Below are 72089 nucleotides of genomic sequence, written 5' to 3' on the forward strand. Positions count from 1 at the left end.
AACTTTTCCCCTCGCCTTACTTTGAAACATAGGTTAAAGACCGAAAAGGGTTAATTAATGTATGAAACATTTATGGTAAGTGTGTTAGGCAGTTGGTAAGACACTCGCAAAGGAATCGCCTTAAAACTCGTAAAGGTTAAATTATTAAAAATGGTGGAGCCGAGGGTACCCGGTGACTTAAGCGAATTAGTGGCGCAAAACAAGCGTTAGAGTCTAAGTTAGTTAAAGTATAGATTTACAAGTGACTTTGGTTTAATTCCAACTTACTTGTTGTTTATAGGTTACCAGACTCGTCCCGAGCCATTCGTAACCCCAGTCGCTCAGGCAAGTTTTCTACCCGTTATACTGTTGTTGTGATGTAAATATATGTATATGCATTATCTTGTGATATTGCATGATTGTTATTAGCAAATTTTGCGATATATTGGAGCATGCTAATATGGTATATATGCATGTCTGTTTCGTAATCTGGTTATCTATCTGTTGATTTCAATGCTTATAGTTGCATAATACCTATGCTAGAAATAAGCAAGTAGTTGCGTATACCCTTAGTATAGGGGATAAAAGGTGAACATATTTCTAAACCGGGAGTCGATGTTCCCGAGTATATTATATATATATATATATATATATATTTATTTATATATATATGTGGATATAGTTTTTTAAAACTATTAATCGAATAAGGTTTATTCGATAACTTTAACTTTATTTTATTAAATGAATATTATTTTGAATATTCATTCGAGGACTTATGACTCCTTTTACTTTATTAATGAATATTATTTTGAATATTATTCGAAGGCGTATGACTCCTTTTATTTATTTATCTGAATATTATTTTGAATATTCATTCGAGGGCTTATGACTCTTTTATATTATTTATTGAATATTATTTGAATATTCATTCGAGGGCTTATGACTCTTTTATATTATTTATTGAATATTATTTGAATAATCATTCGAGGGCTTATGACTCTTTTATATTATTTATTGAATATTATTTGAATAATCATTCGAGGGCTTATGACTCTTTTATATTATTTATTGAATATTATTTGAATATTCATTCGAGGGCTTATGACTCTTTTATATTATTTATTGAATATTATTTGAATATTCATTTGAGGATCTATGACTCCGATTATTTGCTGAAATATATTCTTTATTTTATTAAAGAATAAGGTGTTAATAATCAAACTTATTTTCGATTATTCAAATAAAGATAATACTTTCATATAAGTATATCTTTGGTTATTTAATACTCGTTTCAAGTATAAGCTTTAATACTTCTACTTCAATTATTTTTATAAAGATTATTCTTTATGGGAATATTATTTAAATAATAATATTCAGTCATTTTCTAAATATTCTGGGGACTGATTTACTTCATTAAATCAGCTTTACTCCAAACACTCTTTAAAGTGTTTTCGAGTCTTCAAAATGATTTTTAAAGTCAGAGCGGATCCCAAAACTCATTTTTATATTTAAGATCTTCCTTTTAAGGGGATTTAAATACTCGCTCAAAACCTGGGGAATCCGGCTCTGTGGTGTATTTTATATTCGCAACGAGGTTACAGTTTTGGTAAATGAATTGATTACTTGCCCAACGTTCGGGAAGTAAGCCCATCTAATTGAGTCGGCATAAGCGACAGGCCGGGGTACGGTCTATTATTGTGTAAGTGGCTGGGTGGCAGTCCATCAACGCGTGAGGGGCCGGGTAACGGTCTAGCGCGAGGTCCTAATGCGGCCAGGGTGATGACCGGTGAGGAATTCATCCATCTACAGTAGAAAAGGTTACTTATTGGTATCTTTGCCTGATCAGCAAGATATCTGGTTTATGCCAAAATTCTTTTTCTTTCCAAAATTCATTGGATGTTTCAAACTCTGTTCATACTTTACATAACAGAGGTTCCAGGAAATGTTTTAGAGATATATATATGTGGATATATATATATCGGGACTAGATTAAGTATCTCATAACTTTTTCATTCAATAATATTTCAAAGATTGAATCTATTCAAATCTGGTCTTGTAGTCTCATCTATGTGATGAACTTTTGAAACTGGTTATAACTTGAACGGTGGTAGTTCAAGTAGTATTGGGAAAGATATAAGTATATTGGGGTATTTGGTAACCTCATCTTTTAAACTTATATCTAGTTAATAATTGTCTTATGAATGACAAAGATTTTCAGAAAAACGTTGAGACAAGGTTAGATGTATGAGATCACCTTGCAACGATATATTTTTTATATATACAGTTATACACTGGGATTTTGTGTATATTATGCATGGAAGAGGACTTCCAATATTTTGAAAAGTATATATGTATATATACTGAATATTTTGCGACTTCATCGCATTAAGATATCAACTTGGTTCATTTCTTTTGACCAAGACTTTCATGAGTACTATGAGAAGGCTCATATACTAGTAAGTATATACTAGTAATTATCTTACACACGATAAAAGATTCTAGTAAGTATCCATTTAGATACTTATATTATTGTTATCACTATATATTATCTTGCGAGCTGTAAGGCTCACTCTTGCTTTATTTCTTCATCACACAACAAAAGTTAGGAAAGATGGCCAGACTCCAGCAGACCCAGCGCAAGCGTGTGGGAAGCGTCCCGCGTCTTCCCGTTGATGTTGTAGCTGCTATAGCTGCAGAGGTAGATCTATTGTAGATCAGACCATCTACTTTTGAGAATCAATTATGTATAATTATAACTTGTGGCAGATAATGGCAATTAACTGTAAATTTATCAAGTAATCATTTTGGGTTGTAATAACTTTTAAATTGTGGATTCAAAGACTTGTACTTATTTAAATTTCATCTCTGAGACTATAACGGGTTGTGGTGTGTGTTAGTGTGGGGTCACAGCATAAGGTTATTTATTATTAATTAAGTGAAGTGATATTGTGGAAAGAAAGACCGTGACGACCCGGATCCCCGACCCCGGATCTGGGGGTGTTACACGTTTCAAGTATAAGTTTTAATACTTCTACTTCAATTATTTTTATAAAAGATTATTCTTTATGGGAATATTATTTAAATAATAATATTCAGTCATTTTCTAAATATTCTGGGGACTGATTTACTTCATTAAATCAGCTTTACTCCAAACACTCTTTAAAGTGTTTTCGAGTCTTCAAAATGATTTTTAAAAGTTAGAGCGGATCCCAAAACTCATTTTTATATTTAAGATCTTCCTTTTAAAGGGGATTTAAATACTCGTTCAAAACCTGGGGAATCCGGCTCTGTGGTGTATTTTATATTCGCAACGAGGTTGCAGTTTTGGTAAATGAATTGATTACTTGCCCAACGTTCGGGAAGTAAGCCCATCTAATTGAGTCGGCATAAGCGACAGGCCGGGGTACGGTCTATGAATGTGTAAGTGGCTGGGTGGCAGTCCATCAACGCGTGAGGGGCCGGGTAACGGTCTAGCGCGAGGTCCTAATGCGGCCAGGGTGATGACCGGTGAGGAATTCATCCATCTACAGTAGAAAAGGTTACTTATTGGTATCTTTGCCTGATCAGCAAGATATCTGGTTTATGCCAAAATTCTTTTCCTTTCCAAAATTCATTGGATGTTTCAAACTCTGTTCATACTTTACATAACAGAGGTTCCAGGAAATGTTTAAGAGATATATATATGTGGATATATATATATCGGGACTAAATAAAGTATCTCGTAACTTTATTTCATTCAATAATATTTCAAAGATTGAATCTATTCAAATCTTGTCTTGTAGTCTCATCTATGTGATGAACTTTTGAAACTGATTATAACTTGAACGGTGGTAGTTCAAGTAGTATTGGGAAAGATATAAGTATATTGGGGTATTTGGTAACCTCAATTTTTAAACTTATATCTAATTAATAATTGTCTTATGAATGACAAAGATTTTCAGAAAAACGTTGAAACAAGGTTAGATATATGAGATCACCTTGCAACGATATTTTTTTTATACAGTTATACACTGGGACTTTGTGTATATTATGCATGGAAGAGGACTTCCAATATTTTGAAAAGTATATATGTATATATACTGAATATTTTGCGACTTCATCGCATTAAGATATCAAACTTGGTTCATTTCTTTTGACCAAGACTTTCATGAGTATTATGAGTAGGCTCATATATTGTAAATCATTATATATATTATTTTGGTGGGCTTGCTGCTCACCCTTGCTTTCTTCTTTCATCACACAACAACAGTTAGGAAAGATGGCCAGACTCCAGCAGACCCAGCGCAAGCGCGTGGGAAGCATCCCGCGTCTTCCCGTTGATGTTGTAGCTGCTATAGCTGCAGAGGTAGATCTATTGTAGATCAGACCATCTACTTTTGAGAATCAATTATGTATAATTATAACTTGTGGCAGATAATGGCAATTAACTGTAAATTTATCAAGTAATCATTTTGGGTTGTAATAACTTTTAAATTGTGGATTCAAAGACTTGTACTTATTTAAATTTCATCTCTGAGACTATAACGGGTTGTGGTGTGTGTTAGTATGGGGTCACAGCATGAGGTTATTTATTATTAATTAAGTGAAGTGATATTGTGGAAAGAAAGACTGTGACAACCCGGATCCCCGACCCCGGATCTGGGGGTGTTACAGAAATGGTATCAGAGCTAAGTGTTATAAACCTCAGAGATGATGGGACGTTAAGATAATAAGTTCACTAAGATAATAAGAACTCTTGCCAAGTTCATAGTCGGGCTACCTAACGTAGTACTGACAGTTAAAACCCTTATGGGAACCCTTATAAATATCGTGATAGGAGCGTAGTTCGTTATCGTATATGGTAGCGGGTCTCCGAACCCTGAGGTTGAGGAGCAACATCGCGATGATATTTTATTACTAATTGGAGATCAGATTGTGGATCCGATAGAGTGTCCTAATGCAGGACCGGATGATGTTGATATTGAGGATTTAGCGGTTGAGGATGTTATCCTAGAAGGGATAGTTGTTGAGGAGGATCCCATGGAGGATCCTGACAGGATTGGATAAAGGACCACTGATGAATTGATGACCATGGTTAGGTCGACTACCAGAGGTAGGATTGGTCGGTCACTACCGGAGGTTCGTTCAAGTTGTAAAGATAGTAGCCCCTTTAACGCGGCTTACTCGTAAGACTGAGAAGTTCGAATGGACAGAGAAATACAAGAACAGCTTTCAAGAACTGAAGCAGAGGTTGGTGATGGCCCCTATGCTGGCGTTGCCGGATGGAAAAGGAGATTTTGTGAAGTGTAGTGACGCTTCGCACAAGGGCTTAGGGTGCGTGCTTATGCAGTACGGTAAGGTAATCGCGTACATGTCAAGACAATTAAGGTAATATGAAATTCGATATCCCCGCTCATGAGCTTAGGCTCGTGGCAATAGTTTTACCCTAAAGATTGGAAGCACTACTTGTATGGAGAGAAGTGCGAGAATTACCTAAGCCATAAGTGCTCTAGTACATTTTCGCGTAGAAAGAGCTCAACATATGCCAGAGGAGGCAGTTAGAGCTAATCAAGAATAATGATTGGGAGATTCTTTATCATTCGGGGAAAGCCAATGTGGTGGCTGATGCCCTAAGTAAAAAGGAGAGACTCAAGATGATAATATCTTTGGGAGAGTTTATAAGAGATTTTGAGAAAATGGAAATAGTAGTGAAGGTAACCGGAGCCGGTACCGAAAAGCTGTTTGAGATAGCAATACAGCCCGAATTATTGGAAAAGATCATATTGTGCCAGAAAAAGTTATGAATGAAGGCAGAGAGCCAACAAATAGATAAGAGGTTAATACCGAGAAAGATGAGAAGGGAATAATGAGGTATTCCTACAGAATTTGGGTTCCAAATGTTCAAGAGCTTAAAGATGAGATCTTAGATGAAAGCTAGTTTGAGGAATAAGATTTAGAGCAAACCCTGAACGTGATAGTCAGGGAGGTCGCCATCAAGATAGAAGGAACCCATGACATAACGGAGTGGAAAATAAGGATTTTAAATTAAAAGATGACCCCAATTATGGGGAGTAGGATGAAACATTTCATACTAAGGAAACAGAAAGTCGAGTAAGGAAAGGAGACCCGAGACGGTACTCCTATACGATAATTCATGGACCTGTCAAAAAAAGAACTTAGACTATTATCCCCAACCACCACCTTGAGGAAACAATGCGGTAGGAAATTCTTTCATGACCTTTAAGTCGCTAAGCTCTCAGAGTTCCAAGGAACAAGCTGACCCAGCTGAGGCAAGAGCCTGGCTAAAGGAAATAGAGGAATTATTTGAGATTCTAAATGATTGGCGGAGTACAAAAGACTGTTTTTATCACTTATCTTCCTAAGAGAGAGGCCACCCGCTGGTGAAAGGCCAAGGAAGGCACGGAGCAAGAGATTATAATAAACTGATTTAAGTTCAGTCAATTGTTTTCGGGAAAGTACTTCCCAAGGTTATGAAGATAGTGTAAAAGCTTTAGAGCCAGAACAAAGGTAGACGAGTATAATGAATTATGAATCTAAGTTGTAAAAGTTGTCAAGATTCGTTCTGAGGACACGAACCCAGAATGACGTGATGTTTGAAGTCAATGATTAGTGGGTTCATGAAATAATGATAAGAGAAAGGAAAATAAAAAAAAAAGAAACTGAAGTGGAAAGGAATATAAAGGCAATAGAGTTTGAGGAATGATAAGGGAGTTGGGTATGAGGAAACCCTAAAGACTCGTAGCAATAGAAATAGAAAAGTATGTAATCGTCAGGATGAGGGTGATTCACCATGAGTTAAAGTTGATGATTGAAGGAATAAGAGATACATATATTTTATCCCCTGTAAGTTGGGAGGATTCGAGGAAACCTTGAGATAATTCGAAGGATAAATAATGAGACGCGGATAGATTGAGGAGACAAGGAAGTAAGAAATTAGGAAAATTGGATGAAGGAAGTGACCTTCAAGAATGTGAAGTGTAAGATCGGCGGCTCGATACCCAGAAAGGGAGACGCCAGGTATGAAAGATATCCTAACATTGAGGTGACTGTTGAGATAAACAACAAAAGTAAATAAGGAATTATTAAGAAGAGGTTCACGTTGAACACGACCAATATCTTCCAGAACATCCTTGTTATCGTTACCAAATTAGACAAGAAAAGCGGATAACCGTTGTTATCTTTTGGAGGCCATATTGATTGACCTCATTTTGAATACAGATGTTATTGTGAAACTAGGCATATATTATCGAGGTGGGAATGATTGAATAAGACACCCTTATCAGGGATATATGACTTGATTTATCCATGGAAGGATGCATGTACCTTTTAAAGGTGGAATTAAGGATAGAACATCGGTAACTTAAAATGAATCTTAAGGGGAATGCATAAAGGTTGGCATTTCACCCTTAGTAGGGATAGTATGAGTTTGACGGTATGAATTGGGAAGGATTAAGGTAATAATAACCTTTAAGGATCAGTGGAGAAATTTTTCAGAAGTATATAGACAATGGTTCTAGTATTAGTAAATGGTATTTTGATATGCCCTGTATATAGGGAATACATGAGGAACGATTGAACGATAACCTTAGAGGTTTTACAAGGAGAAAGGTAATATTCAAAATTCTCAAGAATAAAAATGTTGATAAAGGAAATATGACGTAATTATAATGTTGCCAAGTGGGGCACGTGTTAAACCACGAGAAAGTATGGATCGAACCAGTAATGGTCGAAATTATTCAGGGCAATTAGGACTTAAGATAAAAGATGTTCTAATTATGATTGAGAGTCAGTCATGACAGTGATTAACCTCTAAAGACTGAGGCAATAACTTATGGAAAAAAAATGGTGATTTTTTTTTTACTCATCAGATTTTAAGGAAAACATCTTCACATAAGCTGTGATTGAAATGAGGTAGAAAATTATTTGGAGGTGGTTAAAATGACATTGACTGTAAGGAAATTGTACTATCAGGAAAGGCCAAAGAGGTGGCCGACACTTTAAAGGTAAGTGGATAATTATAGGCGCGTGTGCCAAAAGAATACAGTGATGATGGTTAAAACTGTGAAGGTTGTATTATGGTTTGGAAGATTGACATTCCTTCTGATGACTGTGCAATACCCAACCGTAATAGTAGTTGGTAAAGGTATAATTCGTGTAATTGCCATGAACAGGCTATCTATCTTAGAAGGTCCTATCTTGAGATAAGCCAGGACCATATTTCAAAAAGGACTAAACAAACCTTTGAGTTAAGTCTTCTATTGAAGGCATATGATTAAGAATGGTATTAACCTGCTATCGTTCCTTTGAGCGAAACTCTTCTGCAATTTTATCTGCTTCATGTCATGTATGTATGTCAGAATCAGGAGTGTACTCCATGAATCATGAATGGTGATTATGTTACCTCCTTAGAAGGATTTGATACGACATGTATGGACTCCGTATGGTTAGATATTAAGACTTCATGGAAAATGAATGACTACAGTAGGCCAGTGGTGGACCATAGTAAGGCAGCAATGATTCTGCGAGTATTGAGCTGAATACAACCGTGAGAGTTGTATTGGAATGGGTGTTGAGATTGAGTACCACTAATCGGGTCGTGGTAGTGTATAAGTTATCATTGATAGACTAATTAAGTAGAGTATCTACTTATTGAATATTTATTCTTTCTTATCAATAGAGAGCCGTATTATTATACGAGGAAGGTTACGGTGCAAGCATAGAATTCTAGTAACGATGATGTCTAGAATGAGATCCCAGGTTCGATTTTCAATATCGAGGGAGTTTCAAAGGTAATTGTGTATAAGCTAGAGGAAGTGCATGGGTCCATAGAATGATGGACGGAATAGCAAATATTTAAGCATGTGAAATGTGATGCGATAATACTCGATGTTGATATAAATACATATATGTTTTGTTCTCCTATGACAAACCTCTATAGTTCAGAGGTAGATTCCAAGCCAGATATTTTATGGCAATTTTTTTTTCATATATATACAATTCTCTTCAGTTCGTTCTTTTCTCTTCTTTTCATTTCATGTAAGCTGAGAAGAACAACCCTTCCAGAAGGGGAGGTATTGCCGAATGACTATCTATCTTTGTGATAGAAGCCTAGTAGGATACCACATGTTGTTTAATTGCTTGTCAAGTACTAAAGGCTGGCCACCTTCTGTACTAATTATGCGATATAACAAGTGTTCATGATCATAGTGATCTCTCAACAAATTCCTTTACTTCTATTTGATTGATCAAATTTTGGAAAATAGAAACAACTGAAAAAGGAGTAATAAAGTGGTGGTAGTATGCGGAATGGGAACACATTCGTGATACTAAGGTTGACGTGGTTATTAAAAGGTTATAGAACGCTAACGAGCAAAAGTATAACCAGTATAATATTAGGAACGGAAGGTAGTAGCGATTACGAACTGGAAAAGAATGGGTATTGAGAAGCAGAAGCTCTAATGCTAAAAGCTATAATGAGAGTCTGTGCAATAGACTTGAAAGAAATTGGAATGATCACTTAACGCGGATTAAGTTATCTTACGACAATAGATCATATGTCAGTATTGAGATATCGCCTTATGAGATCCTTGAGGGAAGACAATGTCGATCTTCCTTATGTTAGGATGAAGTTGTAGAGCGCAAGATGCTCGGACCCGCAGTAGTCCAAAGGATCAAGGATATAATAGATCTAATCAGAGGATGGCTGGTAGTAACCCAAGATGGACATAAGAAGTATGTTGATTTGACATGAAAGGACAAAGAATAGGAAGTAGGGGACCTAGTGTTGTTAAAGGTATCCCCTTGGAAACCCTTGGAAAGGATTGATGAGATTCGGAAAGAAAGGAAAGCTAAGTCTACAATTTGTTGGACCCTTGGATATATTAAGACGTTGGGAAGTTAGCATATGAGCGCATAGACATGCAACCAGACGTAACCTATATGGACCAACCAGGAAGGGTATAGATTAAGAAGGAACGAGTGCTTAGGAGAAGGGTTATCAAACTAGTAAGAGTTTGATGGTAGAACCACAATGTGGGAAAATTGACTCGAGAGTTAGAAAGTGTAATGCTAAGAAAGTATCCCCATTTGTTTTCTATCTGATTCCGGGACGGAATCCTTTTAAGGAGGGGAGACTGTAATAACCCCAATTTTTGAGAAATTTTGAAACCCTTATGAATAGTGTTTTTGCTGAACGAGAAAACTTTTCATGCCACGCTATGTAGGGGTTCTGTTATTGATCTTATGGGATATTATTAGTACTCTATGTGGTATATAAGTATATGTAAAGATCGTCAGAATCCAATTCCGAACACTTTGATTTTTCCCGGAAATTCACAAGATACGGAGAGAATTGAGTATAAGGTAACAGGATAAAAAGGATTTAAATTAAAGGATTATAGGAGAGGATCATAAAAGGAATATAATATATTGAGAAAGGTTAAGGGAACCTAAGTAATAAGATCCCGGGTATGATCCCTCAAACGATAAACGAGAACGAAAGATAAGCGAACCGTAAAACAAATAAGTGACCAAGAGACAAGCTTGTCCAAGAAGCCAGGGATTGTGACATCATCAAACCACAAGGTGTGGACAAGTGGGAGCATTATGACATGTGCAAGGTGACATAGGCATGACAAGAAAGGAAGGAGATGTGGTGACTTTTTAACCACACAAAACCAAGGGCAACTAGGTAATTCACTAAAACAAACAACAAAAATCAACCAACCAAAAGCAAATCAAGCCAAAACACAAAATTCTCTCTTCTTCTTCTTCATGCTCTCGGGTGGTTTTCTTAAAAAATGAAAGTCCAAGCTCCTCCACTTACTATTTAGCAAGGTAATTATCTAAGCTTCCCCATGGATAGTTACATACTTCCTATAAGTTTAAGCTTCTAATTCCAAGCCAATCTTTTTCTATAAATCATGAAAGAAGATGGTGAATAGTGTTTTCAAGAACTAAAATTTGTGTTCTTGAAGTTTTGTTTAGATTAAGCTTGGATAAGGACTTTAAGGGTGATTCCAAGCCATTCTCTTGATTCTCCACTCTCCAAGGAAGGTATAACTTCTCAAACCCTTAGTATTAAGTTTTGTTGGTTTGGATTTCATAATGTTAGATGATGGGTTAGTGTAATGAGTGTGTACTCATGATAGAGCTTTGTTTAGTAAGTGGTTTTGTTGATTTTGGAGTTAGGAGTGATGCTTGTTAGATTTGAAGTTCTTGGTCACATTTTTGACTTGGTGTAGATGAATAAATTGGTAATATTGAGTTGATTTGGGGCTGTTGTGGTGTAGTTTAATTGGAGGTTTGATTGGGTTGTGAATTGGAGTTGAAATTGTGGTTGATTGAATTGGTTTAAATTTGGGAAATCGCGTAAATATAGCCGTCATAACGTCCGATTTCCTGTAGACTGTTTTTGTGCATAACATTAGGACCCGAGAACCCCCTGCTAGATTATGACCACTTCCATGTTTAGATAGCTCATGTTACGAGCTTCGTTTTGATATGTAGTTCGTTCGATTCCGACGCACGGTTTAGGAGAAACGACCGTTTCAAGTAACGGCGTTTCGCGAACGAAACTTTTCCCCTCGCCTTACTTTGAAACATAGGTTAAAGACCAAAAAGGGTTAATTATTGTATGAAACATTTATGGTAAGTGTGCTAGGCAGTTAGTAAGACACTCGCGAAGGAATCGCTTTAAAACTCGTAAAGGTTAAATTATTAAAAATGGTGGAGCCGAGGGTACCCGAGTGACTTAAGCGAATCAGTGAGCGCAAAACAAGCGTTAGAGTCTAAGTTAGTTAAAGTATAGATTTACAAGTGACTTTGGTTTAATTCCAACTTACTTGTTGTTTATAGGTTACCAGACTCGTCCCGAGCCATTCGTAACCCCAGTCGCTCAGGCAAGTTTTCTACCCGTATAACTGTTGTTGTGATGTATATGTGTATATGCATGATCTTGTGATAAATGCATATTGGTTATTAGCAAATTCTTGCGATATATTGGAGCATGTGATATGGTATATATGCATGCCTGTTTCGTATTCTTGATTTATATATCTGTTGGTTCAAATGCTTATTAGTTGCATAATACCTATGCTAGAGATAAGCAGTAGTTGCGTATACCCTTAGTATAGGGGATAAAAGGTGAACATATTTCTAAACCGGGAGTCGATGTTCCCGAGTATATTATATATATATATATTTATTTATATATATATATGGATATAGTTTTTAAAACTATTAATCGAATAAGGTTTATTCGATAACTTTAACTTTATTTTATTATTGAATATTATTTTGAATATTCATTCGAGGACTTATGACTCCTTTTACTTTATTAATGAATATTATTTTGAATATTATTCGAAGGCGTATGACTCCTTTTATTTATTTATCTGAATATTATTTGAATATTCATTCGAGGGCTTATGACTCTTTTATATTATTTATTGAATATTATTTGAATATTCATTCGAAGGCTTATGACTCAGTTTATATTATTTAATGAATATTATTTGAATATTCATTTGAGGATCTATGACTCCGATTATTTGCTGAAATATATTCTTTATTTTATTAAAGAATAAGGTGTTAATAATCAAACTTATTTTCGATTATTCAAATAAAGATAATACTTTCATATAAGTATATCTTTGGTTATTTAATACTCGTTTCAAGTATAAGTTTTAATACTTCTACTTCAATTATTTTTATAAAAGATTATTCTTTATGGGAATATTATTTAAATAATAATATTCAGTCATTTTCTAAATATTCTGGGGACTGATTTACTTCATTAAATCAGCTTTACTCCAAACACTCTTTAAAGTGTTTTCGAGTCTTCAAAATAATTTTTAAAAGTTAGAGCGGATTCCAAAACTCATTTATATATTTAAGATCTTCCTTTTAAAGGGGATTTAAATACTCGTTCAAAACCTGGGGAATCCGGCTCTGTGGTGTATTTTATATTCGCAACGAGGTTGCAGTTTTGGTAAATGAATTGATTACTTGCCCAACGTTCGGGAAGTAAGCCCATCTAATTGAGTCGGCATAAGCGACAGGCCGGGGTACGGTCTATGAATGTGTAAGTGGCTGGGTGGCAGTCCATCAACGCGTGAGGGGCCGGGTAACGGTCTAGCGCGAGGTCCTAATGCGGCCAGGGTGATGACCGGTGAGGAATTCATCCATCTACAGTAGAAAAGGTTACTTATTGGTATCTTTGCCTGATCAGCAAGATATCTGGTTTATGCCAAAATTCTTTTCCTTTCCAAAATTCATTGGATGTTTCAAACTCTGTTCATACTTTACATAACAGAGGTTCCAGGAAATGTTTAAGAGATATATATATGTGGATATATATATATCGGGACTAAATAAAGTATCTCGTAACTTTATTTCATTCAATAATATTTCAAAGATTGAATCTATTCAAATCTTGTCTTGTAGTCTCATCTATGTGATGAACTTTTGAAACTGATTATAACTTGAACGGTGGTAGTTCAAGTAGTATTGGGAAAGATATAAGTATATTGGGGTATTTGGTAACCTCATCTTTTAAACTTATATCTAATTAATAATTGTCTTATGAATGACAAAGATTTTCAGAAAAACGTTGAAACAAGGTTAGATATATGAGATCACCTTGCAACGATATTTTTTTTATACAGTTATACACTGGGACTTTGTGTATATTATGCATGGAAGAGGACTTCCAATATTTTGAAAAGTATATATGTATATATACTGAATATTTTGCGACTTCATCGCATTAAGATATCAAACTTGGTTCATTTCTTTTGACCAAGACTTTCATGAGTATTATTAGTAGGCTCATATATTGTAAATCATTATACATATTATTTTGGTGGGCTTGCTGCTCACCCTTGCTTTCTTCTTTCATCACACAACAACAGTTAGGAAAGATGGCCAGACTCCAGCAGACCCAGCGCAAGCGCGTGGGAAGCGTCCCGCGTCTTCCCGTTGATGTTGTAGCTGCTATAGCTGCAGAGGTAGATCTATTGTAGATCAGACCATCTACTTTTGAGAATCAATTATGTATAATTATAACTTGTGGCAGATAATGGCAATTAACTGTAAATTTATCAAGTAATCATTTTGGGTTGTAATAACTTTTAAATTGTGGATTCAAAGACTTGTACTTATTTAAATTTCATCTCTGAGACTATAACGGGTTGTGGTGTGTGTTAGTATGGGGTCACAACATGAGGTTATTTATTATTAATTAAGTGAAGTGATATTGTGGAAAGAAAGACCGTGACAACCCGGATCCCCGACCCCGGATCTGGGGGTGTTACACGGTTCACCTCTGTGGCTCACCCACAAGCCAATGGGCAAGCGGAAGTAGCAAATCGAATAATCCTGGATGGACTAAAGAAGAGGATCGAGAAGTCAAGAAATAATTGGGTGGATGAGATACTTCCCATATTATGGGCCTATAGGACTACCTGTAGAGTCACGACAGGAGCGACTCCCTTCATGTTGGCATATGGGGCAGAAGCAGTAGTTCCAGTGGAGATATCACATTCTTCTCCAAGGATTCAGGCTTTCAATGCAGAAGAAAATGAAGAAGGGCAGAGGTTAGCCCTGGATCTAATTGATGAAGTGCGAGATAAGGCACATGCAAAGATAGTAGAATATCAGAAAAAGGCTTCATTCTACTACAACCTAAGGGTTAAAGAAAGGTTTTTCAAACAAGGTGATCTGGTCTTGAGGAAGATAGAAGCATCTGGTGTAGGACAAAAAGGGAAGCTTGCCCCAAATTGGGAAGGGCCGTACAGAGTCAAGAGTGTTCAAGGTAGAGGAACCTACAAGCTAGAGACTATGGATAGTTTTGAAGTCCCGAGAACTTGGCATGCATAAAACCTGAAGGTTTACTATGTGTAGGGCAATTGGATACGATTCTCACTCGTCAGGATGGCGAGTAGGTTGAAAAGCACCTTGAAGCTTTGCTTGCTTAGGATTTATATGTTTTAGTTTTATTATGAAGTTTATTAAGACTTGTGTAAGGGATGAATCTCAGACAATTTTATGAAATTCATGAGTTCTTCAAAGTATGTTTGTGGCCTAACAAATAAAAACCAAATACATGGGTGCAAGCATAAAAGGTGATAAACAAAATCGTTGTAGGATAAAAGCTGAATTAAAGGAAAAATCGTTGTAAATGTGTAGGTCGCTCCACACTTTACGCAAAAACGAAACCCTGTAAGGAATGAATAGACTTAACTTCTGCGAAACCTAATCAATGTTTCCCAAAAGTTGGGGGGCAAATGATAGGGATAAATAAATCCTGATTGTATAATTAAATATTACATTAATTGTACAAGGTATGGGCTGCTAGGCCCAATAAGAAGATGTATGACATTCAGACCAGAAAGGTTAACATATCGATCAGGCCTGATGGACCAGATCAGGCCTAATGGAACAAAGAAGGCCCAAAAACCCTGATTATTTATTAATTTCGTAATTAATAAATAAGGGAGAAAAACAGCTATTAAGATAAGTCCTAGTGAGGATATAAATCCTTGTAGATTGGCCTCCAAGGAACCTCATGGGATAAGGAATCAGCTTCCAACTCCTTAGGACTCCTAAGTCTATCCTAAATCAGAGACTTGACCACCAAGTCTCCTATACCAAGTCCAATTCAAGGACTCCCAACATCTATATGAGGGGTCTCACCCCACAGATCAGAACTACGTTTTTTGACTTGATCTTTGGCAATCAGCAAGGTATGTAGGCATCTTGTTAAGGCAGATTGAGTCACGAAACACAAGAGCAGTCAAATCGAGCCTCGAAGCTCACGTTCCTTATTATTAGATACAGCAATTATATATATTAGTTTTAATCCATAACAAGGTCGAAATACTAATTTTTAATCCTTAAATATAAAAAATAATCCAAAAAATAAAATGAAAATGACAAAAGAAAACTAAATTTGGATCACTGACGTGTAACATAGTCACTTAAATTTATGATGTCCCCACAGAGATCGGACTCACGATTCACCTTTGGGTGAAGTTGATAATTCTATCGATTGTTATTAGAACAATCTAAGCTCAAAAATAGTTCGTAACTGTTGTTTTTTCTTCACAATTTTTAATTAGCGGCTCTCAGAGCAAGTCCAATACATAACTATATTTTATCTTATAACTATAATATATAATTAAAAAAAGAAAAAAATTACTCTAACATATAATTATAGAGTAAAAAATAGTTTGTGCAATTATAGTTTAGCCTAAACTGTTTAGATGCCAGACCACATGAGATATTACATTTCATAATCTAGCACTTGCTATATTACAACTCGTCTTCACTTAAGCGTTTGGCTAGTCGTTAGTTTCATCCAACACCGTCAACTTTTCTAAGGATAAATCTATTTTTTAAATTAAATATAATTTCACTACATCTATTATTATACACCCGTAGCAAATTTGATTTTATATTTTATTCAATTTTTAAATAGGATTTATAATTATAATTTGATTTATGTTTTTGGTTCGTTCGAATGCTATGTTGTTATAGGTGTATAGATCCTTGAATTTAAAGTCAATTTGACATTGATTTTGCTGGGTTTATGGGCATTTGGTGTAGTTCGTCGGATTTTTGATTCTTAGCCGGAGGTGTTATATTCCTCCGCCCCTGAGCTCCATGACTCGGACCTTTAGGCCTTACTCCCGAGTTTTTATTAGAAGGAAGTAAGTGATTGGGAGGTAAAGTACTTTCATCCCAAAAATGGGATGAAAGTTTTGGAGGTAAAATCTGTAAAATTTACATTCATCAGCACTTGCTTTAGTTCATTTTAAAAAATCGGGAACACGATTAGGAATGAAAGTGAAACTATTTTACTTACCTTACACTTGTTTTCCACCGTTTTTAAAACTCGGGAGTAAGGGATTAGTCACTTAGACGAAAAAGAAGCGATAAAAGGAGTTCAACAATTTTATAGTTGCAATTGCAACTTAGATGACAAGAGTGTTCTTGTCTACTACATATTAAAAGGATAGGTGCGTGATTCTCCTTGATGGTAATAAGTGTATTATTCTAGTCGGTAATTAATAAATCAAACATGAATGGTACATGATTGTCCCGATTTCTTCCTAGGCCTTTGACAACACAATCAACACGTCAAGGATAATAACAAATCAAACATGAATGTTATATGATTGTCCCGATTCCTTCCTAGGCTTTTGACAACACAATCAACACGCCAAGGATAATAACATGTAATGAACAACTTTTCCCTTTCCCTTTAAAAAAATGACCAAGATACCTCTTTTTAGATATCCTTTTACCCAAAACACTCATTCTGAAAAAAGGTGTCAAAATACCCAACATATACTCCTCTGATACTGGAGTATGAGGATGATACGCCACTTTCAATGGAGTATCAGGATGATACTCCTTTGTCAGTAGAGTATCATGGTTGATACTCCTCTGTCGGTGGAGTATCAGTCATGATACTCCTTTCCTAGTGGAGTGTCACTTTTAAATATTTTTTAGAAATATTTAAAAAATGAATAAAAGTAAAATTTTAAAATTTTAAAATTTTAGATGAAACTCCACTGACAAAGGAGTGTATGAGTCGATACTCCACTGACAAAAAAATATATGGGTCGATACTCCACTGACAAAGGAGTATATGGGTCGATACTCCACTAAAAATGGAGTATCTAGTGGGTATTTTGGGAATCTTAAAATTTTGGAAGGTATTTTGGCCGATTGTATTTAAAAATGGTTATTTAGGTCTTTCACCCTTCACTTTATCGGTGTCCATTAAATCTTCTATGCAGAAACTATTAATTTAAAATGCTTACATTAAAAAAATTATTGGTATTTTTTCATTTAATATCGAGAAATTTAAAACAGTACTTTCAATGATTTGTTTATAGAATTGGACAGAGGATAATCTAGGATTTAATTTGATTTCTAAAACGAACGATTTCGTTAAAAAAATAATGAGATATTCAAGTTTTAATTTGTGCAAACTGCAAAATGTGTTAATAGTGAAAATGAGGTTAGGATGAAGAATTGAAGAAATGAAGAAAATGAAGTGAAAAAGATAATTGTACCCCTGCAAAAATTAATAGAGTTAGAGCAATTCCAAAAACTTCGCTATTTGGAGTTTTAAAATATAATATTTTTTTTGACAAACAAAGTGAAAAATTCATTACAACATTGAACCCCAGCCGGGACAAACCCCGAACTGTCAACTATAACCTGATTGTGAAACAAAAATCGAGCTAACCAAATAGTTGTTTTGTTTTCAGATTGTTTAACACGTAGAATATTCAAATTTTTTAAACTAAAAAGTATTATAATGACATTTAGAGTAATCCAACCTATATCAATTCTGAAACTAATAGTAACACAATTGACCTTCACATAAGGACCATCTGTAACCCACTGTTCAGAACTATAAATTATATCAACTGATATTAGAGCAACAAATGCCCATAAAATACGAACACTTTTTTGTTGTGAAAGGTGAGTTTTTGCGATATCCACCACCGTCCTAGATCTGATACAAGCCTTACAGATCTCCAAAAATATCATATAAATCCTTTTCAGAGCGACTACCAAAACCGGCAACAAAAGACAACGACTACCAAAACCGGCAACAAAAGACAGAAGAACATCACGATATAAAATACTAACATCCCAAAAATATGGGCATAATTAACAACCTTGATAACAAGATACTCGACAAGATCTCACCCGAGAAAGATTAGATCTTGATTTTATTGAAAGAAAGTGATAGATAAATAAAAGAGGAGATAGGAGAGTGAAGGGGGATTGATTATTGATGGATGAAGATTGAAGGATGAAGAATTGGTGGCTAGAACTCTAATTTTGGGAGTCGACTCTCAAAACCCTAAAACCATTCTTAAAATACAATATTAGGAATACGGGGAAAAAAGTTACTCCAACAGTATCCTGGTAATAACCACTCCCATTTTCTAACTTTTATTTTATAATATATATCCGAAAGAAGCACTTCTTTTTTTGTCTTTCTTCACTTTTTGAAATAACAATACTTTTTAATGATAAAATATTATATAAGGAATGGATACAGGGAATGTTGTTGGAGGTGAGAATAAGTGTTGATATCTTAAGTTACCGGGTTCCAATATTTTATATTAAATTTAGGAAATGAACTAAGAAACGGTTGAAAATGCTCTTAGACGTAATAGATGGCGAGCCTCACTTTATAAGTAAACAAGGAACTGGAGTATCTCTAATGGTCTGACACCTAAACTATATGCATACATGTTGCTTTTTACTCCATAACTATACTTGATGTTATAAATACATAAATAAATAGTTGGTCATATATTTATTATTAAAGATAACTATAACGATTCTTGTCACATCAATAAATAACTATAAATAAAATATATGTTAATTTATTTTAAATGAAATTTAGGAAAGAAAGATAAATTTTTTACTAAATTTGAAAATATTTTTGTAAAATAGAATTAGTATTGAAGTCGAAAATACTATTTTAATTTCAAAATATACTTTTTGATATGAAATTATAGGAATGACTTGTCATTTTAGTTTCGGAGTGGACTTGCTCTTACACATAATTGTGTAACAACTCAACTCCCCTTGTCATGCGGCTGGCTCCCAAAATCCTCTGTAAGCTTGCGGCAATTGCTGTGATTTGAGCTCTTGTAAGAAAATGGGATGAAAGGGCAATAAAACAACATTATTTTGTTGCAAGAAACCTGCCAAAATTTAAACATTCATATAAACGAGAAACATAAACAGAGTAGTACGCATCATTTCATCATTCAATCTAGACTTGATGTACAAGTTTGAAAGCACAACAGCTCCCCCGTGTATGAGTGTACGGCACTCACCAGTCACCATATGTTACTACATCTGCACATCAGCGATCCTTCCTTATTTAGCAAACAAATATGTAAATTTTATAGTGGACCCTCAACAATGAAATGCGTCTATAGATATTAAAACTTCCAGGATATATAACATATTGGCCCAGTTGTTGTCATGTAGAGCTTGCCGAAAGCTAAAATTAAATCTCTGGAATTGGATAATATTGGAAGCCGTTCTATTATCGACCAAAATTTAACATTTTCTATAAAAATGAAGAATAGATTTATGTTTTGTCACAGGAAATCAAAATGTACTATAATTTGGTCGGATCCTCGTAGAAAATTACTGCTGAAACATATCTTTTCAGGTTTATTATCGGGAAAAAAGTAACATCTTCTTCTATTCTGCGGGGATCATTGTCATATCTTCTTTCTGCGCGTTGAGAAAATTAGGATTGTTTTTTTGCTTTTAGCAAACAATAATGAGTATGAAAATATATATACTGCAAAGACGCAAAGAGGAGAGGGAAGTCTTAAACATGTAATATAATTAAGTTTGAGTAAAGTTTTACTTCCCCTGGATACATAATTGAGACAAATGAGGTAGGTTCAGGACAGTGATAAGAAGTTGTTGAAGCAAACACCACCAAAGATATGGGGGGTGTTGTGGTGTATAAATAAGATAGAATGTAGTTCCATCAAATAACTAGAAGAAAGAAAGAGAGATGGAAAACGAAAGTAAAGAGGAGAAAAAGGGTGGGAAATGTGGAGGGGATTACAAACACTTGTTTCTAGCAAAGTTTACACAAACAACTACTCAACAAGAGATAGATAATCTTATCCAGGGTTACGCCAATCTTGTCTCTCTCGTGCCTCCCATGATTTCATTCCGCTGGTACACAAACACACTACTGTCTGTTTTGATATGTTAAAGCAAGATAATTTAATCTGTATTTGTATGTTGCAGGGGAATGGATGTGAGCCAGGAGAACCTGAACCAAGGTTATACCCACATCTTCGAGTCAACCTTTGACAGCACACAAGATATTGCAGAATATGTAGCTCATCCTGCCCATGTTGAATATGCAAATAAATTACTCCCTAAATTGGAGAAAGTGATTGTTGTCGATTACAAACCCGTTCCTGTTCATCCCCTAAGCTGAATACCAGACAGACAGCATCAGTTGTCTTTCCTGTTATGTTCTTGTATTTTCTTAATGTGCGAACCAGGCTGCTTGCAAAATTAACTAAATAAGCTGCAGCTAAGCAGCTGGATTGAATAATGTACAATGTGTGGCTAACTTGATAACAGCCCATTTTATTTGAATGATCAATACTTATTTCACAAAATAATTTGTCAAGTGTTTTATATCAAATTCCAGACTTCTAGTAAATATTGAATGGATTTCAAAATATAATTTTAATTTAAAAATAACCAAATATTTACACAAAAATCGCTATAAACATGATTTAAGTAGAGAGAGAGAGAGAGAGAACTGAACAGATCTTGAAAGGACTTTAAAAAAACATGATTTATTTGTAAATTATCTTGTTATTTCATGGACGAAACGCCCATTTTTGTAAATTATACTGTAAAGAATAGAATTAAGGTTAGTTGGTTTCTTTAGCAGCCTTGAGACTCAACTCAACAGCTGGTTTTACAAAAGAAGTAATAAACTCAAAGTCCTTGGCCTTATTTAACAATGCCAATGTTGTATTAACTTTAACAAAATCACCAATGCACTCCCTAGAATCCTCGATTGCATACGCAGCTAGATCTTCGACAGTTTTACTGTCCAACTTCTTTGCCTCCAGATACCTTTTCCCACCATCAAGTTTTTCAAGGGCCTCCGAATAATGCTTAGAGCACCGAAGGTAACGTCTTCTGTATCCCTGATCTGTTTCATTTTTAGCATGGGAATTCAGCCAATGTATGAGCTTTTTGCATTTTGAATTTGCCAAGTCGATTGTTATCTCCGCCAGTTCTTTGTAATCTGCAGTTGAGCTACGAGGATCAGACTTGTAGTATTCATAGCACCTTGGTTGGTTCCGTGGTTCTGTGGCATTACAAACATTTTTAACACGATCTGAAGTTACATTAACCAAATTTATCTTGGCGAATGACGGAGTTGAGGAACAAAAGACAAGAATAACACAAAAAAATATGACGGAGCTAATAGAACAGGAGGCCATTGTTCTCATAAACTTCGTTAAGCTCTGTTTTGTATATGAAATGTGCACTAATATATAATGCTCCGGCCTTAAAAGAGCAAAGAGAAGGTTACGAAAGTAATGCAATAAGAGGCTTACAAAATTAATAACCTCGTTAAAGACAGATAGAAACCGTACTAACATGCAAGAAAAGAAAGGCTAACGAATGTTATAAGAGGAATTAAACTTGTAGAAACGAATTTATGTAGAACAAATTCAAAATTACAGTTGTTTCACAAAAGTAATAAAGAAATTGAAACGAAACTGCATTGCCGTTATTAAGCATTTCAAATACACCTACGATACAGCAGATCTAATATACTACCAATCAAAGGAGAAAACGTAAAACTTTATGGCTCAACTAATGTACTCAACGCTTACACAATCGCATTGCTTGCCGCTTGGCTATGTTATTCCAAAATTCACAATTACAGCATGAAGAGAAACAAGTGTGCCAGATCTTTAAATGTGAATGGCCTTATCATAAGTGGCCATTGCAGCCTCCTTCAAGGCCTCGGCCATTGTTGGATGTGCATGGCATGTGCGTGCAATATCCTCACTTGACGCCCCATACTGCAAAGCCAGCACCGCCTCGTGAATAAGCTCCCCAGCATTCGGTGCCATGATGTGGACACCTAGTACCTTATCTGTCTCCTTCTCAGCTATTATCTTGACCAGTCCCTCTGCATCATTAATAGTCTTGGCCCTGCTGTTTGCTAGCATAGGAAATTTTCCAACACGATATTCAACTCCTAATGCCTTAACCTGCTCTTCAGTCTTTCCAACAGATGCCACCTCAGGGTGCGTATACACTACACCAGGAACCAGATCATAGTCCACATGGCCTACTTTGCCTGCAAGGAATTCTGCACATGCAAACCCATCTTCTTCTGCCTTGTGAGCCAACATCGGTCCAGGGATAACATCTCCAATCGCATATACTCCAGGTACGTTGGTAGCAAATCGCTCATTAACTGGGATCCGACCCATTTTGTCAGTTTCAACTCCTATCTTGTCTAACCCGAGCTCACTAGTAAAAGGAGTTCTTCCGGCAGAAATAAGAACAACATCAGCTTCAAGAATACTCTGATCACCACCAGCTGCTGGTTCAAGGGTCAATTTTACACCATCACTGGTAGTGTCTACAGAAACCACCTTAGTTGTCAGCATAAATTTCATCTTTTGCTTCTCAAGGGTACGTTTAAATTGCTTACGAACTTCACCATCCATTGTTGGAACAATATCTGGTGCAAATTCCACAACAGTAACTTCTGAGCCAAGACGGGCCCACACTGAACCCATTTCAAGACCAATATATCCGCCTCCAATCACTACAAGTTTCTTAGGGATTTCTGATAGAGCCAGAGCTCCTGTTGACGAAACAATTCTCTTTTCGTCGATGGTGACACCAGGTAGACTCTTGATATCCGAGCCGGTAGCAATGATTATATTCTTGCCTTTCACCACAGTGTTTCCCCCTTCAATGGTGTCAACAGATATTTCGGATGGGGAGATGAACTTGCCATAGCCTTTAACATAGTTCACCTTGTTTTTCTTGAATAGACCCTCAACACCTTTTGTTAGGCCAGATACTGCTTTATCTTTCTGGGCCATCATTGCTGGTAGATCAACCTCAACTGAAGAGAACTTCACACCATGGTTGGCAAACGTGTGTTTCGCTTCATGATACATGTGCGAGGAATGAAGAAGTGCCTGAGAAATAACATGAAATGTATAAAGACACAGAGTCAACTACAATATTTCATTAGCCAATGTTCATCTACTCTTTTGTACTTGCAATGACTTCACACAAAATAAATTCATTATAAAATAAAACTCTAAAGTACACTAATCCCATTATAAGCTCGGAAGCTTGTACTTGGCAAAAAATAAAATAAAATTGGAAGCTTGTAATGATATACAATAACTGAGTAGAACCAGAGTTGGAGTATCAAAGTAACAAACATAACAGATACAGCACGAACAATGAATGCCTTCTTCATCTCGATATCCTTTTTCACTCTCCCACAGACAGGTATATACCACCTAATATTTTATAGCATTTATCCACAAATACCATATACCAATCTACAAACAACCACAGAAGCACTTCAATCCTGTTCTGTTTACCCTCACAACCACCACCATAAAATTAGCCAAACAAAAAGTTGACACCGCCATAAAATTAGCCATATACAGAGTTTCCATCAGTAAGTACATAGTTTGGAATAGAGAAAACGAAAGAGAAAGGAGATGATAATGATGCGAGTAGGTGGCTAATCGGAGTTCTGATTTTAATATAGGTCTGGTGCATTTATTTTGTTTTTGATTAAGTTCGCATAACAAACCTCTCTTCAAACGAAGTCTTCTGGATTCACTTTTATATTTCTGTTAATCCTACCAGATACGTTAGTGAAAGTGTCCTCTTAATTCATCTTCAAAACCGACAAAGTTGACTTGTTACTATATACTGTATTAAGGTTGCCTCTGTCATTACTATCCTTTCACAAATTACAAAATAAGCTCCTCCATTTCAAGAGAAAACCACATGCAGGTGCTTACATATTGCAGGTGGTAGTTATCCCTCTAGCAAACTGCAGTAGAAGATCTTAATTGCTCCTAACCTAAGGTTCTACGATCCCTTCAACAGACAATAAAGGGTGAGTCCATCTTAAAGCTAAATCTACTCCACAAAACTAAAACATAATAAATTGAAATAAACCTCGTATGTGAAGCAAATCGATATATTAAAATCCCCCATAACCTGCAATAAGGAACTAACTAAAACTTGGCAACTCGAAATTTACAGCAGTACCTGATCCTAAAGCCACTGATCATACAAATTGTAATTAAAACACAAAACATAGCATCAAACTCAATTAAAACTACATATAATTTATTCATGAGGCACATAGTAATTCAAGATATACAAAAAGAAAATGAATATAAATAAAATAGAAAAAACAGCAAGGAAATAAAAGTAAATAAATAAAGCAAGTACCTTGGAAGGAATACAACCGACGTTAAGACAAGTACCACCAAGAGTACCACGTTTCTCGATACAAGTAGTCTTGAGACCTAACTGAGCTGCTTTAATTGCAGCCACGTAGCCGCCGGGCCCACCGCCGATGACAACGACGTCGTTGTCATCAGATGATGAAGAAGCGAAAGTTCTAGAAATTGAGGTCAGAGAACCGGAATATCTGGAAATAAAAGTCATCTTTCTTCGAGCAATACTCGCCATCGCCATCTCTTTTTGTGCTCCGGGATGAAAATGAAAATTAGATGCAAAGTTGTAGCAGCAGCAGCCTACAATACTTTATTACACAGAGATGCACAGTGAAATTATTACATGGTTGCGGGTCGTAAACGTGGTCAACGTTTTCTGCTGTTTACAACAGCAAAGTTGATATTCCATTTTTAAAATTTGTAAGCCACCTCAACTTTAATAATTAACCAAAAATCAAATTCAGAACCGCTCAACTCAACAAATATGATAATAAAATTTTAGAACATCGCGTCATTCTATTCATGTTTTTTCTTAAAAAAAAAAAATCACAATTATCGTTTAATACTTAATAGGAACAACTATCTTTTGATTATATCGTACATATCTAATTATTTATTTGTTCTTTTGGGTGCCCCTTCATCATCCCCCCACATTAGTCTCCTCTTGGTATAATCTTGCTTGCCCTTTCCAAGTTCACTTCTGCAGATTCTTTCATCCTACATTATTTTCTTCTTAATTGTGCTATTTGGGTGATGCAATACATTTGCTCTTAAATTCGGGGTCCGATCCACAACAAACGTATACTATATCATATCAGTAAAAGACTACCGTATGTGTAAAGTAAAATATCTGGGGAATGCACCATATCATGCTGCGAGTAAAAGAATGCGGTATGTGTAGAGTAGGAACACGGTGTGAATGCATATGCTACGTTATAAAAATTGTTTATCCTGGACTATCACCCCTTAAGTAACATTCCGGTTCAAAGGTTGAATTTTTGTCAGTATGAAGTTCCTCTCTTGTAACACTTAAAACATGCCTGCAATTCGCCAGCCACCAACACCCTTGTTAACCATGCCAAAGAAGTTTTCTGCAATTCACACAAGCTTCCTCTCATAATAAGACATATAAGTTTTATGCAATTTACACAAGATTCCTCTCCTAATACAGAAAATACTCACATGAATCATGATAAGAGCCAGCCAATACGAAGCAAAAGCACCTTGGCCTACTGTCTTGGAAAAAATTGATCACTCTCTGTAATACTTGAACAGAACACAGACCAACCTTCTTCAAACAAACTAGACTAAGCTTAACAATCTTACAAAGTTGTGGGCACAAAAATTTATTAATTAATATTATTTGGTAAAAATGTAATTATGTACAGCGACATTGCTTGAGTTCAGCAATGAATCAATTACAATAATAAGCATTCAGTTAGTTGCCTTGTAGCAAACTCCTTAACTTGTTACGCGCCTCCTCAGATAGGCTGCAGCATCTTAACTTTGGTCGCTGAGAACAGACAGCGTCTCTGAGTTCAGCAGGGGCAGAGAAGCATACTATGATTGCAGTGAGATTATCGAATGCATCCAGCCTCAAAGCCTGATCTACGAGAGCCATGGCACACCTCAGCGGATCGTCGTGTTGTCTAAGCTGGCGTCGAACAAGACTTACAGCTTCTTGATTTGACATCACATCCCAGATTCCATCACAACCCATAATCAAGAACTCGTCATCCTCTGTCAACAGAACATGTTGAACATCTGGCTCTGCAGTGAGCGGTGACAGATCCCCAGAAGGTAATTTCATGTACCTGTCACCAAGGGCTCTTGTCACAGATAATTCACCGTTAAGGTAACCATACTCAACGTAGCCACCTAAACCCTCAATCCTTTTTTGTTCTGGAAGATAACTTGGCCTATGATCTTGTGAGATTGGAACAGCAACCCCTTTCCTGCAAAGTACTGCACGGCAGTCGCCAGCGTTTGCTACTAGTAGATGCCTTCCTAGGACTAAAGCAGTCAGAGCGGTTGTTCCACAAGTGTCGCGGACACTACATTCATTAATCAATGTTTGGTCAGCCAATAAAAATGCTTTCCGGTGAGAAATCTTCATGTCTTCTAAAAATTTATCGTCATCATCAAATGTTTTTGGCAAATCAGCATCTTCAAAGAATAATTTGATAGCATTATTCTTGACATAAGATGATGCATCAGAGCCTCCGTGGCCATCAAAAACAGCATAGAAGGAACTAGGCTGCGGCCACCTACGATGGGTGCCTAACAAAGCAGACAAATCATCTATACTAATGTGTTCATCATCATTGGAGCTGCGAGGACCAATATCCGTGTGACTGCCGGAACGAATTGTTGGAGCAAATTTTGAGGCAGTAGATATAACGGAAGTAGCCTGAATAGTAGCTGAACACCCAAAAACCTATCACACCAAAGAGCAAAGTAAATTAATTCAAGCTTAACTACATATCAAAATTTAAATCACGCAACCTATGAGATAATAAATTCATTGCAAAAACCAAAAAAGAAATTAGTGAAATTATAACTTCCGCCACCTCTAATCATTCACTTACTATTTCCTATTAATTCCCCACAATATTATTATTTCAACAAGTGTACCGTACTACCCAACCCGCAACAGACAAGACATATTGAACAACCTAACACATGTCGGTCCAACCCCGCAACAGATATATTCAATATAACAACGGATATTACAAACCACACGATCAAATGAAAATCATAGACATACGTACACATAATGACAAAGTAGACAAAACACAAGAATATGAAATACGCATACCGAAGAAAGGGAGTCAGCAGCAGCAGCAGCACGAATCGAAAGAGAAGTATACTGAATGGAAACAGTGCTACTCTCTTCAACCATAACAACATCACCAGCAGCAGCAGCTTCGACAACCATCTCTTTATTCTTGTTATTCGCAATTCATCAACACACAGCAATTAAAATTATAATCAAACCCTAATTCACTTTTTTCCTTATATTTCTACTGGTTCTTGTTTGTTAAGTCACTGAATTATATTGATGATCGAATTTATAACCAACTATATTAGGAAAAATTGCGGAAATTGTGAATTGTAAGGATTTTATTGCGCCAAAGTCGTGATTAAGTATCTTAATTTATATTGTAGGGATTAGGATCAGGAGTGGATTCAATAGACACGTCTGTTTATATTCGGAAAGTTGACGTGTCGTCCCCTGTGATTTAGGATTATTATTAGTTTTTGTTTTTGTTTGGCTACATACCCAAAAAGTATTTAAATTTTTTTTTGGGCAATGACCTTGTCGTATCATAATTTGGAGGAAAAAATATAAAATTTTGCGAGTAGTGAAATATGAGTTTTTTTATCACTTAGAACGCATTTTATAAATGTGTTTTTTAAAAACTCAATTTTACTTTATGTTTCTTCTAATTCTTTTTTTTTAAAATAAATAATTTAAAAAATTAATCATAAAAAAATATATTAAAAATGTGTTAATCTATAAACAAGGCTTATAAATGCGTCTTATCGTAGATAAACATATAGTAAAAATGTGTTTCCTCAAAAAATTATGTGGCCCAAAGTGAAAGAACGGAGGTTTTATAAAAAAAAAGTAGTAACACATGCTTATATTTGCGTTTTTAAATGATATAAAGGGTCATTTCGTTGAATTATGATATTTTGAATTTTTTTAAAATAATTGTAAGATTACGGGTCTTTATTCAAAAAATTCCACTTATTTTTTCTTATTTGTAAATTTCATATTAACACACAAGAGTGCATTTCATTTATGAGAAAATAAATAGGGAAATGATATTTCCAGAGCTATTTCTTTATTTTCAGAGCAATATTAGTGTGAAAAGACAAAACTGCCCTCCTTGTATTTACAATTAAAACACTAAAAAATATGAATGTAAGGGTAATTTGGTTTTTTCACAATTTATTTGCTCTGGAAACAAAAAAAAAAGAGTTCTTAAAATAACATTTCCGAAAAATAACATGATGAAAACTCATCACTCTGCAACATTTTAGGCAACGTTTTTGAGACATAGTATTTTCTTTTGTTATTTAGATTATTTTAGTGTTTATTTATATATTTTTTATCAGTTATCTTAAAATTAAATTAATTAAATTTAATGTTGTTAAATTTTAAGTAAATAATAAATTTATATAAATGAGAAATTGTGTTTTCTTCATTATTAATTAGTATTAGGGTTTAAGAAAACAAAATTCGGTGAATTATTTTGAATTTTTTTCAAAGGAGTACTTGCGAGCGAAGTGACAACTTGTCACTGACAAGACATACTTGAGTGCGTCATCAAAATTAGTGGTACTGAAAGTGAAAAGTGAAAAGCTTAATTGCTCTTGAATCTTGATGCTTCAGAACTAGTGTCCACCATTAATAAATTTAATAATGTTAATTGCTGCCAAAAGATATGGGTAATAATATCTATTAATAAATTTAATAATGCTATGTATATCGATCTAAACGGCAAGCCAGCAATTAATCCAATATTAATATATTATTTTTGCTCGATTTTTTTTAAAAATTAGGCGTTTTTACTCCGCTTAAAAACTGCCTACACCAATTTTTAAAATATTGATAATATCAAATATTCTTTTTGTTTCAATAATTTCGTGCTTAACTTTTTTATTGATCATATTATTTTATAATCTTCTTTTTTACTAATAAAATTATTAATTTAATATGTTTAATCAGAATATTTTTTCCCAAAAATAAAAGCTAGTATGCAGTTGGTAACACAAAAAAAGGGTGGCGCACTCAAGTTCACAGGACGCCTAAAAATAACACTTTCTTAAATATTATAATTTGTATAGAAATTTACAATGTCACTATATCACAAATCACATTATAATCTAATGCCTAAACAAACCTCATTTGTATACAACTTAACTCAGGTGCCGTTCTTGTTGCTTTCATACATTTTTCTGGTCATTCACAGCAATCAGGTTTGTGTTCTTTCTGTAGCTTCTCCCATAGGCACAAGACCATCCGTGGACTTTGGTAGTGAGCAAGAATGTAATTTGGCTCGCATCCCGCATTATAAAACCGTTCATCACTGATATACTGCACTTCGTGACCATGTTCTTTGAATTTTTCTATCCATATTCCCATGGATACATCTTCTAATTTGAAAAGCTGAAAGAGTAGTAATTGCGCGAGATATTTCAAATTGAGAATAAGTTTATCTAACTCATATAACTTGAATGACTTGGACAATAAGATTAACTTCATTTTCATCAAGCTCTTCTGACTAGTATCCCTCCAAAGGCACAATACCTCATTCACTAGTAGTGTTCTTCAATTGCATTAGAAACTTTATTATAGGAAAAAAAAATAAGCGATATACAAACTCTAGAAAGAAATATTGTGGTCCTTATCTTTAGTTATTGACATTACAGGGAAATAACCCCAGCAAAGCAAATTTATCACTGAGCAATAATGAAACCGTTAGGTTATTACAGACTGAGACGGTGTATTATCTTACCTTCAGGTCTCTTTTCTGGTGCGCTTGCACAATAAATTTTGCTATATCTCTGGAAATTATATAACCTGGACCATGAGCCCATGGTGGATAGCTCTCATGTGGCCATTCCTGCCAAAGAATTCACAATCATCCTTCATTCACAGGTATTCGGTAATATTCAATGATGATAAGTTTGAAGAAGACTAATACCTCAGCACTAATGAACCATTTGTTGTCTCTGTCTCTCTGGGGCTTTGATTCAAAAGATATAAGACCATATAAGAGGCCATCAGAAACCTTTTGCTTGAGACTAGACAGAACTTCATCTATCCTCACAAAAGCGTCATCGTCCGTCTTCATTATATATTTAGCCGGGAGGATTTTTGTCTGCAGATATAATTATCATATGCACCAAGTCAAGCAACTAGCCACTTCAATGTGTGTGACAAGAGTGTGACATTACATTTGACCTTAGGATTAGTTAATAAAATTTTTTAATCAGGAAATGAGCAAGAAATGTAACTTAATTAGTATTAAAAAAAAAGCTCAAATCAGTTTAATATATACAAGATTAAATAAGACAGTATTTATAATCAGCCTGGTGCAGGACAGATTTGAGCCATTACGGCCCTCGCTAATTTATTGCACGAACATCTACATAATTATATCACTGCATATACAGTAGAATTTTGAAGGAGGCTATCATTGTTAGCCTCGTTTAAGATGATTGGTAGTAAGCAAGTATCTCGTATCTGGTTTCTTTGGTTTGTGGAACAGGATAGTGGTACCTAATTTACTTGCACAAGTTAGTCGTAGCTCCAGGCAGTATATCTGCAGGCCCCAAGACAAAATCACCTTTTCCATAATTTAAGTTCTCACTATCTCAGATTTTGCCATAACCATTCATTTTAATTTGTATCTGGTTATTTTGGTTTACTGGAACAGGATGATTGTACCTAATTCGCTTGCACGTCTTAGTTATCGCTCATATTTTGGTTCTCGCAATTTCAGAATTTTGCCATAACCATTCATTTTAACTTGTCCTCTCTGTAATAAATTCTGCTATTAATCCATTATTTCGTAACCCTGTTTTGAAATTAAGAGTACAATTTTATGCAGATGGGAGGGTTCTAGTATGCTTAACATTAGGTAAGAGTTTGTTGTTCATACCTGATTTACAGATTTAATATCTTACCAATGTTCTCCTCTACTTAATTATATAGCTTTCAATATTCAACTAAATCCAAATCAACTAAACACGCCCGGAATATACCACTTGTAGGGCAGGGTCTGGGAAGGGTAAAATGCTGTGGACCTTAACTCCACTCCTAAGAATGGAGAAGTTGTTTCTACAAAGACCCTTGGTTTCTAAAAGGTAAATGCAATGATAAACACATACATCAAATCACCCTAGACATAGGAGCACCATATAGAAGGCGAGAAAGTATACATCAAACCATGCTACCTATTCTGTCATGTTGCTAGTGGATCTTATACATTGTTATTTATATCCACAATGAAGTTTGGAACTATAGAGTAAATCTTAATGTAATAGTGATCATAATGAAAGATATGCTGCTTTCTGAGCTATACGAAGAACAAAATAACTAGAGTTTTGATAAAAGTAAATATACACATTTTTCTCAACTACGTACCCCCATAGTGCATATTGCAATCGTTTTCAAACTGATCAGACTGTAGTAATCAACAAAAGGCATAAGCTGCATATCTCCGTAAGCTTGAGATTCTCTCCACAGCTGAAAGTTGACTTGACTATTCTTGTGCTGCAGGTTATAACATGAACCATCCAAGCAAAGTCAAGTTAATTTCAAACATTTTCTGGAAACAGCAGCATATATTGTTGTAAAATATAGATGGATACTTAAAAAAAATCAATGCAAAGCAAGTAGTTCATTTAGATGTGAGAGGTTTCTCAATTTAAGAAACATCCTTAAACAGTTATATATGAAGAGAAGTACTTCTAACCAGAATCGCATAACAATGTTGTATGAAAAGATGGGCCAAGCACATCATGATTAAGGAATAAAGATTAGCATTGTTGACCATATCAAGAGTTTTATTTAGGCGAACTTGGTACTTATCTACATCATATATGAACCACCCCGAAGTCAGCACGCATATTTGTTTATACTTTATAAAATTAAAATGGACTATAATTAGTGCCTAACATAGTTTTAAGCCACAAGAAATATGAAGAAAATAGCTCTTACAGCTTTCTGAATCCAAACTTGGGAAAACAGAAGAATATATTTTAATAGTTGATAATAATTGCTCTTGTTTGTGATGCCTCACTTACAAGGCCAGTAAAAAATCGAACGGCCACTTCCCCAGATCGTACAGCGTCATACTGCATCCAAGATCTCCTTAATGCCATACGCCGATTAAAGTTATTGCAAGAAGAGAATACCCCGATCAAGAGTACAAGCCTTTTCTTGGGAATTGGTGGAGCTTTAAGGTGCTCCACATCTACAACCAAATCCAAATCTTCAGAAACAGGCAAACCTTTAGCAATTGCCGACACGGGTTCCACATCACCCGTCAGTCTGACTCCAGTAACCAACCATGGTTCAAGTTTCTGCATATGCACATAGTTTAAGAGTAATTATCATCTTAAACTTACAAAAAATAGGATCACACAAACTCTAGTTCAACTGTGTGATTGCTTACAAAGTATACCGTACCTCCCTATACTCAAAAGATGTTTCATGCCGTCCATTCACACTCATGTGGAATCCCTCCACACCAGTCCACAAGGTGGCAGTGAATGGGCTACCTTCAGAAAATGGAAAATTAGCACTGACATGAGCACTCCCACCGGAAACATTTGATGATTGGTTGACACTAAGATTACTAGCATGAGCAATTTCTTCTTCAGCACTTTTGACAACTTCTTCGTTACATTTTGCCAGTCCATCAACTGATATGAACTAAGAACATGTCAAAAAGTAGCAAACAACAAGATCTCATTTATTAATAAAATGAAGTAGGAAAAAAAGCCAAAATCACGCAACAAAAAACTGCTAAATTTGAAGTACAGTGAGAAGAATTTATTTTTGCAGATATACACTAAACAAAATTCACAGAGGATTTAGAGGTTGGGAATGAGTGAAGGAAAACCAGTTTTCAAAGTCATCAAAAAGCAAACACAATATAGCATTGGCGTATATCATGTGCTATGGATTATATAAAAATATGAATGCTCATATTGGCAATTTCATAGCTAGCGTCTAGCTATAGGAATACTCACTTGGTGAAACTTATTTCTAGTTCTCCATATATTGAAGAAATATCATAAGGTCTGATATCATACCCGTATAAAGTAGAAGCTACTTCTGCACTTATTAAACTATAATACTGCTATTTGTATAAGCCAAGAGTTGTGGCACAAAGTATATGCTAAATATACACAACGATGTTGCATATATTGAGTTAGAGCTACATGGATTGCCTATAAAAAGAAAGGCAACACACAATGTACCTTTCGTGGTGTTAGCGGAATGATGATTAGGACACCTTTCCTCCTTTCCCCATCCAATCTCATTGGTCCAGGTATTCTGAACTATAATTGGCTCCTTTGTCAAGTTTTCTCCTGGTAAGAATACTTTAAAATGCAAAATTATTGGAGGATTTTGCTCTTCTGAAAATTGTGAGGCTACAAGTTCAATTGTAAAGTTACCCTGTCCCCTACTGGGAATTCCTATTAACGTGACTGATGAATCCTCAACTAAACCACAAGGAATTTCAAGTATATATCCACTACTAGATGTAGATGTGTTCAAACCACTCAGCACGCCAACAGAATAAGGGCAAGTCTGGTCATTTTGGATGTTTTTATTCAATAGGGAAGCTTTATCTTTCTCAATTAATAACAATAACTCTTTCCAAGAGACAGCAGCCTCCTTGATACCTTGAAATGTTTCAGGTAGAGCATCTGACCTCGAGAGAAGCATACGCATTTGAGACCAAACAAGCAAAACCTTTGACTCTTCTTCAGACATATTCCTAAAAGCATAGAGATCATCAAGTCCTTCAGCATTAACAAAGTGGGGCCTTTTCTCAACATTTTGGATTTTTTCTATTTTCATTTGATTAGAATTACCTGCACTATTAGTAGAATCCTTAGACGGATGGGTATTAAAGAAATCATAAGCTGACTGCTTGTGCGGTTGTTTTCCCATGAAACTGTACCGAAGAAGTAAAATCAAACCAAGTCCTACTATCAACACTCCTCCAGACCAATTCTTCATTCCCACTAACTCTAAACCTTATAATTACAATCGTTCCACATATATAAAGCTGAACTCAAAGCACCCTGTATCAGAATTTGGTAATAGCCCAGTTCCCAAATAGTCGCTTTATAGGATCCTAACAACTTCCCACAAACACAGAAGCATCACATCATTAAAACCCCCTATACTAAAAAAAATACTAGAGCACAAGACTTCCGCATCAACTTTTTCAAGAAACAGACTAATCTACCAACCTTCCCCTTATTTCGTAAACAACCTTACCCTTAACTGCAAAATACCAAAGACGAAACATTAGGCCATCTCAACAACTAAAAAAAGATTAAAAACAAACAGTGATCACTAATCAATATCAGACAGAAACAAGATTGATAGTGGAGTCACAATAGACTATTGCATACATACAGACTTCAGTTATGTTTAATTGAAAATAAAAATGAAAGCTAAACATAAAGGCTACTAACATTTTTAGCATATGTAACTAAAATCACAACTACCAAACTGAATAAAAAAAGTCAAATAGCAAAATGAAAAAAATTCTTGAACCCGCAATATAAATAATCTTTATGCAAAAATTAATAAATGAAGAAATTCATTAGTGTAATTAATAAAGATGGGAACTATTAGAAACCATATTTGAGGCAATTATTTAAAAGAAAATCAAGAAGATGTTGATGTGTGTCAAACTAAAAAGAATGAAAGAGATACCTGTCTGGCTGTCTGTAATGGGTGTGTATGTATATATAGATCTACAACATAAATTTGATGCATACAAATAGTTGCTTGATTTTAAATCTTTAGAATTTCAGCTGGCTTGGCTTGGTTAGCTGCTCTTTGTCAGTGTTCAAGTTTATAAGCTTTGCCTGCTTCAAAATTTTAAACCACGGCGTTTTTACGCTTGTCTGTAATTCTTACTTTTCGTAGTTCAACATTTTAAACCATCATTGTTAAGTTTTAAGTGTATTCGCTCGTACGAATATTAATTAATTGGGTTAATTACCTAGGTGACAACAATATACATAATTAGAAAACTTTTAAATTTATTATCGAAAAATTCGGGATCTTAAATGACCACTTTTAAGTCAGAAAGTCTCAAATTGATCATATTTCAAATCGGTTTGAAGGTAACAGCATCTCAATATTATTACCGAAAATTGGTAATTTTGTGTGAAATAGCCAATTTGAGATTCCAAAGTGGTAAATTTGATATTTTCCTATTTATATAATGGTAAATTTGATACTTAACCTTTATTTAATTCTCTGTATTTTTTCAAACCGGCAATATTTTTATTTTTGATATTTTCGATTTCTCTAAGTTGTGCTCGGGGGTATGTGAAAGGCTGAATCTCGTAAATTTAACTCATTTTAATTGATTTATCCCTTAACGTACTCATTTTTATATCATTTTTTGAAAATATGCATCCATGTTTTCTTTTGCTATGTAATATGATTTTTTTCGGAAAATAAGGATGGCAATGAGTAGGGTTCGGATCGTGTAATATAAAATTCAAATTTAAATATTTTGGGTTATCGAAATTTAATTTCGTCGAATTTTGGATCGGATTGTTAGGGCGAAAACACGCGCTAAAATTACACGCAAGTATATGCGTTCGCGAGTAGTATAAGATATAAATCAGATTCGTTACCACAGAGACTCTTTTTAATTAACTTAAGATTATGCACATATGCAACAATGATATGGTCATCGCTCAGTGCTAAGACAATAACAAGTTTGAGATGTTTATAACTAAGTTTAAACTAACATGCAATTAACTACGAATAAAGGTGATAGAATTAACTATATGAGACAAATATGGGATTCTAATTTCATTACTACTTCATTCAAAGTCATTGTTCTTAACCTTATGGTGATGACAACTAATCAGATAACACGAAACTAGTAAACGCCAACTTTCGTTGTACGAATACCCTACTACCATACATCCCCAAAGGAGATAGAAGCTGAATAGACACCAATTATGTTGAGACCCTATATGTCTATAAAATTTGACAACATAAAGGTTTAATGCGCAATTTATCTATCGTGATTACATAGGGCAGGTAAGATGGTTAAAATTACCTATGAATCATGCATAACAATTATACATGAACCTATGCTAGCATGACAAGTTCTAAATCTCTATATTCAATTTCGCTTCAATAGAGATTAACACGCTATATTATATGTTAGTTACGCACACAAGACGAATAAGCACAACCAATACTAGGATATCAATCAATCACCACACACCAAGATATTGAAACAAATTAACTATAGAAATTCATAAGTAAATCCGTTAGAACCCCATGACAACGATTAGTTCATAACCGAACTCATCGTCACCATGGGTTCCAATTAAAACATGATAATAAATAATGTAAGAGTACTAGGGTTCAAAGATAAATCGAAAACAAGCATCCAAGTATCAACTATATTGAAGAATACAAAAGTCTTCTTCTCCGTGGCCGTCTTGTGCTCTTCTAGGTCTTCGTATGGCTCTCCCTGGTCTCCTTGTTCTTAAAAATATTTTTTTATTGATATATATAGGCTCCAGGATGACCAGATTTCTCAAAATCTTCAATTTCGACTAAAATCACGATTCTGGTGCAGAAACAGGGCGCGAGTGCGCTACTTTCAGCCGCGGCCGCGTTGGAATAGTGATTTCTGGGGCGCGGGCGCGCTGGTTCTGGCGCGGCCTTACTGGCCTTTTGAAAATTTTCTGACAAGTCTTCTTTTGACCGTATCTTGAGTTCTACTAGTCAGAATTAGGTGATTCAACTGCCCACGCGAAGCTAACGAGATTCTCTACAACTTGAGAATGGCCTAGACTTCCAATTATAATCTCTTTTTAGAATATTTATTTGAAAAACTCCTTTCTTCATTTTACTGATGTCTGAAATGCAATAACACAAAAATATATTAAAAATACCAACAACTTGAGTCCAAAATACCAACTTAAGCTTGTAATGAAGCGTTCCAAGTAGATATAAAATTCACTTATCACATCGTATATCTTTTGGGAATCCAAGATTACAAATAATATAATCCATTTAATATTATTCATACATGTAAACACTATTAATTATATCTAAATATTAGCTAAATTTTAAATACACTAATCAATAAGTAGTCAAATATATTAAAATAAATAATATTAAGTATTCTATCATAAATGAATTTTTATTGTAAATATTTGAAAATTATATCTTAAATTATAAAGTTCGATATTGAAATAAAAATTTGTAATTGACTAAATATATGTGACAGTCTTGATATTATTCGAATAATATTATAAAAATATGTATATTATATACTTATATCTACAATATATATCTATCTGTACTATATTATAATAGACGAAACATTAAAAGTTTGCTTACTCGATTGGTTGATTGGTCATTCTAATTCTAATTGATATTACAGTCAACTTTTAACTACCAATTTAAATTCTAATTCATATTAAATCCTATATTATTCTAATTGATATTATAGTCAATTTTCTACCATTTTAAATTCTAATTTATGTCGGATTCTATATTATTTTAACTGATACTAAAGTCAACTATTTCACCAATTTAATTTGTATTTAATTAAGTTTTAAATAATATTATTTATAATGATAAGTTTAATTATTATTTAATTAAATATAATATATATTATAATATCTATTATATAAAGGTCATTACTCAATGGAGAACCGTGAATAACCGTTATTTTTATTATAAAATCTCATCACAAATTTTAAATTTTATTTTAAAACAATATAAAATGCGATACTAATCTATAATAATTATATTTGGATATAATAAAAAATTTAACAATTAAAATTTGAAAAAGAAAATAACTTATATTATTTTACGCTAGCAACATATAATATATTATTTATGTCCTAGATTTGAATCAAATTTCGAGTTATGATCAGTTTTGGATTAAATTTAGGTTTCAGATCGGGTATCAATTCAGTATTATTTAAATCCATATACAAATCCAAAAATTCGAGTTCAATATATTCAAAATTTTAAATTTCGAATGGGATATTTGTCTGATCAGAACAATATACCATCCCCACTAATGTGTCATGGATACGTGTTTATTTGGTCAGATTGATACGTTCGTTTTTGTTTTGTATTTTTTTTGTATTTTAAATCAGTTTGACTTTTATTGTAGTTTAAGCACATCAAATAGCACGACACTGATGACAACTTATAATCAGACCAAGCAGTCGGTCACTAATATTATATTGCTAACTAACGCAAACTGAATCTAATTAAAGACATGTTTGTTATGCAGAAGACTTTCAACTCAAAGGATGCAGAAGCAGAACCCCCCCATGATATAATATTTGTTCCGAACGATCAATACCATAATTCAAGTTTTTCAGTGAAAAGAAAATTATACGATACCACGATTCAAGTTTTTCAGTCAAAAGAGAAGTAGATACCAAGCAAAGCAAAGACGATAGATCCACAAACCAAAAGAAACATTATTCACTACAATACACCAGAGTTTTAATCTAATGATGCAAAGACGATAGATCCACAAACCAAAATAAACATTATCCATGCTCCTGAGCCCCCCCACCAGATGACTTGCTTTTCCTGAAATATATATGTGCAAAAATTAGGAACATAATATAAGCCACAATAGAAAAAAGGCATGCAACTGGAAGAAAAATTGTATGATGTTGAGCCACAAGGTCTACCAACAGAGAGAAGCTACAAAACTAGAAGGAATTTCATAAGAAGACTTTTTTTCATGATTCAAACCCATAATCAAACGGATGTGCAGTTCGACATTTGACCATCACATCCCTTCAAGAAAACATAAAACTATAGTTAGATATGGAACTATGGTAGTACACCCATTGCCAATTTGTTGCCTACTTGCAGAAATATGAGAATGAAAGAGTTGGGAAACTGACATGTTTCAAAACCTCCACTGACATGGCAAGAAAATTCTGAATTGTTAATGTGTAAAATGGCAAAAGAATAATATGCAATGCTTAACTAAATATGTACATCCTTCTTTTACCATCTTCTTACCAAAAGCAGAAGATTCATCATCTCATAAAAAGCAATATCTATAAATTTATTCTCGGAGCAGCCCTTAAATATAGTATACCTATTTTGTAATGCCAACAGCTTATAGAATGCTTACATTTTCAAATTCGTCAAACTTAACAATAGTGAAAATGTTCTTTGTTAACCCAATAGACCCATAGAGAATGCAGACACAAAAGAAGTCAGCACAAACAACAAGGAAAGATTATATGCATTAATATGTGATGCTGGATCAAAAATATTCGAGGAGATCTCCCTGTTAGTTTATTACAATAGAATAGCGTGATGCTGGATCAAAAATATTCAAGGAGATCTCCCTGTTAGTTTATTACAATAGAATTGCGGATGAAGTTAAAAATTTGGGATATACAGGACGCAAGTGGAAGCAAATTATAATAGAAAAATGAAATTAATATATGGGCTATATAGGATGTTGATGGAAGATAAACAGCAATATCAGCACCCACTGTTCTAATTGTTCAACACTTTCCTAGAATGTAGTCCAATTAAATTATTAAATCTTTTTTTTTATTTAGCAATATTATTATAAAAAAAATTACCAATCTTTCTTTTATTTAGCAAGAATATGATCATGCATCCATGCACACATTTGATGTAGCCTATCCGTAAATTTTAGCTCTGGACACATCAAAAAGCTATTGGAACAAGTTTTAAAAATTTCTTTTCTTTACAGACACCAGAAAATATTTACAGAGTAAAATAGAATTTATTATAGCCCAGTCAAAGTAAAATAAGACAATTAGCATATAATTTGGCAAATTATCTATACGAAGGCTAATTTAATATCACCTCAATAATGCAACATGTCTCGGTCCTTTTTAAGATAGCTTCGAGTGCACGCTAATGCATTAATTAGATCTGGTCCCAAAAAATCAAGAGTATCATCGGCCGTTCGAAAATCCTGGTAAACAAAAGTGTCATATGAAGTGGCTACTGAGAATTGTATTGCTAAAACGTCACGGGCCATCTTGGACAGTATAGGATATTTGGGGCTTTTAGTTCGGGTTTTATATCAAAGTGGCCACCCATCTCGCTCAATTCTCTCAACTAGCTCCACGTTCTCCACGAGGACTCATTTAAAGCACTGAAATATTATATTATATCAGTTTGTTATCTTTTTTCAAAAACCCTAACGGAAAATGTTAAAGTTGAACAAAAACCGTCAGTTAAGATGATTTGGCTGATGACTTGGAAATACAGAATAAAATTTTAAATAAATTGATGCCACGTCACATATTCATACAACTTAAATTAAAAAAATGAAAAAATAAAGAGTACGGCCAATTTACATGCACTCCAAACAGTGCACAAAGACAAAGACGATCGAACTCCTCATCTCGGAATTGGGGAAAAACCCTAGCACAGCGATTGAAGGCGATTGAAGTGCGAGCAACCCCGAAGTGTCATCGATATCATCATCATCATCATCATCTTCTACTCTGCTCGTCTTCTTCATCTCTTTGGATAAAGGTTTGTATTAGGGTTTTGTCAAGTTTGTTCTTTTACCCGGGTGTCTTCAAGTTTGTTGTTTTGGGTATGTATTTATTATTTTCTGTGTTTTTTTATATATACTCTGGGTTTATTTAATATAATACATGTGATTATATTGGGTTTGTTTGTGTTCATTTGTAGTTATTAATTGATTAGGGTTTGTAAATGTTATGAAACAATATGTCAAGTTTTACAACTGTGGAAGTTAATCATCATGGGGAGTTTGGTCCGCAACCTGAATGTGTTTATATTGGTGGTCGATGTGATGTCGTGAATAATGCAGACCCCGATACACTCTCTTTTCGGGACTTGGATGATTGGCCCAAAATGTTTAATTATAATTATGAGAGTCTGGTGTATTTTAAAAATAATGGGCATGATTTTGGTGATGGAATTTGTATGTTGTATGATGATGCTTCTGTTAGGGACATGGTTATGTTGTGTGAACGATATGGTAAGATTGAGGTATATGTTGATAGTTCTTTGACTGATGAAGCCATTTGGGGGTTTGGTGCTGATGATAATGGTGGTGGGGATGAGAATAAGGGTTTGTCTGCTGATGATAATGGTGGTGGGGATGATTACAATGATGAAGACAAGATAGAAAACCTTGAGGAATTTTTGAAGGGATATGAAGAAGAGTATGCAAGTAGTGAAGACAGTGACCCTGATGACCCATCTTACAAATTTGATGTTGACAGTGGGCAAGAAACTGAAGAGCTTGACAGTGGGGCTTCAGATATTGATGATGCAAGTGATGAAGAATTTTTGAGCAACAGAAAAAACTACAGAAGTATCAAGGAAGGGATAAAAGAGTGGGATTACAGTGAATCAGACTTTGATTCAGATGAGTTGAGGTCAATTGGGAGCTCAAGTGAATATGAAAATAACAAGATTGGATATGTTGGTCCCCCACTAATAACAAAGAAAAGAAGGAGACATGTTATTGGTGTTACCAAAAAAGTTAGGAAAGGAAAGATAAAATGGGAAGTTGGCCAGGCTTTTGTGAACATGGATGAGTTCAGATCAATGGTGAGGGAGTATGGCATCAAAGAAAGGAGGGTTGTCAAGTTTGGTGCTAATGACACAAATAGGTGCCAAGTTAAGTGTGAATCAGGCTGCCCTTTTTATATTTGGGTGAGAAGGAAGGCAAATAGTGACACTGTAGAGATAAGAACATTGCTGAATGATCACTTGTGCACTAAACCATATAAGAACAAGTTAGCAAGTGTGAAGTACCTTGTTGAACAGTATGGTGAGAGGATAAGAAAAAATCCCACATGGAAAGTTAAAGACATGATAGAATGCATTAGGAAAGAGATGGAGATTGAAATTCCATGGATCAAGGCAATGAGGCTTAGAAAAATGGCATTTGAAGGTGTTCATGAGTCCTTGAAACAACATTTCTCCAGAGTTTGGGATTTTGGTCATGAATTAATGAAGATCAATACAAACAAAACTGTGAAGATTGCAGGGACAAGGGTCAATGATGGTGATATTAATAGGTTTCAAAGAATGTATGTTTGCTACTCTGCATTGAAGAATGGATGGAAAGCAGGCTGCATGCCAGTGATTGGAGTAGATGGGTGCTTTCTGAAGACTGTTTGTAGTGGGCAGCTTCTGAGTGCTGTTGATAGGGATGGAAATAATCAGATGTACCCTATATGTCATGCAGTAGTGGAGACAGAGTCCACTGATAGTTGGAGATGGTTTGTGGACTTAATGAAGGCTGACTTGGAGCTTGGAAATGGAACTGGCTTCACAGTTATCAGTGATCAACAAAAGGTTTGTTAATTGTTGTAGTACTTGCTAAATATATATATGTGTTACTTGCTAAATAAATATGCATTACTTGCTAATTATTAGGGGCTTGAGAATGCAATTAAGGAACTATTACCAGCAGCTGAGCATAGATTTTGCACTAGGCATATCTATAGCAACTTCAGAAAAAAGTAAGTCTAACCACTTGAAACTTGTACTTGATAGACTTGTTAGATACATATGTATGTCTGTTGAATTAATAAATGTATTGCAGGTATCCTTCTACTTTGTTAAAAAGGCAATTCTGGGCAGCTGCTTGCAGCACACATCCTGTAGCACACAAAAATGCGATGAAGCAGATTGCAACACTATGTAAACCAGCACATGAGCACTTGAAGAAGCGTAATCCAGCTCTTTGGTCTAAAACATACATTTCCACTATTCCTAAAGCTGACAATATAGAGAACAATATGTCAGAATGTTTCAATTCATGGATAATAAATGAGAGGTTAGTTAATTACCACTCTTTGGTTAATTCATGGATTTTGAATTGTCATAGGTTTGAGAATCATGACTACACTCTTTTGATTAAAATAGGTACTTGCCACTGCTGAACATGATGCAAGAAATCCATTACAAGCTGATGACTAGGGTTAGGGAGAAAAGAGAAGGGATGATGGCTTCTGAGATGCAACTGTGTCCAAGGATTAAGAAACTGTTGGATGTGGCAGTTAAAAATTCAAGAGAATGGAGGGCTTCTTGGGATGGAAGTAGTAGATATCTAGTGAAGAGTGAAATAAAAGCAGTGACTGTAGATTTGGAAAAGAAGACTTGTGACTGCAGAGTATTTGATCTCAAGGGTATACCTTGCTGCCATGCAATAGCTGCTATACATGAAAAAGGTAGCAACCAATTGATTATGTTTCAGACTAATTCAAAAGAGATAAGTACTTACAATCATATAGTTTTTCTATTGAAGCAGTTAAAGGGGAGGAGTACTGGGAGGAAACAGAGTATGAACCTCTTTTGCCACCTGAAATTTCCAAGAAATTAAGAGGGAGACAAAAAAGAATGAGAAGAAGAGAGGAGTGGGATAGTAACAGTGGTAAGAAAGGTAAAAATATTGTCAATGATGTCCCCCAAGTTCAGAGATTCAGTAGTGGGAGGATACAACATTGCAACATTTGCAGGCAGACAGGCCATAGAAAGAATAAATGTCCAGGAAGAGTAGTTGAGAATGCTGAGAATGGAGATAATGGTGAAACTGGTGGAAGTGCTGCAATTGATGTTAATAACAGTGGTGGCAAGGGTGGTAAACAAGCTGGGAATGAAGGGGGTCAAAGTGTTGGAAGGGCTGCAACTATTGGTGATAAGAGTGGTAAACAAGCTGGGAATGACGATGGTCAATCAAGTGGTGTTAGAGTTAGGGTTAAGAAGAACTCAAGTTGTTGGTACAAAAATGGCACCAAGAATGAAGTTACCAATCAGGAGGCCACAATCAATTGATCAAATTACAGAGATCATCCCAACACAGGAATCACAAACTACTACAGAGGTCACTCCCACTCCACCTCCACCTGCAGAATCTCAGAGCGACTTGGGTAATCAGGTTCTCAATGCACCTTCCTTCATATTTAACATTTTTCAATATTCCCTCATGTTGTGATAGAAATTTTCATTTTTTTCAGGTTCTAAATGAAAGTGAAACTTCTCAGACTGAGAGTGAAAAAGCTGAAACTGAAAGTGATTCAGATTTGGATGTATCTCCTCCCAGAAGAAGTGAAAGGTAATTTGTTATGCTAATTTTTATGAGACATGTTTAACAGAAGAATAACATTATTTACTCCATTGATTACATACAATAATTCATAGTAGATACTTCCTTTGTCCACTGTTCAATTCCCTGCTAAAAGCTAAAATTACAATGACAACAAACATACAAACTACCATACTGCATAATAACAAAATTTGGGTTTGCTTCTTCTTCTTCTTCATCATTTTCTTCTTTTTCTTCATTTTATACAGTTTTTCCTCCAGCTTTAAAAGATTTTCCTCAAGCATCACATTCCTCTGGTTCAGTTCACCAAGCAAATTCCTTGCCCGTCTAGACATCTCATCATCAATCCACATGAAAAAATCACAGCTTTTCTCATCCTAAAATAACAATAAATTCACTTTAAAATCTTAATTAACAGTTAAACTCAACAAAGCTTAATTTACCTTGTACTTCTGACAACTCCAGAAACGTCTTCCTGGGTTCTTGCTTGTCCATGATGTTCGTATACGAGCATTCAAGCCACAATCACATACGACCATATTAACCGACGAAGAGTTGGAATTTGACATGGGGGTTTAGTTTTTAGGTCGTTGAGGATGTTAAATAGAGAAGGAATTGGATACTTATTTACAAATGAGGGAGAAATCAAGAAGAGTGATAATGAACCCTAATGTGTATATCTGAATGTATATAAACAGAAACGTGGTCAAATTAGCCGTTTTTTCAAACCAGCCATGTCAGCTTGCCACATCATCAGCTCCGTTAGGGTTTTTAAAAAAAGATAACGGATTGATATAATATAACATTTCAGTGCTTTAAATGAGTCCTCATGAAAAACGGGGAGCTAGTTGAGAAAATTGAGTGAGATGGGTGGCCACTTTGATATAAAACTCCTTTCAGTTCTCCACCAACTTAAGTCGAAATCCTTAGTCCATGGCAAGACGGGCTCATCAAAATACCATTCCAATTCAGACTTTGGATGTTGATTGCCTGGTTTAATAAACACATTATACTGGTCGATACAGTTAAACCCAAAGTTGCACTTTTGTAGTCTCTCAAGTGTATGCATAGGAAGGTCGTCCTCTTCGTCCGAAGGTGGTTCTTCTTCTGAGTCTGGATCAGAAGGCTCTGCATCAGATAGCTTCAGATTAGAAGGCTTTGGCTCGGAAAATTTTGATTCAGAAGGTTTCGAAGAGTTCAGCTCTTCAAGACTATTCATCTTATAATCATCATACATCCCCCGAATGGCCTCCAAAACAGCTGTCACTTTTGAGTTTCCTGAGTTATAGTCATACTTCAAAGAAGAAAATTCAATATACCTAATCTTACAGCGCGGATCCATCACAGTGGCAATAGCCAATACGAAGAACATCCCTTATCCTGTAACTCTATTGTGTTCTGTAGATTACCAAATATAACATGCCAATACGGATAATGTTTTGACACTATCAATAATATCTTCAATCTCATCAAAAGCTGCTTCCACCATTTGACGTAAAAGGTTAGAACAACAATGTATTTTGAATGGATGGAATTTAATTTGCAGCCTTTTCTTCTCCTTAAGCTGATCTTTCAGAGTTGCGATCATTTCATCATAATTAATTGTATCCCCCGGTGTAATGGTTGATATCATACTCTCAATGTGCAAGTCCTGAGAGACATTTCAAAATGGTCTTCTCAGGGCCATTATTATAAACCTGGTCTACGTCAACATAATAAATGACCCTTGACTTCGATTCCCAATTATCATCAAGAAAATGAGCTCTTACTCACAAATAGTCGAAAAGTGTTCGTCCTTCAGGAAGTTCATAACTATGATAGTCATAGGTGTCACGCCTGAGTATGTCCAGCGACAGGGCAACAAACCCATCCAAATTTTCCATAGTCTGCATAACTTTTGCTCTCTCTTCCTGATAAACTTTCAAGCAACGACGTTTTAGTACAAGATAACTAAAAGGAAAGCTCGGGTTTAGTATCTTTGTCAAATCTTTGACAGCTCGAAATGACACCTCTGCTGAACAAACCTACCTTCCCATTGCTTCATAAGCGTTCTCTATATCGCAACCCGAGTCATCATTGAGAGCAGAATTTCCTTTTTGCTTGTCAGCTCTAGGAAAAAGCTAGTAATACGGTTACCCTGGATGCATTTACGTTTACCTCTATCCATTTCTGAAAAACACAATGCAAGTGTTAAAAAGAAATGTGTAAACCACAATCAAACATCAACATAAACTATAGTATCTGTCTTCCACAAAACAATTTCTCGTCAAAAATAAAATCCGAACATGTGTTGTAATGAAATTGAAATCTAAATAGGTATGAAATCGCTATATATATACTAGAAATCTGTGTACATACCAATATATAATACCACAGAATGAAAATAAACTCAACTGCAGTTTAAAATTATATAAAAAGATAAATTTAAGTCTAATAGAAAATGAATTCAAGAAAGGAACGCTAATACAAAAGTGCAAATAGCTACACCAAATTAAATAATAAACAAAACTAATAGTAATCTTCATTAAGTTTCTTCGCTTCCAAATATCATTTATCTACCAAGTTATTCTATTTTCCGGCCAAATTCATCCGGAGATATCATATGCAGTAGGGTAGGCAAGCTTCTCTGTCTCCTCGTTCAACTTATAGCAGCAATCTTATGACGGGGAACATGTCCTACAAACACAAACTCAAATATGTAATCTTACTGTCTGATAAGGAATGTGTCCCCTGCACAGGTTTGTAAACCATTTACAAATTGTTGAACCTTGTACTAACTAACAGGTGTTGGGTGTTGATACATACCTTTGTTTTGTGCTATCATAACATAGTTCTAAACTTATACGCTGCAAGTATGAACATGATACAACTTCATACCTCAGAAGTTCGCCTCTTGATAGTTGCCTCCAAGAAATGAATAACTCTTTGCCTCTTTGCAATGAATAACTTGCAATCCCTTTCTTAGCTGATGCCTGAACAAACACAGGTAAAGAATAAGCTAATGGAAGGTCCTGGGTGGCTGGGTATGTTCATGCCGTGGGGTACTGCAATCCTGCACCAGTATAATTCCCATAGAAAAAATGGCTTCTCTGTGTAGGAAAGCTTGTCATCCATCAGATTCTTGCAGTGAGACAGAGATAAGTTACTTCTGCAATTAGCAAAAATGAAACTGTAATCCTCGATTATTTACAAAAATGAAAAAAGATAACCAGGAATGTCAGCCTAAGCACTAAATGCCAGAAACAGTATGCAGAGATTTAAAGCTTTGATAGTATTTATAACCAACTTCCGGAGTGTATCCATACACCTGAACCAAAAGAGAAAATCAGTTCAAGCTACCCTGAATAAGTCTGAATCATTTGTATCGTAATCACAATCAGCATACATCAGTTGGTGTAGCCTATGTAACTATGACATCGACTTTTTGTCTTTTAGTTATACAAAATACTTTCAATATCAACCTTACCCAACAAGGAGAGATGAATAGGTTAAACATTACCCATTTATTTATACACATATAATTCCAAAGCATCATATACGACTAATATAAGGTTCTACCAAGTAATGCTGGAATGGAAATATACATATTTTATATTGAAGAAAAATATACACAATCCATATCAAATTGAAGAAGAATTGTTTCTCTGAAATCCTAATGATTCTAATCAACACATCAATGATTTATAATATTAATGTTTGAAAACTCATGATACACACAAAAACACAATGACTCGATTGACGAAGAATATACACAACCCATATCAAATTGAGCCCAATCGAATTGAAAAAAGAAGAACATATATGCTCGGATAAATAAGAAGATACACAATCGATTCGGGAGAACACTAATATATGTTTATCGAACATATATGCTCGATAAAACATAAGAACACTAATAATGAACAGAAAAAAGAACATTCACAATCAATTTGGGGGGGGGGAGAATTTGAGGTTGATGTTTAACCTGTTGCAGCCTAAATCTCGAGACCAACATTTAGATCATGATTTTTCCTCCATCTTGAATATTCTTGATCTCTCCCTCTCTCTCTTTCTCTCGCGTCTGTGTGTCTTGAGGCAGTGCTGTGTTCTTTTTTCTTTTTTCTTTTTTGTTTCCTTATTTTTAATAATTTTGGTTAGCCCGGTAAAAGTGTTATCTAAAATTTTTGAGAAGCCCGCCAATTCTTTAGGCCCAAAATTTGGGTTTATCGCAATATCTTAAAAAAATCATTGCAATAGAATGCTAGTTTTTAACTCCCTCCATTTTTTAGACATCATCTGCAACGCCTTTAAAAATCCTTGCAATACATGTATTATATATTCCCATTTGCAACACTTTTTGACAATTTTTTGAAAATGTGGTTGCAATAGCCAATCTATGGTGTAGTGACAATATATATTTATTTTTTTGCATAAAATTTCATATTTTTCTAATTTTAAAAATTATTAGATTATATATGTTATTACCTAACAATACAACAAGAATTACAGAAGGGGGGTTGAATGTAATTCTGGATATTTTTCAAGATTTTAAAATATTTCTAACTTAATACATATAACAATGTTTGATTTGCAATGGTGCGGAATAAAAGAGTAGTAAGGAATCAAGACACTAAGTGATAAAAACACAAGTTTTTAAAACTTTCTGGTGGATTTGAAAGTATCCACCAGATATATATCAGATTTGGCCATTAGGACTAGATTGACATAGCTTGTTTCTTCATCTTCATCCAATCCATCTGCAGCCCAGTCATTCTCCTGAGTAATGAAAGCCCTTTCCTTTTGTTTGAGCAACTCAAAGTATTTCTGTTTATAATCAACAAGCTCAAACTTCTTTTTGCTGGAATCAGACTTTCTACATTCACTAGCAAAATGACCTGCCAAGCCACATTTAAAACACTTGAATTTTGACTTATCAACCATATTTCTGTTTGGCTTAGCTGCTCCAAAATTCTTCTTGAATTTGAGCTTGGAAAATCTTCTGGATAAGAATGCTAGATGTTCATCAATATCATCCATGTCATCTTGGTTCAATTGATCTTCATTTTCAGCTACCATCCCTTTACCCTTGCTTTTACAGACCTTTGAAGTAGACTCAATAGCTTCTACCTTCATCTGCTTCTCCTTCTCTAACTCAGCAACCAGTGCTATGAACCCTCCTTTCTTCCTTCCTTTCTCCATCCTTTCATCTTGCTCTATTTCAAGCTCATAGGTTTTCAGGATGCCATACAGTCTCTCCAAGGTGAACTCCTTGTAATCCTGTGAATTTCTCAATGAGACTGTCATTGGCTTCCACTCCTTTGGAAGAGATCTAAGGAACTTGTGGTTAGAGTCTTTTATTTGATATTCTTCCATGCAACTTCAGAGCATTTAGTAGCTTTTGAAATCTACTAATATATCAGTGAGAGACTCACTTTCTTCACAGTGGAAATGCTCATATTGTTGAATCAGTAGCTGCATCTTGTTCTCCCTTACTTACTGAGTACCATCACAGATAATTTGTATTGTGTCCCAAACCTCTTTGGCTGTTTTACAATTAATGATATTATCAAACATATCACCATCAACCCCATTGAACAATATATTCATGGCCTTCTTATCCTTTCTGACTTGCTCAATATCAGGGTCTGACCATTCATGCCTAGGTTTTGAAACAGATGGCTCATTGCCAATTGAAGCTCTCATTGGTACATGAGGACCTCTCTCTATGCAGTCCACATAGGCCTCATCTTGGGAAAGAAGATGTAGGTGCATCTTCACCTTCCAGTGGTGATAATTATCTTTGTCCAGAAATGGAATTTTAACTCCAACATCCTTTTTGTTCATCTTGTTGTTTGTTGTGATCTTTACACTCTTTGTACTTCAAGAACTTGCTCTGATACCAATTGTTATTCCCTAACAATACAACAAGAATTACAGAAGGGGGGGGTTGATGTAATTCTGGCTGCTTTTCAAGATTTTAAAATAGTTCTAACTTAATACATATAACAGTGTTTGATTTGCAATGGTGCGGAATAAAATAGTAGTATGAATCAAGAGCCTAAGTAATAAAAACACAAGCTTTTAAACTTACTGGTGGATTTGAAAGTATCCACCAGATATATATATATATATATCAATTGAGAACTTTATGAAGCTTTGAATAGCTCACAGCTGCTTACAAGTTGAACAAAACAAACTTCAGAGAAATGCTTACAAGTACAGCCTTATCTATTTCTCTGAGAAAAATGTATTTGCTTAGTTAATTATTCTACTTGCTACATTTGGTTTATATATCACCAAGTTTACATGACAGTATGACAAGATAATAAAACAAAACATATCTAGTCTAACTCCATGCTACTTCACTACTTTATTCCAGCATCTTTGAATATCTTCACATTTGCATGAAAATGGTAATGCTTCTTTGTTCTCAAAATCCTGCTTAACAGGCTGCCACATTCCTTTTGCAAACACCCAACGCATGTGACTGTGTTATCACTGTCAACAGCTATTTGAATTTGATCATCCGTCGGGACTATGTTTGTCATCCGTCAGGAGTCTTGATGATTATCCGTAGGGAGCTTTGTTGATCATCCGTCGGGAGTCTTTTAGATCATCTGTCGGGAGTCTATCTGCCACTCGACTCTATTTTATTTACATATAATTACAAGACATCTTATATTTACAATTAGTCAACCTATTCTGCATATCAATCTAGTAGTCAACATGACTTAGATAACCCTTTACAATCTACTAGACTAAAACATGTTTGCAGAAATGTGCTACAGTACTTATTTGTTACATAAGCTACACTCTCGATGGATGTCAAATTATCATCTGTCGGGATTATAAACTTCATATGTCGGGACTATATTAGATCATCCGTCGAGAGCTATATTTTTTACTAAGTTAAATCTACTAAGGTGTTTTGTTTAACTTATCATCAAGTTCACAATATATTTCTAACAATCTCCCCCAATTTATGTTTACTGAAATTGTAGCCATAAATTAAGAGAAACTTGATGATAACAAAACACCCTAAAAATACAGATTAAAAGGTATTAGATTAAACCGATAAGTGTTGCAATATTTATTGAAAATTGAACAAAATAAAGTGTACAAAGAGTTCTCACAATCATTTTCAAGGTGCTCCTCTAGTCTGAGCAGATAATTCTACTTCCTTGATTGTCTGGATTTCTTCCCAAGCTTCCTGTTATTTTCTTCGATTTGATTCTTTCATCTATCTTTTGCCACTATGCTTCTACTGCGTTTTCAGCAGTCACAACCTCACTTTGATTGATGAATTCCTTTGACTTCAAATTAGCAGCTGCCAATTGAATAATGTCAATATTGTCCAATACTGGTGGCTTTGTGTATGTAATTGTTGGCACAATCACTTTGCTGACTTGGACATTTAGCACTTGCTCCCCCTCACTTGTTGACCCTCCTTGAATAACTGGGACAAGAGAATCTACCTTCTCCCCTTTTTGTTATCATCAAGTAGAGTGGAGGTAGAAGTCTAGGAAGCCACCAGCTTTTGAAGCAATTGAGTTTGTTGTGCTTGATATAGCTGGATACATGTGAGAGCTGCTTCTATTACTGTTAGCCTTGCATCCAAGGAATCCACTTTAGTGGCAAGAGTAGAATTTTTCCTTAGTTGTCTGTTAATGTCAAGCATTGTGGCATTTGAAAGTTTAGCATCCAATCTTTCAGAGACATCCTTCTTTACTTGGTCAATCTCAGTTTTGATAGAAGTGACATCCAGATTGTGTTGAAGAGCCTGAATTTGATGTAATTACAGAGAGTTGAGATGTGCCTGTAAGAGCTTCTTAGTTCTGATATTGGTAGTGGATTGATGTAATTTGATGGATGCGAGTGGTCTTGAAGTGCTGGACATCACATTCCTTGGAAAATGCCCAGGAAGGAAGGCCAGATCTAGAGCTGGGGCATTCTTCTCCCCTATGTTCATTGATTCTTCTTCATCATCATCTTCATCTCCAAAGAACTCTTCAGACCCACCAGCTTCATAGTCAATGTCATCACCAGCTGTAGAAGGCAAGGAGGTGATAACATCCTTGGCTCTCTGCATGGATTCAGTTGTATGGATCAAGTTGAGCATCTTTTCTGCAACCACATTGCCTTGTTTAGCTAGAACTTGATATGCTGACACAGGGTGAGTAAATGCCTCAACTTTAAAAGAAACAGAGTCTAAAATAGCTTGATATTCTTGCTGAATTAGCTCTTTCTTGTCAGCCTCATTGACATCCATTAACTCACTTATAATTGGCTCTTCCTATTCAGATGTACCTGCTTTTCTCCCAATTTCTCTCTATTTTTCCATCAAGGGCTCCCCTTGGCTTCCCACCCTCACACCCTCACCTTCACCATCTAAGGTGGGACTCCTCTCACTTTCTTTTTCCAGGCTGGAAGAAATAGCTTGCACATTTTCTCTCTTTTCCTCTTCTTTTTCCTGGGAGCAACCCAGCCTCTCACTCATTTCACTCCCTTCCCTCAGTCCTAAGAGTGACTGCACAACTACTAACTCATCTACACTTGTAACAATAGTTGAAATTTGAGTGTGTGTAGAGAGTACTGACAGATGAGGAACATCCATCGGTATAGTAGTTAGGCTAGCCGACAGATGACTGCTGTTAGGCACATCCGTCGGGATACAATCACTAGCCGACGGATGAACAATATCCACCGGAATAAAAGAAATGAATGAGTTTGGAGTGGAGACTATTGTAGACTCTGTGCAGATTAATGAAAATTTGGGCACAGATGTCTCAATAGATCCTGAAAGAATTGGCAAGTGATCCAATAAATTATCCAAAAGATGATGCTCACTTGCACCATATTTTGGCTTCCCCAATAGAGTTAAAGAAGGGGAATCAGGAATTGATGTGTTTATCATATCCACATCCAGAGAAATTGTGGGAGAGTTTGGTGTTTGAGGTGCTTCTATCACTAAAGATTTTGGTTGTGACTCCACATTTATTGGAGCCACATCAAGCTGAATTTGAGATGGTGCAGTGACTGAGTCTTTTGCTCCAGTTTGCACTATGTGTGTTCCCTGTGCCTCCCCAAGGGTTTTAGATCTCTTCTTTCTGGCATAGGTTTGAGGTGAACTTGTGTCCCTTGCCCTCTTGGCCTGTCCTCCTGGTTGGGAGCTTGTTTCAATAGTGATATCCTTTTAGGAGGATGAAACTAGAGTTGTGCTAATTTCCTTATTAATCACCACAGTTTGTTCGGAAACCGTGGTGTGGCTAGGCTTGGGTGCACTCACCTCTCCAGCCTTATCCTTAGGGTTTCTTTAATTTTCACCTTGTCCCTCACCCAATTCACTACCTTGCACACTCCCCTCTTTAGGTTTGGTAGATTTTACAACTGGTGTCTTTTGAGAGAAACCAGAGGGGGCTTTCTTTGTTTTGGATTTTGAAGATTTTGTTTTGGTATCTTGGGTAGGCATCTATTGGTTCATTGACACAGATGCCATAGCTACACTTAAAGGCAAAAAAATTTGTGAGGTCGGAAGAGTAGAGACAGTGGTGTTTACCTCACTTACCTGAGGGCCCTCCATGATTGGAAAGTAGAAGAGGGGCACCTCTTTGTGGTGACTTGCTCTGTTGAGATCTGCAATGATTCTCCTTTATTGAACCCAATAATTCAGTTTGTTGGTTGGGTTCTCAATAGCAATATTCTCAATAAGATGGTTAGCAAGCATCATAAAGAATCTAGCAAAATAGACACTTTTACCTCTTTTATTAACTTCCCCTAACTTATAACATAACTCAAACATGATCATGTCACTGAAATTAAAGTACTTATCAGTAACTAGCATATAAAGCATGTTAAGCATGACAATATTAACATAATCAAAATTACTTACTTTACCAAAAAACACTTTGGTAACTACATCACACAAATAACTCCACTCTTTTCTAAGACCTAGCCTCCTAATCTCACTTAACTTAGAAGTAGAGAGCATATCCAATAGAATTAAGCATGGTAACTAAATTAACATCTGTGTGTGGAACAGTAGTAGTGAAGTTTAAAGCATGCTTTGATAATGTCACTATTAATGCAATGCTCCTTACCTTTAATGAGTGATGGTTTTGTCTGAAGACTAATACACAACAATTGTCCACATCTCCTCCACAACTTCACAGTAGATTGTAGGTGATTCCAGTATAGCATAGTTGAGTTTACATTTTTTCACAAAATCCATCATTTTGTGAAAGTCTTCAGATGCCGGAATTTCCTTGTTCACAAGAGCTGCAAAGTTGTTCTTTTCATAGATGAATCCAGAATGAGACATGATTTTGACTACTGGTGCCATTGTTAAAGTAGAGAAATTTGCAGAGAGAGGGAGTATTTGCTTTAGAGAAGAAGAGAGTTAGAGCAATTGATTTGGGAATGATAAAAGAAAAAAAAGAAAATAAATTTTGCTTTTATACTGTCTCAGAAATAAACTGTCAAAAGTAATAAAGTAAAATAAAGTAACCAATCAAAATAGCCCAAAATAGCCATTTAAAAAAATAAACTATCAATTATCCGTCGTGATATACTTACAGACTATAAGTATATCAGATGGATAATGTTCAGAGTTTTAACGGCTAAAATTGAGATAATTCGACGGATGAGAATAAGGCAATTATCCGTCGTGTTTAAAATAATCCAGAAAGATAATTGATTTTTATTAAGAAATTCTATTCCGACGGATGATCAAACTCGATGGATAATAAGCATCCGTCGGGATGTAAATTTTGACTTAGCCAAAATTTCATCTAGGACAGAAAAATCAATGAAGTTTCTGGCTACATTATAACTAGCGAAAATATCTGAAATGATTTTAAGAATAATTAAGCATACCTAACTCACTTACCAACCTAGAAAAGATGGATTCATCAAGTGGCTTGGTAAAGATATCTGCAAGTTGCTTTTCACTTGGAACAAAATGAAGTTCTACAGTACCATTCATCACATGTTCCCTAATGAAGTGGTACTTGATGTCTATGTGCTTTGTTCTTGAATGCTGTACTGGATTTTCAGTGATGGAAATTGCACTTGTGTTATCGCAGAAAATAAGAATTTTGTCCACTTGTAGACCATAGTCCAACAATTGGTTTTTCATCCACAAAATCTGTGCACAACAACTACCAATAGCAATGTATTTAGCTTCAGCTGTAGAAGTAGAAACTGAATTTTGCTTTTTACTGAACCAGGACACAAGCTTGTGTCCTAGAAATTGACAGGTTCTGTGATGCCCTCAATCTCGGGGTTAGGAAATGAGGATCCACACACCTCTAATCTACTAATTGAATAAGCGTAAACCCCGATTACCTACTAACAGGATCAAACAGGATAAAATATGAGACAAGATTACAACTACCAATCATAAAATATAACTTTCAACCCCAAAATAAAATCAAATATACATAGTCGATCCCGGCTTGGAACCGACAGATAACCCATTGTATCTTTACAACTCTTTGGCTAAGCGCTTGCTCACTCAAAAACACTACTACCTGCTCTGGAAACCGGAAGCCCTCAACACGATAGGGACCACCAGGTACGCTCTTACGAGCAGTGCGCCTAAGCCTGGCCATCTTCTTGCTTAACTGCCATGGTTAGATTAAAATAAAACATATGAGTATAAAACTCAGCAAGTAACTATAAAGCAGTTCTACGATATAAAACCCACAATATACTTTATCAATCTCAGGGCATTCTACTTTATCAGATCTAGGTCGAAGATTTATATCTTTCGGGTTATGAAGGAATTTTTTTGGGCTTTCAAGGAACAAGGCTCAAAGCAGGGGGAAAGCCGACATTCATCACAAATCATTAAAGGATCAACACAGATCTTTCAAATGAAAAGCGACAATCTTTTCCTTATATGGAATCAATTGTATGATCAACAGAATTAAAAATCAGGGTTCATGAGCTATAACCTTCACAATATCACAATCAACTCTTTTCAAAGCAATATAAACCATTTTCATTTTCAAAGAATCAATTACTGAGTAGGAAATTTCAATTCCTTTTTAAAATCAATATGGAACCCTTGATTGGACCACTTTATCTTTCATTTCATTATAATACGGGTGATCAGTCCGTACCGAACTCCATTTGGTCTTTAAGGTACCAAATGGCATAATTTCAGCCTTAAACTGGACTAGTCCCGCTAGCCTCTTACTATGACTGGACTAGTCCCACTAGCCTCTTATGTCCCAATCCAATCCATTAGGAATTCGTTTGGAAAACCTTGAGTTGGAAAAAATAGGTTTTCTCAATTCATTTTATCATTACCAAGAATACGAAATTATTCGGACTCTTTCAAGTCAAAACTCATTCTTAGATTCAATTTCAAGAAATCAAAGTTAAGGTAAGAAGGTACAATTCTAGGGATCTTGAATTAATGATAACAAGGTACTTAAGTTAGAAGAATCAGAACTGTTTCAAGGATCAATAGGGAATATGATGATCAAGGAATGTAGAATCATTACATGGGATTTGTAAAGGTACTTATATGGTTTATAACAGTTCATGGTATAACAAGTAATTTGAACATGAAAGATAGGTTACCAAAGGGTTGAATCAATAAGCTTATCAATAACAGTTTTACAAGATCAAAGACATGGTATCTCAAATCAATGACAGGGGTTCATTCTTTTAACAGTTCAATACTCTACATGGCATGAACAATATCCTCTCTATAACCATTTACACAAGTAATTAGAGTTACTTTCCTGAATTCGCTTTCCTGAAGGTTGAACTACTGCCACCTAGTATACCTTTCCCTTTCCTAGCCTGAATGCCCTCACGCTCCGAATCTACAATCAAAACCAAAACCTTAATTAGATTCTCAACTCTCGTTCCCAGAACGTTCACTCAATACGATAGCTCGACTATACTTTAACTCGAACTATACGAATATAGCTTATATACACACATGCACATAGCACATAACACATACTTTTCTCGTAGCCTTTATAAATACTCAATAATCAACTTATACTTGCTCTAATCTCGACTATTCTTTAAATCAAATGATTATAACTTATACGGGTACATAATTTATACACCACTAAATCTTTACAACCATAACTATCACTTATAGCTTTTAAAATCAATCAACTTAGTTCCCTTTTCTTTTATTTCCTTAATTCGAACCACATCAAACAATCAAATCCATAGACATTTACATATACACACCCAATCATTCTTTCGATTATCAAAAACCAAGTTTTGACTTTTAACTCTTAGGGCCTATTCGGCTTTATTGTAAATACCAACCACAAAATCAACCAAATACTCACTTAGTTCACATAAACACATAACTCATTCAAAAACCTTTAAAGAATCATTTTCCTTTAATCAACAAAATTCGAACCATAACCATACATACATGCAATTCAAGTTCATCTCTTAATTAAATCAAACACTCATTTTAACCACAATTTTCGAATTACACATCAAAACATCACTTAATGATTCAAACCCTAATCAAATTTTCCAATTAATCATGCATGCATTCACTTAGCATCAAACCAATCTCTTTTAGACTCATTTTTCATTTGGCTATAACCATAAATCACAACTCAAGAACCAAACAATGACATGCATCACTAATTCTTCTTTTAAACCAACATACAATCTCATTTCTCACTAATTAAACATGGTTTACACCAAGATCAAGTCACAAAATCCAATTCCCTTTTTATTAGTACAAAGGCCGAACCAAAACCTCATTATGCAACCCTCAAATTTGATTTCTTAAGCATCCAAATCAATTACACAAGTCCAAATACTTTTAAAACAATCATAAAAATCCTTTTATCAATCAACAACTTATTTTCATCATAAAACCAACTTAATAAACAAGAACCATTCGGTTTTCAAGCAAAACAATACATGCAACTTCTATTTTGATTCTCTAAATCCTCAACTAGTCAAATCTCTTATTTACCACTAAGAACATGCATGAAGAAGTCATTTCATCAAGAACAATCGCATTTATTTTTCTAAAAATCAAGGACTCATTCGGTTTTTCAAGAATAACACATGCAACAATCAAAAATAAGTTTTTGGTGTGGTAGAGCTCAGTGATTACATCATCACTCACCACCGGTTCACCGGAGTTCATCACCGGTGACGGTGGCTTCACGGTGGTGCCCTCATTCGAGGGTGTCTAACTATGAAACCTCCGATTACTTTTAAATATCACAACAACAAACACATGCAAGACATGATCATCACAAATTCACATCATCTTGATTCTATAAAACAAGATCTCGGCAAAACCGAACCTACACACACACACATCCGCATGCAAGTACCAAACCACACATGCAAGTGGATCAAAGCTTATATATAGAACAAGGATGAAGAAAACTGTAATAACCCCAATTTTTGGAATTTTTGAAACCCTTATGAATAGTGATTTTGCTGATTATGCTGAATAAGAAAACTTTTCATGCCACACTATGTAGGGGTTCTGTTATTGATATTCTGAGATTTTATTAGTACTCTATATGGTATATAAGTGTATGTAAAGATCGTCAGAATCCAATTCCGAACACTTTGATTTTTCCCGGAAATCCACCAGATACAGAAAGAAGTGAGTATAAGGTAACAGGATAAATAGGATTTAAATTCAAGGATTTAAGAGGGGATCATAAAAAGGAATATAAAATATTGAGGAAGGTTTAGGGGAACCCAAGTGATAAGATCCCAGATATGATTCCTCAAACGATAAACGAGAACGAAAGTTAAGCGAACCGTATAACAGATCAGCGGTCATTAGGCAAGCAATTAGGAGTTAATCAAGGAGGTTAGGGATGATGATGTCATCAAACCAACAAGAAGAAGACAAGTATAACAAGATGACCTAAGCTTGATGACCTAAGCATGATAAGTGGGAAGGATTGGTTGGTTGATTGTGAGCCACACATTTTTCACCATGGTAAAAATTTAATTTAATTCCAAGACAAAAGGAAGCAACCAACCAACAAATATCATAACACAAATACAAATTGAAAGTTGACTTTCCAATTTCAAGAAGAAAGCTCTCGGCTAAAACAAAACCAGCAACTTCAAACTGCCATATCTCCTTCAATTCTCACTCAAATGTTGTGTTCTATAGCTCGTTTGAAAGGTATTGAGATGGCCTACAACTCTTATTCACAAGTATCTTCCATATAAGCAAGGTAAGACCCTAATTTTTACAGTTCTTTAAATCGGACTTTTAGAAACTTCAAAGCCTAACTTTGTGTTCTTGATTTCTTTGGAAAGATCAAGCTTGTAGGAGGCTCCATAAGGCTTCCTAGTAACTTTCCACCCTCCAAGAAAGGTATAAATCTTCACACCCTTTAGTAATAAGTTTGAATGTTGAAGTTTGGAGATGGTTTGGATGGATGAGTAGTAATTTGAATGATAAGCATGATTCGAGCTTAATTGTTAAGTAGTTTAGTTGAATTTGGAGATGTTATAATATATGATTGGATTGAGATCCTTGAGCTTATTATGACTGAAATCAGTAGCATTGATGTGTATCTTGAGTTGTTGTTGATTGGTAGTTGGATTGATATGATTTGGAATGGTAAAAAATTTGGAAATCGCGTAAACATAGCCGTCGTAATGTCCGATTTACTTTAGACTGCTTTTGTTCATAACATTAGGACCCAAGAACTCCCTGATAGGTTTTGACCATTGCCATGTTTAGATAGTTCATGTTACGAGCTTCGTTTTGATATGTGGTTCGTTTGATTCCGATGTACAGTTTAGGAGAAACGGCCGTTTTAAGTAACGACGTTTCGCGAACGAAACATTACCCCTCGCCTTACTTTGAAACATAGGTTAAAGACCTTAAATGACTAATTGGAGTATGAAACATTTATGTAAAGTGTAATAGGCAGTTGGTAAGACACTCGCGAAGGAATCGCCTTAAAACTCGTAATGGTTAATTTATTAAAAATGGTGGAGCCGAGGGTACTCGAGCGACTTAAGAGAATCAGTAAGCGCAAAGCGAGCGTTAGAGTCTAATTTGGTTAAAGTATAGATTTACAAGTGACTTCGGTTTAATTCCAACTTATATGTTGTTTATAGGTTAGCAGACTCGTCCCGAGCCATTTGTAACCCCCTGTCGCTCAGGCAAGTTTTCTACCCGTTATACTGTTGTTGTGATGTATATGTGTATATGCATGATCTTGTGATAAATGCATATTTATTATTAGCAAATTCTTGCGATATATTATAGCATGTGATATGGTATATATGCATGCCTGTTTCGTATTCTTGATTTATATATCTGTTGGTTCAAATGCTTATTCGTTGCATAATACCTATGCTAGAGATAAGCGGTATTTGCGTATACCCTTAGTATAGGGGATCAAAAGGTGAACTTTTTCTAAAACCGGGAGGCGAGGCTCCCGAGTATAATATTTATTTATATATATATATTGATATAGTTTTTAAAACTATTAATCGAATAAGGTTTATTCGATAACTTTATTTTATTTACTGAATATTATTACGAATATTCATTCGAGGGCTTATGACTCCTAATATTCATTCGAGGGCTTATGACTTCTTTATTTTATTAAATGAATATTATTTTGAATATTCATTCGAGGACTTATGACTCCTTTTATTTTATTATTTGAATATTATTTGAATATTCATTCGAGGGCTTATGACTCTTTTATATTATTTATTGAATATTATTTGAATATTCATTCGAGGGTTTATGACTCAGTTTATATTATTTAATGAATATTATTTGAATATTCATTTGAGGATCTATGACTCCGATTATTTGCTGAGATATGTTCTTTATTTTATTAAAGAATAAGGTGTCGATAATCAAACTTATCTTTGATTATTCAAATAAAGATAGTACTTTCGTATAAGTATATCTTTGGTTATTTAATACTCATTTCAAGTATAAGTTTTAAAACTTCTACTTCAATTATTTTTATAAAGATTATTCTTTATGGGAATATTATTTAAATAATAATATTCAGATATTTTCTAATATATTGGGACTGATTTATTTCATTAAATCAGCATTACGCCAAACACTCTTTAAAGTGTTTTCGAGTCTTCAAAATGATTTTTAAAAAGTTAGAACGGATCCCAAAACTCATTTTTATATTTAAGATCTTCCTTTTAAAGGGGATTTTAATACTCGTTCAAAACTTGAGGGATCCGGCTCAGTGGTGTATTTTACATTCGCAACGAGGTTGCTGTTTTGAGAAAACATCTTAATTACTTGCCCATCGTTCGGGAAGTAAGTTCATCTATTTGAGTCGGCATAAGCAACATGGGCTCAGTGGGCGTCCATGAAAGTGTAAGTGGCTCAGTGGGAGTCCATCAAATGCGTAAGTGGCTGAGTGGCAGTCCAGCATAAGGTCCTATTGCGGCCAGGGTGATGACCAGTGGGGAATTCGTCCATCTACTAGTAGAAAAGGTTACTAATTGGTATCTTTGCCTGATCAGCAAGATATCAGGTTTATGCGAAGGTTTTCTCCTTTCCAAATTCATTGGATATTGCAACTCTGTTTATAATTTTCATAACAGAGGTTTTCAAGGAGTGTATGAAATGTATATATATAGGTGTATATATATATCGGGATTTAATGAAGTATCTCGTAACTTCATTATTTATAATGATATTCAAAGATTGAATCTATTCAAATCTTGTCTTGTAGTCTCATCTATGTGATGAACTTTTGAACTGATTATAACTTGAACGGTGGTAGTTCAAGTAATATTTGGAAAAGATATAAGTATATTGGGGTATCTTGTAACTTCATATTTTCAACTTATATCTAGTTAATGATTATCTTATGCATATCAAAGATTTTCAGAAAAACGTTGAGACAAGGGTAGATATATGAGATCACCTTACAACGATATTTTTATACAGTTATAAACTGGAACTCTGTATATATTATGCATGGAAGAGGACTTCCAAGATTTTGAAAAGTATATATGTATATATACTGAATATTTTGCGACTTCATCGCATTAAGATATCAAACTTGGTTCATTTCTTTTGACCAAGACTTTAATGAGTACTATGAGAAGGCTCATATATTGTTAATCATTATACATATTATTTTGGTGGGCTTGCTGCTCACCCTTGCTTTCTTCTTTCATCACACAACAACAGATAGAAAAGATGAACAGGACCAAGCTCCCGATTCGCAAGCGGTTAGAAAACGTTCCGCAGTCTTCTGAAAGCGTTGATGTCGTCGTAGCTGAGGTATGAGCTACCAATAGGCTAGGTTTTCAACTATTGATGAACCAGACTTATGTATAATATGAATTGTAATAATGGCAAGGAATATGTAAATTTATTCAGAACCTTTTTAAGGTGTAACGGTTTATAATTATGGAATATAAGGACTTGTGTTATTTTTGAGTGTTCATCTCTGAGACTATAACTTGTGGTGTGTGTGTTTATTGTGGGGTCACAGTACAGAGTAGTTGATTATTTATTAAGATTGGGTGTTATTAAGGAAATGGAACTCGTGACAACCCGGATCCCCGACCCCGGATTTGGGGGTGTTACATGTACCGAGAGGAAAAGAGAGAGAGAGAGACTTCGAGAGTGAGAGTGAAAAAGAGAGAGAAAAGAATGAGAAAATGGGAAAAAGAAGGAAGTGGCCGGGTGGAAAAGAAAGAAAGGGGAAGATAATGAGTTTATATATGATAAGGGGGCAGGGGTAATTTAGTAATTCACTAATTCCCCTTTACTTTTGATTTACCTTCTCTTTTTACTCAAATAAGATAGAAATTGAATATTAAATTTATCCCTCTCGAAAAGTCAAAAATTATTACGAGTGACAATTTTAAGACGTAGATCTCGAAATTAGCTTTCCAACCATTACTCATAATAAACTTTTGAGCGTACGGTTGATTTTATACGATTTTTACAAGTTTGTGCTAATAATAGCATTTGATCGCATAAAAATCAATTTAAAATGCACGATCACCAAAATAAATCCGTCTATCTTTTTTAGAAAGTCTCTAGGACTATTTCGAAGATAACAAAACAAGTCTCATGCCTTTACCTTACTTAGATAATTTTATAAGAATGTGCGAAGGTTAAATAAACCTTATTTAAATCAAATAATTCCTCTAAATCCATAAAATATTAACAGATCACGTAATCACGCATACAGACAAGCAAGCACATATACTGACACATGACAACTCATGTCTGATCATAAAAATTTCCCTTTTTATTATTACTCCTCTTTTCGCGTATCGGGTCACGTTCTGCCTGACGGCCCGATGCTCAGCGTTTCAATTACGCTTTACAATATCATTATCGACCGACACATCACTAGAACACAATACTTCACTTAAACATTCATTTCACATAATAACATATATTTCACATTTTAAATACTTTAATCCCTTTTTAGGACGGGTTCCGTTCTACCTGACGGCCCGACAACACAACTTAATTCCTAAGCTGAATCTTTAAATTGGAACGCGTCTATCTACGCTCCCAGATACTAATATATAATAAAAACAATTAATCATCACTTAATCACATATTTTATAATCACATCACATAAATCATACTTTATTGACTTAATTACGTCGCAAAATTCTCAGTCGTCACAGGTTCCTGTTGTACTTTTTCTATCAATTTTACAACCTGCATAATCTGCATCTGAATAACCAGTTAGATCAAAGCCAGAATCTCTAGGATACCAAATGCCAAGTTTTGGTGTTCCCTTGAGATATCTGAAAATTCTCTTAATAGCTACTAAGTGAGATTCTCTAGGATCAACCTGAAATCTGACACAAAGACAATTAGCAAACATTATATCTGGTCTACTAGCTGTTAAGTACAGAAGTGAGCCAACCATACCCCTATAGCTTGAAATATCCACAGACTTTTCAGTAGTGTTTAATTCAAGTTTAGTTACAGTGGCCATGGGAGTTTTTGCAGATGTGCAATACATTATGTCAAACTTCTTTAAAAGATCATAAATATATTTGGTTTGACTAATGAATATTCCATATCTAACTTGCTTAATTTGTAAACCAAGAAAGTAAGTTAGTTCTCCCATCATGCTCATTTCATACTTACTTTGCATCAGTTTGACAAACTTTTTGCAAAGTTTTTCATCTGTAGAGCCAAATATAATATCATCTACATAAATTTGAACAAGTATACTAGAGCCATTAACATTTTTAAAGAATAAAGTTTTATCAACAGTACCTCTTGTGAAGTGATTTTCCAAAAGAAACTTTGATAAAGTATCATACCAGGCTCTAGGGGCTTGCTTCAATCCATAAAGTGCTTTCAAAAGATAGTAGACATATTCTGGAAAATTTGGATCTTCAAAACCAGGAGGTTGACTGACATAGACTTCCTCCTCCAAATCTCCATTCAGAAAGGCACTTTTGACATCCATTTGATAGACCTTGAAATTGGCATGAGCTACATAGGCTAAGAAAATTCTAATGGCTTCAAGTCTTGCAACAGGAGCAAAAATTTCATCAAAATCTATTCCTTCTTGTTGACAGTAGCCCTTGGTAACCAATCTAGCTTTGTTCCTGACCACTATGCCATTTTCATCCATCTTGTTTCTGAATACCCACTTGGTGTCAATTGGATTCCTTCATTTAGGTTTGGGTACCGGCTTCCATACCTTGTTCCTTTCAAATTGATTTAGCTCCTCCTGCATGGCTAAAACCCAATCAGGATCCAACAAAGCTTCTTCTACCTTCTTTGGTTCTTCCTTAGAGAGAAAGCTGCTATATAGACATTCTTCTTGAGTTGCTTTCCTTGTTTGAACTCTAGAAGATGCATCACCAATGAGAGCTCAAAAGGGTGATCTCTAGTCCATTTTCTTTGTTGAGGTAGATTAGCTCTAGATGAAGAGGCCTCATTATTGTCTTGATGTGTGACTGAGTTTTGATTATGAGAAACTTCCCCCCCTGAGTTTGTAAATCTTTGATTTGAGAAAGGGGTATTTTCTGTAGATGAACTATTCTGACTTTCAACTTCTCTCATTGTTCCGACGGATGGTGCACTTTGTATCCCGATGAATGAGGATGATTGTCTCCCGACGGATGAGGCAGATTGTCTAATGACGGATGAAGCATTTTGTAACTCGACAGATGTTGAATTATGTGCTTCATTAGTTGTAGATTTTTCTGTATTATCCTTAGCCAATGTCTCTTGATCACTTTCATCATCACTGTCATCACTAACCATCTCCACATTATCAAACTTGAGGCTTTCATGGAAATCTCTAGCTTGCAGTCCTTCAATCTTTTTATCATCAAACACAACATGTATGAATTCCATAACAATGTTGGTTATCAGATTGTAGACTCTATATGCTTTTCCGACAACATATCCAACAAAGATTCCTTCATCTGCTTTAGCATCAAACTTTCCATGTTGTTCATTTGATTCCTTAAAATATAACATTTGCAGCCAAAGACATGAAGAAAATTTAGAGTTGGCTTCCTATTCTTGAATAATTGGTAGGGTGTCATGCACTTTTCTTGATTAACCAAAGAGATATTCTCAGTGTAGTATGCAGTATTCACAGATTCAGCCCAAAAATATGTTGGTAACTTTGATTCTTCAAGCATTGTCCTTTCAGCTTCAATAAGAGATTCTTTCTTTCTTTCCACTACTCCATTTTATTGTGGAGTTTTTGCTGCAGAAAATTCATGCATAATCCCATTCTCTTCACAAAATGATCTCATCACAGAATTCTTGTACTCAGTTCCATTGTCACTCCTGATTCTTCTTACTTTAAAGTCAAGATGATTGTTGACTTGCCTTATGTGATTGATGATGATTTCACTAGCTTCATCTTTGGACTTTATAAAATATGTCCAAGAGAACTTTGGGAAATCATCCATAATTACTAGGCAAAATCTTTTTCTAGAGATGGACAACACATTGACTGGTCTAAACAAATCCATGTGTAACAATTACAAAGGTTTTTCAATTGTTGAATCAAGCTTCTTTCTGAATGATGCTTTGATCTGCTTTCCTTTTTGGCAGGCATCACACAATCCATCCTTAGTAAACTCCACTTGAGGAATACCTCTAACCAATTCTTTCTTGACAAGCTCATTTATGGTCTTGAAGTTTAGATGGGACAGCTTTTTGTGACATAGCCAACCTTCATCTTGACTTGCTTTACTAAGAAGACAAGTGACAGATTCAGCATTTGATGAGTTGAAGTCAACTAAGTACACATTTCCTTTTCTCACTCCAGTGAGAACCACTTTGTTGCTCTTTATGTTAGTCACAACACAGACTTCTGAATTGAAAGTAACTGAGTTGCCCTTATCACAAAGCTAGCTGATACTCAACAAATTATGCTTGAGACTATCCACTAGGGCAACCTCTTCAATGATGACATTGTCCTTTGAAATCAATCCATATCCTACAGTATAACCCTTACTGTCATCTCCAAAAGTAATACTTGGGCCAGCTCTTTCCGTGAACTTAGTGAGCAGGGTAGATTCTCCAGTCATGTGCCTTGAGCAACCACTATCCAGATAACAGAGACTCTTTCTGTTTCCCTACACACATCAAAATCAAATCAAGTTGATTTTGGTACCCAAGTTTCCTTGGGTCATGCCTTATTAGCTTTCTTCTTTGGTTTCTTAGGTTTGATCTCATTTGACTTGGGAATTTCTGATTCATCCTTAGTCATTTGAGTTGGAACTTTAAAACCAGTCATTAAAACATAATTATCATGCACATTTTGATTAACAGGAAAATGCATGCTATTTGCAAACATATTATTTCAGTAAGGCATGCTAAATGGCATTTGAGGCATACTAAATGCAGCATAATAAGGATTAGGTGCAAATGGCATATTAGAAAATTGTGCATTCATATTCTGAGTAGATGATAAGTGGCATTTTATACCACTTAGAACATCTTAAAATGGCTTAAATTGGTGCATTGAAATCAAGTATTTTGTGTATTTGATGTGTTTTTCTAGTGTTTATGCATTTCAGGGTATTAGTTGCATTTCGGAGGAGTAATCATCAAGAATAAGCCTTGGCATGTGTTCATCATTGAGAGAGGGAAAAAATGGGAAGATTACGGTGAAGAAATGGAGCAAACTCAGGAATTTTCCAGAAGGGTCCTGAGCGCCCGCTCAGCAATGCTGAGCGGCCGCGCAGGAAGCTGAGCGCCCGCGCAGGGTCGGGAAAAAAGATAATTTATTTTAGGACTTCTATTTATGTTTGGCTTCCACTTCTATGTAATCTGAGTTTTATGGGACTATTATATAAGTAGATTTGGAGACGTTTTCAAAGAGAAAGGATCGTGGTATTATGCAAGGAGCGAAGGAGATAAGGAAGAAGACCGTTTTAGTACACAGCAACGAAGAGGAAGCATATTTTCTTGTGAATCTTGTTTCGTTGTAACGTTGGATGCTAGTTTTCTTACTTTGAATCTATTTACTCTTGTGACGTACTCTGATTTAATATAATTAGTTTAGTTATTATTTTCTTGTGTTTGTTTATCATGATTTCATATGAACCCATGGTGACGATAAGTGCTATTATGGGCTAATCGTGATCATGGGGTTGCAACGGATTTACTATGGAATTCTTTAGTTAATTGTTTAATACTTTAGTGTGTTTTCGCCCTAACAAGTTTTTGGCGCCGCTGCTGGGGACTCGGCGTATTTGTTTTGTTTATGTACTTACCATCATTGGTCATTAGGACTCAGTGATTAGGACGTTGTAGTTACTTATTGTTTCCGGTTGTGTTTCAGGTACTTTAGCGAGCGTTTATGCAAACTCGTTCTCGTACTCGCTAGAGGACTTTAGATACAGCTGAGGAGACAGACGAAGTTCTTGATATTCCGGAGAAGTTAGATTTTGAAGATTCGGATTCAGGAACTGAGCGGAAAGAACCAGTAAACATGGGTGATCGTATTGTTCAAGCTGATCCAGCTCTCATGGACTTTTCTCGGCCAAAAATTGATGACATTCAGTCAAGCATTCTTCATCCGGCCATTCAAGCTAACACCTTTGAAATCAAGCCGGGCACTATTTAGATGGTGCAGAATTCTGTTTCTTTTGGAGGAGCTGCGACTGAAGACCCCAATATGCACATAAGGAATTTTGTCGAGATCTGCAGCACTTTTAAGTATAATGGCGTGACTGATGAGGCTATCAAGCTGAGGCTTTTCCCATTCTCACTAAGGGACAAAGCTAAGGACTGGTTACATTCTGAACCAGCTGGGTCCATCACTACATGGCAAGATCTTGCGCAAAAGTTTCTGGTGAAGTTTTATCCAATGGCAAAGACTGCTGCTATGAGGAGTGCTCTTACTCAGTTTGCGCAGCAACCTACAGAATCTATGTGCGAAGCTTGGGAACGCTACAAGGAAATGTTGAGAAAGTGTCCACATCATGGAATGCCTGATTGGATGGTGATCACGGGTTTCTGTAATGGTTTGGGGGCCCAATCTCGGCCCATGCTCAATGCAGCAGCTGGAGGCGCTTTATGGGCTAAAAGCTATACTGAGGCTTATAATCTTATCGAGACTATGGCTGCAAATGAGCATCAAAACCCAACTCAGAGGATGATGCCTGGTAAGGTAGCAGGTATTCTGGAAGTTGATGCAGCCACCGCTATTGCAGCACAACTTCAAGCGCTGTCAATGAAGGTTGATTCTCTGGCTACATATGGAGTTAATCAAATAGATATGGTTTGTGAGCTTTGTGCAGGTTCTCATGCTACGGATCAGTGTTCTCTTGTCAACGAATCTGTTCAGTATGTGAATAATTATCAGCGATAACAGCAGCCTGTGCCAGCGACCTATCATCCTAATAACAGAAATCATCCAAATTTCAGCTGGGGGAATAATCAGAATGCTATTCAGCCACCATATCAGCAAGGAGTGAGTAAACAGTTTAACCCACCTGGATTCCAGCAACCACAGCAGTATGCTCAAAGGCAATCATATCCTCAACAGGGAAGTGCAGCTGCACCTACTAGTGCTGATTTTGAGGAACTTAAGCTGTTATGCAAGAGTCAGGCGGTTTCTATCAAGACCTTGGAAAATCAAATCGGTCAATTAGCCAATGCAGTGCTCAATCGTCAACCTGGCACTCTTCCCAGTGATACGGAAGTACCAGGCAGGAAGGAAGCTAAAGAGCAAGTCAAGGCTATTACCTTAAGGTCTGGAAAAGTTGCTGATGCTGAAAAGGCAAAAGAAGGAGAAGCTGAAATTGGAGATGAAGAAGATAAGCAAAAGGAGAAAGCGGCGGAACCAAGGAAGACTAATGTTGAACACACTCTGCCTGAGGATAATACAGGGGAGAAACAACTCTATCCTCCACCACCTTTTCCTAAGAGATTGCAGCAACAAAAGCTGGATAGACAGTTCGGTAAGTTTCTGGAGGTGTTCAAGAAACTTCACATCAATATACCTTTCGCTGAGGCTTTGGAGCAAATGCCTAGTTATGCGAAGTTTATGAAGAGTATTCTTTCAAGGAAGGTGAAACTGGATGACCTTGAGACCGTTGCTCTCACGGAAGAATGCAACGCTGTTCTGCAGCAAAATTTACCGCCAAAACTGAAAGATACAGGTAGCTTCACCATTCCTTGCACCATTGGCAAGTTGACTTTTGACAAGTGCCTTTGTGATTTGGGAGCAAGCATTAATCTGATGCCGTTGTCGATCTTTAAAAAGTTGGATTTGCCTGATCCAAAACCCACATATATGTCTCTACAATTGGCTGATCGTTTCATTACTTACCCAAGGGGCATAGTGGAGGATGTGCTAGTCAAGGTGGATAAGCTCTTCTTTCCTGCAGATTTTGTTATTCTGGATTTTGAGGAAGATAAGAAGATTCCCATAATCTTGGGAAGACCTTTCTTGGCTACTGGCCGTACCTTGATAGATGTGCAAAAAGGTGAACTTACTATGCGGGTACACGATCAGGACGTGACCTTCAATGTATTCAAGGCAATGAAATTACCTACAGAAGATGAGGAATGCTTAAAAGTGGATGTGATTGATTCTGCGGTTATTTCGGAACTCGATCGCATGCTAATGTCTGATGCATTGGAAAAGGCCTTAGTGGGGGATTTTGACAACGATGATGAAGATGGCAACGAGCAATTACAATATCTGAACGCTTCTCCCTGGAAGCGAAAGCTGGACATGCCGTTTGAATCTCTTGGTACTTCTGACCTCAAGAATGCTGAAGGAAAGCTCAAACCATCAATAGAGGAAACACCTACCTTGGAGCTCAAGCCATTACCTGAACACTTGAGGTATGCTTTTTTAGGTGATACATCTACTTTACCTGTTATTATTTCATCTGACCTTTCAGGTAGTGAGGAAGACAAGCTCTTAAGGATTTTGAGAGAATTCAAATCGGCTATTGGATGGACCATAGCAGACATCAAGGGGATAAGTCCTTCATATTGTATGCATAAAATTCTGCTAGAGGAAGGTAGTAAGCCGACTGTTGAACAGCAGCGCAGACTGAATCCTATCATGAAGGAGGTGGTGAAGAAAGAAATTCTAAAATGGCTGGATGCAGGCATCATTTATCCTATTTCTGACAGTTCGTGGGTGAGCCCCGTACAATGTATACCTAAGAAATGAGGTATCACTGTGGTAGCAAATGAAAAGAATGAGCTCATCCCCACTCGAATAGTTACAGGATGGAGAGTATGCATGGATTATCGAAAATTGAACAAAGCCACAAGGAAGGATCACTTCCCTCTTCCGTTTATTGATCAGATGCTTGACAGGTTGGCTGGTCATGAGTATTTTTGTCTTCTGGATGGCTATTCAGGGTATAATCAGATTTTTATTGCACCAGAGGATCAGGAAAAGACTACCTTCACTTGTTCATTTGGCACGTTTGCTTTTCGCAGAGTTTCGTTTGGGTTATGTGGCGCACCGACCACTTTTCAGAGATGTATGATGGCTATATTCTCTGACATGATTGGAAATAATGTCGAAGTGTTCATGGACGACTTCTCCGTCTTTGGACATTCATATGATGAATGTTTGAATAATCTTCGCGCCGTACTCAAAAGGTGCGTGGAAACTAATTTGGTGCTCAATTGGGATAAATGTCATTTTATGGTGCATGAAGGCATTATTCTTGGGCATAAGGT

The 72089-nt window shown here is 35.5% G+C and overlaps 5 protein-coding genes, 1 long non-coding RNA gene and 1 other non-coding gene across 9 annotated transcripts; 1 reads left to right on the forward strand and 6 right to left on the reverse strand.

Annotated features, from left to right (window-relative positions):
* The first annotated feature begins 20560 nt into the window (after positions 1 to 20560).
* On the forward strand, positions 20561 to 20998 carry LOC141686082 (stress-response A/B barrel domain-containing protein HS1-like). Its single transcript, XM_074491141.1, has 2 exons — positions 20561 to 20730; positions 20803 to 20998. The coding sequence occupies exons 1-2, from the start codon at positions 20561 to 20563 to the stop codon at positions 20996 to 20998; spliced, it is 366 nt and encodes a 121-aa protein (XP_074347242.1).
* A 448-nt stretch (positions 20999 to 21446) lies between these two features.
* LOC141686084 (pectinesterase inhibitor 2-like) lies at positions 21447 to 22028 on the reverse strand. The gene has a single exon (XM_074491142.1). The coding sequence runs from the start codon at positions 22026 to 22028 to the stop codon at positions 21447 to 21449; it is 582 nt and encodes a 193-aa protein (XP_074347243.1).
* Positions 22029 to 22288: 260 nt separating this feature from the next.
* Positions 22289 to 25467, reverse strand: LOC141684030 (dihydrolipoyl dehydrogenase 1, mitochondrial-like). The gene is made up of 2 exons (XM_074488857.1): positions 25048 to 25467; positions 22289 to 23759 (listed from the first exon to the last, which is right to left on the reverse strand). The coding sequence occupies exons 1-2, from the start codon at positions 25294 to 25296 to the stop codon at positions 22509 to 22511; spliced, it is 1500 nt and encodes a 499-aa protein (XP_074344958.1). The 5' UTR covers positions 25297 to 25467; the 3' UTR covers positions 22289 to 22508.
* A 787-nt stretch (positions 25468 to 26254) lies between these two features.
* On the reverse strand, positions 26255 to 28231 carry LOC141682598 (putative protein phosphatase 2C 2). The gene is made up of 2 exons (XM_074487290.1): positions 27874 to 28231; positions 26255 to 27492 (listed from the first exon to the last, which is right to left on the reverse strand). The coding sequence occupies exons 1-2, from the start codon at positions 27991 to 27993 to the stop codon at positions 26494 to 26496; spliced, it is 1119 nt and encodes a 372-aa protein (XP_074343391.1). The 5' UTR covers positions 27994 to 28231; the 3' UTR covers positions 26255 to 26493.
* A 1637-nt stretch (positions 28232 to 29868) lies between these two features.
* Positions 29869 to 35725, reverse strand: LOC141684524 (hydroxyproline O-galactosyltransferase GALT3). Of its 2 annotated transcripts, none has more exons than XM_074489544.1 (8): positions 35539 to 35725; positions 34062 to 35100; positions 33265 to 33500; positions 32880 to 33158; positions 32218 to 32346; positions 30773 to 30949; positions 30584 to 30691; positions 29869 to 30234 (listed from the first exon to the last, which is right to left on the reverse strand). In XM_074489544.1, the coding sequence occupies exons 2-8, from the start codon at positions 34828 to 34830 to the stop codon at positions 30028 to 30030; spliced, it is 1905 nt and encodes a 634-aa protein (XP_074345645.1). In that variant the 5' UTR covers positions 34831 to 35100; positions 35539 to 35725; the 3' UTR covers positions 29869 to 30027. The 2 variants fall into 2 exon arrangements, with proteins under 2 accessions (XP_074345645.1, XP_074345646.1); XM_074489545.1 differs by lacking the exon at positions 35539 to 35725 and having other exon boundaries at positions 34062 to 34585; positions 34683 to 34819.
* A 3487-nt stretch (positions 35726 to 39212) lies between these two features.
* On the reverse strand, positions 39213 to 39789 carry LOC141683685 (uncharacterized). 2 transcript variants are annotated; one of them, XR_012560404.1, is made up of 3 exons: positions 39753 to 39764; positions 39534 to 39642; positions 39213 to 39429 (listed from the first exon to the last, which is right to left on the reverse strand). It is a non-coding gene; the product is annotated as an uncharacterized LOC141683685 (long non-coding RNA). The 2 variants fall into 2 exon arrangements; XR_012560403.1 differs by having other exon boundaries at positions 39213 to 39642; positions 39753 to 39789.
* A 29469-nt stretch (positions 39790 to 69258) lies between these two features.
* Positions 69259 to 69365, reverse strand: LOC141687796 (small nucleolar RNA R71). The gene has a single exon (XR_012561278.1). It is a non-coding gene; the product is annotated as a small nucleolar RNA R71 (small nucleolar RNA).
* Between the last annotated feature and the right edge of the window lie 2724 nt (positions 69366 to 72089).

The sequence above is a fragment of the Apium graveolens genome, chromosome 9, assembly GCF_009905375.1.
Source record: "Apium graveolens cultivar Ventura chromosome 9, ASM990537v1, whole genome shotgun sequence".
Lineage (NCBI taxonomy): Eukaryota > Viridiplantae > Streptophyta > Magnoliopsida > Apiales > Apiaceae > Apium > Apium graveolens.

Coding starts and splice junctions, on each gene's coding strand:
- LOC141686082 (XM_074491141.1), top strand. CDS start 20,561: ATGGAAAACGAAAGTAAAGAGGAGAAAAAGGGTGGGAAATGTGGAGGG. Junction 20,731..20,802: donor CCCATGATTTCATTCCGCTG/GTACACAAACAC, acceptor TGTATGTTGCAG/GGGAATGGATGTGAGCCAGG.
- LOC141686084 (XM_074491142.1), bottom strand. CDS start 22,028: ATGGCCTCCTGTTCTATTAGCTCCGTCATATTTTTTTGTGTTATTCTT.
- LOC141684030 (XM_074488857.1), bottom strand. CDS start 25,296: ATGGCGATGGCGAGTATTGCTCGAAGAAAGATGACTTTTATTTCCAGA. Junction 23,760..25,047: donor TCGGTTGTATTCCTTCCAAG/GTACTTGCTTTA, acceptor GTTATTTCTCAG/GCACTTCTTCATTCCTCGCA.
- LOC141682598 (XM_074487290.1), bottom strand. CDS start 27,993: ATGGTTGTCGAAGCTGCTGCTGCTGGTGATGTTGTTATGGTTGAAGAG. Junction 27,493..27,873: donor CTGCTGACTCCCTTTCTTCG/GTATGCGTATTT, acceptor TTGGTGTGATAG/GTTTTTGGGTGTTCAGCTAC.
- LOC141684524 (XM_074489544.1), bottom strand. CDS start 34,830: ATGAAGAATTGGTCTGGAGGAGTGTTGATAGTAGGACTTGGTTTGATT. Junction 30,950..32,217: donor TTGCAATATGCACTATGGGG/GTACGTAGTTGA, acceptor TTATATCTGCAG/ACAAAAATCCTCCCGGCTAA. Junction 30,692..30,772: donor AATGGTTCATTAGTGCTGAG/GTATTAGTCTTC, acceptor ATTCTTTGGCAG/GAATGGCCACATGAGAGCTA.